Genomic DNA, 72089 nt, shown 5'->3' with positions numbered 1-72089 from the left:
CAAATTTTCAATATCTGTAAAAATATAAAATAGACATATCCTTTGACTGGCAATTTCACTTCTAAGAAATCATCCATATATAAATATATATGTATATATATCATATGTATATATATTTCCAGTCAAAGGATATGTCTATTTTATATTTTTACAGATATTGAAAATTTGCCTTCCAAAATGGCTCTACCAGTCTACACTGCAAAACACAGCATATGGGAAACCTATTTCCCTGCATTTTGGTTAACACTATTATCTATGTGTTTTAGAATTTAGACACCTTGAAAGTATTTTGTTGGTTTCATTTGCATTTTCTTGATGGTTTCAACTACATAGGAGAGAGAGAGGGAGACACAGAATCTGAAACAGACTCCAGGCTCTGAGCGGTCAGCACAGAGCCTGACTCGGGGCTCAAACTCACGAGCTGTGAGATCATGACCCGAGCCGAAGTCGGACACTCAACCAACTGAGCCACCCAGGCGCCCCTCAAGAATACATTTTTACATTAAAAAAAACCCAAGCTGCAGGAAAATACACATGGTATAATCCAATTTATATAAGGGAATTGGGTATTTATATGAACGCTCTTATAAATGAAAGGGGATGAGATTATCAAGACATACTCCACGATGTCAAAATGGGTTATCGTAGGAGCTGAGAAGGAAATGAAGTGGAGATTGGGAGAGTCAGTGTTGGACTTTCAGGCTTTACTCTACGTCCTTATGTAATAATATCTTGAGTCTTTTGCAATGAGAGAAAATGTGTGTGTTTGTGTGTGTGTGTTGTGTAATAATAATATCTTAGCATAAAACCTAAAAATGAAATATCCACATATTTGTCCTATAGTTACCCCTTTCCCCAAATTGCCTCTATCCCGGTGATGTGTGTTGTACAGATAAGCAACAAAGAAAATTCCAAATTTTTCTCAAGGGCAAATGAATCAGTTTCTGAAATTCATTCCCATTTTTGACAAGTTGGAAGGACTAATTGGTGCGATATCCAGAGGTTGGGTGCCTCCTCCGATCTGAGTGAAGAAAGTCTGTGAGACAACCCAATGGTTGTTCCCACCTATTTTGGGGAGACCTATATAGAAAGCAACATTTGATGAAGACAAAGAACTATGGCAGTACTGGGTGTTATATGTAAGTGATGAAATCACTAAATTCTACTCCTGAAACCATTATTACACTATATGTTAACTAACTTGGATTTAAAATTAATTAATTAAAAATATATTAAATTAAAAAAAACCAAAGAGCTATGGCAGATTCTCATTTCCCTTTCCCTTTATGGCAGGTTTACAGTTGTGTCTCTTCGTTTCCTTGCAAGCATTTTAGTCCTTCCCTTTAATAACTAAGCCCTTCTTCTGCATCCTCTTTGATCCTTTTATTCTTTCTTCCTTGACTTCCTTACAATCTTCTCTTCACCTCTTCCCCCTTTTCTTCTTTACGTCTCTTCTACTGGGCTCCGGCTCATTCTTGTGCAGTGACCTCTTGAGATGGCAGCTGCTGCTTCCCTTCCCCCCCTTTCCCTCCCCTCCCCTCCCCGCCAGGCAGATAGTGTACAGGTGCAGCCCCATCTGTCCCAGTGTGTGTCTCTGGTGATGCAGTAGTACACGGCGGCATCTCTCAGGGTAACCCGGGGCAGGATCAAGGTACTGGACTTTCTGTCTTTTGCGATGGTTAGAGAGGCCATTCCATTAGTCACATTGTCTTTTAGACCATGAATCAAATACTCTGGCCCGTGGTGGGGAATCTGTCGATACCAATGTATGTACTCATTCCCACTGATTGTGGAGTGGTTGCAGGGCAGGCGTACAGGTTCCTCTTCTGTACTCTCCATTGCATTTGGCTGTGTGGTCTTAGCATCGCTCATAATACCTGAGGGGTTGAGAAACAATAGATTAGCTCTGGGTGGTCAGTTGTGGGTGCCTCTAAGGTCAGGTTCACAAGCACTCCCAGAACTCTCCTCTTGGCCTTGTCCCAAAACCTAAGCATTTTTGTGTGTGCTACACAAGACAAGAGAAATATTACTGGCATGTATTATTGATCCCTCCAGATCCACAAGGCCAAAGATAAATTTCTGTGTTCCATGACACTTGGTCTCAAGGACCTCAAAACTCCTTACAGCCTGAGAGCTGTGAGACTCAGGAGGTCTTCTGTAAATAGTGGGTATGATTTGCTCCTCACAATGATACTCAGAGACACTCTCTAGAGAAATATAGATGAACAGAAGTGTATAAATGCAAATTTTGCCAGCCATTTGGTAAGTATAGTGAGAGAAATAGAAGAAACAGATGCCTGCCTTTTGCTTTAGCTGAGAGAGTTCTCTTTATTAGACCTAGATCACTTACCTAAAGTTAGGAGAATAGCTAATCCCGTCAGTGATCTCATAGTTCAAGTGCAAACTGGAGTCCCAGGTCGCAGAGCTCAGGATCTGTATCTTAGCCTACAGTGGGGGAGGTCCCAGCAAGACCTAGGCAGCCAGTAGCACAGCCCTCTGCCAGGCAGCTTTCCAGTTGGGTGTTTCCAAGCCAAGCATCAGATGAACACAGAGCAGTCTCTTGATTGGGTCTAGTCCCACCCCTAGGATTAAACAAAAAAATTTAAAAGAGAACAAGGATATTTTCCCAATGTCCAGGCCTAATTTAAAGGGCTTACACTAAGATCCTTTTCAAGGCTCAAACTCAAATTGGCTATGTCTGAGTGCAGCTGAATGAGCAAAATCATCCCCAAAGAGATTATCCAACTCTCATTTGTGGCACAAGGCAAAACCCACCACTAATTGGTGACTTGATGTTCCGCTGAGCTGGTATGAATGTCTTTTAATCCAAGAAACCTATATTGAGCCCTGGACTGTATAAGGAAGACGAGAATTCCTATCTGTATGCTCAGCCAGAGAAAGTACATCTCAGGAGCAGTAACAGACAATTTAACTTCAAAAGTTAGAAACTTCTTTCTGGTTAAAAAAAATGACCATAAGCTGAGCTAAAAATCCAATAACATTGGAAGAAAATATTTGCAAGTTTATGACAAAAATAACTTCACAGTTGTATGATACTACTGTGCGTACTCTAACAGGAAAAGAAAAAATTGGAATCCAGTGTAAAAGCCAAAGTGAAAAAAAAAAAAAAAGCCAAGGTGCCTGGTATTCAGGTCTTCCATGTTGGCTCCTGAAATGATATTTTAAGCTTCTTCCAGAGAGACGTTGTTGGATGCCTCTGGTCTTGATACAGAAACCAATGACTTGAATGGTACTTATTCCTATCCCACCTGAGCCCATCTTCAACACATATTTTCTCATCTCCAAGCCTAGTGGTGGTGTGCATTGAGGCCGCTAAAAAGAAGGAAGGAATGAGAAGAGATTATTTGAAATGAAGCCATTTTACAAGAGGTGGAAATAAACATAAAAGAGTTTCCCTATTTATTCTAAAGAAATGGTTGTTATTAAAGAAATGGGATAGAATAAAATTAAAATTTTTCATCCTTCTCTGCTCTAATAACTAAGCTTATCACTTTACTATAGGAACCAATATTTGGCCATTAAAAATTAAACTATTAATCACCTCTCTCTTTTCTTCCCATGAGAGGTCCGCTCTTTGCTCTGCATTGGGTAAGAGGTTTACCTATGTCCTTGAAGCTGTGTTCTCATTCCACGTGAGATTATGAAGTGCAAGGTGACAGGGGAGGAAAGTAAAATTTTTGCGCAACTCAGTGATAATCTCCCCCTCAGTCTGGAAGGAGCTTTGATTTGCAGGTGTAACAGCCCCCTCTTGTGACCGTGTGTATGAACTTCTTTACTTAGAACTAGGAACCAAGTCTGTCCACAGTCTTTCAAGGTTTGTGTTTTAGGTCTAAAGTTAAATACCTTGTCTATGATACCTCCCTCTAGTGGAAGGCTCAGTGAAGACCTTCCTACCACAATACTCTGAGATGAAAGACTGAATTATTTTCAGTCACGCAGGGATTTTAGAACTATTTCTGTTAGGTTTTTTCTCCCAGAATTAGTTGTAAAACTCACTCTCAACCAAATTCTTTTCACTTCCCTTAGTACTTTCTTCTTCCTGTGTTTGAAGGCAGTTCCCAAAGCCTACATTGTTTGTTGTTTAGCATAGGATTTGGTGAAAAGGGGCAGAAAAAGGAAACTATTAGCAAATAATGCATTGTTTTAGGCAAGTCGCTTTTCTAAGGGGAACAGAGGGGATCTATCTGGCAGGTTATCTCACTAATGCTGACTAGGTAATTCCATGTTAACTGGTTAAAGTTTACATTCCTGGAAGGTTGGAACTACAGTTAGGTTAGGGATTAAGTCTTGGTTTACTGATGTGGGGTTTAGCACAAGTGACTCCATTTTGAGCCTTCTGTTTCCTTTTTAACAAGCCTAACTGTTTAGGGACAATTAGAGAAGCACTGGGTGGTTTACTTTAACCCAAGATACAAATGTAATACTTGGCAATCTCAGGGAACAATATTGTTTTATACACTGAGCTCAATTAGGAGAACATTTTTTTAATAGAAAGGAAGTTTACATTAGAAAGTCTCAACTGGGCTACCACAGTGCCTTCCTTCTTCCTGTCAGTGGTTCATGGGTTTTTCCTAAGCCTCTAAGCAGGTGGCTGCCTTTGTGGAGCTCCAAGGTTTTTGTTCATCTTCCACTATTATTTTTATTACCGTGGAACTACTGAGAGCACAGAAATACACCGCCGAGTCTGCCAGTTGTACGAGAGAGATGGTGAGAGCGATGGATTTTTCTGTCTTTTGAAAGTTCATGGAGAGGCGACCCTGCTTTGCATTTGGCTTGCTTTCATCCTGGTAAATGAGGAAATGCATCCTTCCACTGGGAAGCTGTTTGTACCAATACAAAGTATAGTAATTACTCCAACTGGTTTCATACTTGTACTCCATGGTGGCAGCTTTTCCTTCCTGAATTATTACCGTATTCTGCATTTGGATCACTCTCTCAGCCATGCCGGATCCTATGGAAAAAGAAAGGAAGTTTGGTTCTCTGAAATGTCTCAGATGGGTCATGAGGACTGGATTAATTTATGACACAAGGAGAAAGAAAAGAACCACATAGCATTTCATTTGCCCATCATCTCTCTTCCCTCTTAATATCCCTGTCCGTTACAGCTTGCAGAGTCCCATTCTCGAACTAGAAGAGGCAGCTGAGGCCTCATGTTTACCGCCACTCTTACTGAAGCCAAAGGAGGCCAGGAATGCCCACAGCAGGCCAGGGCAGAGCATGATAGAAATTCTTCTGGTTGAAATTTCTCTTGGTCTCACTCCAGTCCAGAGACCAGCTCTTATCTGAGTCTCTGAGTGTAGGGTTCCTGGGGCTATAAGATGTTTCTGTCCCCAAATAGGAAGTAAGGTTCACAAGTGGGATGTCCCACTGCTATATGCAGAGACTGAAAATCTATCCCACCGCAAACCTCTGCTTTGCCTTGATGTTCTTCTGTAGCAATACACTTGAAAAATGGCTATTCTATCCAGCAAGGTACAAAAATGAAGTTTAATTATCTTTTTGTTATTGAATTCTCACTTAATATTATTGTGATCAGAGACTATATTCTGAATGATTTAAATCCTTTGCAACTGATTAAGTCTTGGTTTAAGATCCTGAATATAGTCAACTTTGATCAGTATTCTGTGGGCATTTGAAAAGAATATATATTCTGTTGTTTGAGGTTAAAGTGTTCTGAGATATGTAAAGTAGGTAAAGAATATTAATTGTGTTGGTCATATTTTCTCTACATTTCTACTGAGACATGTGTGTTAATGCCTGCCACTGTGGTTGTATATTTGTTTGTTGATTTTTACATCAACAAATTCTACTGGTTTAATTCTACTGATTTATGTTTGATATATTTTGAAGCCATGCTATTAGGTGCATATAAAAATAGAATTGTTCTTCTATCTTCTTGGTAGATTGTGCACTTAATCATTTTGAAGAGTTGTTCTATATCTCTAATAATTCCTGGTTTAATGTCTACTTTATCTGATATTGGTATAGCTCCTCAGCTTTCTTTTGGCTAGGGACTCCCACAGTCTTGTTATCCATATGCAACAGAATGAAACTGTTATCTCTGCCTCCCACCGTACTAAAAAATTAACTTGAAATGGATCAATGACCTCAATGTGCAAACTAAAACCATAAAACTCTTAGAAAAAAAACATAGATGTAGATCTTTGTGACCTTGAATCGGGCAATGGTTTTAAAATACGACATCAAAACACAAGTAACTAAAGAAAATATAGATAGATTAGACTTCATCAAAATTAAAATCTCTTCTACTTCAAAAGATACTATCAAGAAGGTAAAAAGAGAACCCCCAGAATGGGAGAAACTATCTGGAAATCATATATCTGTTAAGGGTTGAGTATCTGGAATATATAAAGAACAACTTAAGGATAAAAAGACAAATAACCCAAGGAAAAATTTAATTTTAATAGGGTTTTCCTAGACTGCTAGGGTTGGTGGAGATAAAGGTGACAGGGAATGTTACTTTCCCGAATATACTATACATATTTTCACTATATTTTCTTTTATATAATTTTTATTTTCTATCTTGTGTTTTTATTTCCTATTCACAAATCCAAAAGTAATTTGTATTACAAATATTTTCACTACTCTTAGCTTTCCTTTATAAATATTATTTTCTTTTGCCTTATAAAGGAGTTGGTGACGTTTCTTCCCTTCTAATTTGAATCATTTGTTTAAAATAGTTATTACTTTCCTTTCATAAAGGAGCATTGGGAAAAATGGAAAAATTTCATACCATTGCTGATGTATATATAGACCTATGAGGAATGAAAGAAATCGGTGGTATGTTTGGGCAAAATCTCAAAACTCATGAGTAGTATCAGTTGAACCCTGAGTATAGACATTCCTCAAAAACTTTCCCAGTTATTTCTGGTGAGCAGAGGAGAGAGGCAGAGTTACATGTTGCTATCTCTTCCTGTTTATCCTACTCAAAAACAGTGTCTGACACATAGCAGACAGTAAATATTTGTTGAATGTAGAATAGTTGCAATGTGAAAAAGTTTTGCTGGAATTTTTCTGATTGCTCCTTGAATTGCATCTTTTATAATGAACACCCAATACTTTGAAGATGGATTGTACAAAGGAGAATGGCCATAAACGTTACATGAAAAGTATATTTTATATGTTAGACTGATATGGAGGCATTTGCAGATGGATCATCTAGAGTAAGAATATTTATAGTAAATGGTTATCTTTGAGCAGCAGAATTTTAAATGACTTTAATTTTTCTATCACATTTTCTATACTCTCAAAAGTGTCCATAATGAGCATGTGTTAGTTTTCATAATTATTTAAGGCAATATTTTTTTTCTGAAGGCCTTCCACATTGTCACCCAGAAGAGTTTTAGATCTCTTTGGCACATTATGAACCATGTAAGATTTCAATGAAAGTAACTTAAATACCCCAATGAGGTTATTCTTACAATTTATTTATTGACTTAAAAACACCACTATTTCTCTAGAATATAATATATTGGAGCTAGTACAAATTGCAGTAGCTCATCTTGAGTTATTGAAAATGGAATTTTTAATAATCACAATGATGAGATCTCTGCATTCATTTCAAATTGGAAATAAACACATTACAGCAAGCCATTCAATCCCAAACCTGCTCGAGGACAAAGAATGTGGCTGGGTCCCCAGCTACAGGCTGCAGGTGCCTGAAGAGTTCTATATAACTACTAAACAGAAATCCAAGGCTGAGTTTCCTGACTGGGTGGCTGTGATATGCAAGAAGGCACATTCAACTTTTTTTTTCAACAGTACTGTGAATCTCCTGTCCTGTTTTCTATCAACATTTGAATGAGTCTGTTAGAAATGTAGAGTCTTTCTCTGCTTCCTTCCTGTACCAAGGAAATAATTCAAAGCCCTGTCAGTATAACTGTACTTGATAACAGCTATTTTTCTCTCCCAGACATTCAGAATTGAAGGACTCTGCCCCACATCCTTTTTTTTTGGCCACTCACCCCTGTTGAAGCAATGAAGCTGAGTTACTGGATAATTTTCAGAATTTGCAATTTATTTTTAGAGTCTATAGGAAACTTGAGAACCAGAATGACCCTCTTTTCCTTCCCCAGACTTGTGATGGATCCTTCCAGAAACCCTTGGACTCACAGTGTCAGCATCTGTGACAAATCTTAGATAAATATATTAATAAGAAACATCCTTTTTTTTTTGCCAACTTCCTCAGAATTATACCTAGCGAATAAAAGTGTATGAATTAACATCTCTGTCAGGAGCGTCCAATCACGTCATCGCTAGGAACAGAAAATAGAAGCCATGAAAATATAGAGTTCTACAATAAGGCTGCCCTGACTTAAGTACCAAAGTTTTCCTGAAACAATCTTATTGTTTCATGAGCCATTGAAACTCCAGCTTCTTGAATTATTGTTAATGTATATAAACTTAAGAACACTATTGTGGGATCTCAAGAAACTTAACAGAAGACCATGGGAGAAGGGAAGGGGAAAAAATAGTTACAGAGAGGGAGGAAGGCAAACCATAAGAGACTCTTAAATACAGAGAACAAACTGAGGGTTGATGGGGGGGTTTGGTGGGGGAGAGGGGGAGGTGGGTGATGGGCATTGAGGAGGGTACCTGTTGGGAAGAACACTCTTGTGGTTATGTTAAAAAGGAATCTCTTTCTGGGGCGCCTGGGTGGCTCAGTCGGTTAAGCGTCCAACTTCAGCTCAGGTCATGATCTCACGGTCCGGTCCGTGAGTTCAAGCCCCGCATCGGGCTCTGTGCTTACCGCTCAGAGCCTGGAGCCTGTTTCGGATTCTGTGTCTACCTCTCTCTCTGACCCTCCCCCGTTCATGCTCTGTCTTTCTCTGTCTCAAAAATAAATAAATGTTAAAAAAAAAAAAATTAAAAAAAAAAAAAAGGAATCTCTTTCTTTTTGAGTACTCCACTTCAAATTTTTAACTCCACACTCAACTTGAAGTTGTCCCTGCTCAGTGAGATGTCTCCCTTTCTGTATTTGCTCTTGCTCCCCGCAACAACAGATGGCTGTTTGTTATTCAGTGCTTGCTAGGCTTACTGTGTGGATAGGTAGCCTCAGTTATCTTGGTGCAGTGTCAATCTTAGACTGATCCATGTACCTGGTCCTTGGATCTTGGATTTTCTCAGCATTAGGACCTCTGCTCCTGTGTCAGCCAAACACCACATGTTTCTCTATGCGTCTTGTGTAAGAAAATGTTCTGCCTCTTCCTCATTGTGTAAGCAGAGTTAGGGGGTCCTCAGAAAAAGAAAGATGAAGCATAGCTTTCAAGACACAAGAGAAATCATTTCAGGCCCGCATCTATTTTTGTGATTTATGCCCAACAGGACTACTTGCCCAAGCATCCTGCTTGCAGAATTTCCGAAAAGGTGTTGGAAATTAAAAAGAAATGCAAAAACCTCAGTAGTTAAAGATTTTAAGGAAACAAAGGGAATGCAAAAACTAGCAGTCTCTCCAAAGCCCAACATATCAGATATGATAAATCAGTAGTAAAACTCCCAGTGCTTTTTCAAAAGTGAGGATTGACCTAACACACATTCTTGAATCATTTTTGCAGGATTTAAGCCCCTTTGAGCCTCAAACACCAGGCTAACTGGAGCAGAGAATTGAAGATACTGACCCTTGCTGGCCTTCATGACTTCAATCAACTAGGACCTGGACTCTGCCGTCTTAGGTTGGCTTCTGTCACAATTCTATACTGAACTCTCCTTTGTCAAGCCCCTTCGTGAATATGCAGAGAGTCATGCTTTGGAAATTATTCCCTGTGACCTCCTTATTTGCTGCAAAGAAAGATTACTTTGTATGACGGCTCCCCCCTCCGTGTAGTCTCTGTTAACTCACCAGCGAGAGAACTCGTGCTTGTTCAGTTACAATTGGTAGCAGAATGATTAATGGAACTGTTATAGGATTTTCAGCTCAGGATGTTTTCCTGCCCCTTCGACAAAGGTAGATGGCTTTTTCCTTGACTATTCTCTCTGTTGCAGTGGATCTTAACTGTGCCCTAGGGGTGTGTGTGTGTGTGCGCGTGCGTGTGCGTGTGTGCATAGGCGTGTATGCACACATGTGACAGAATTTGCTCTTTATCCCCATGCCCAACAGCCTCAGGCTTTTCCTTTCTGTGAGAGACTGACCTGGGCAAGGTTCTTAGGCAAGGGACTTTTGCCTCCTGCTGTCACAGCCAATCACATGGTGCAGACCAACATCTCTGATGGGGCTCCCTCTGTCACCCTCTCTGCTCCCATTTTTGCGAGCACAAGGTGGAGATCTGTGAAAATGGTCCCACCAGTGCATACAGACTCCTCTTGAGTCTGTGACTCCCTGCAGTTCTACATTGTCATGAGAGCCCTCACTCAGTCTTGTGGCTGATTTCTTCTTGCTTATAAGGCAGCCAGCTCCTGTTTTACCTATGGTCTGCTACTGTGGTGCCAGTCCAGATGCCTACTTGTCCTTGGAGTACCCTGTTCCTGTTTGGAATCCAGCCTACTTGGTTTCCTTGTGAATTCAGGTCTCTAATAGGTAAAAGCAAAGTTATGATTTTGCTGTTTATCTAGTTTTACATGGTAGGGTGGATATGACACTCTTTCATGCTTTATATATCTTATGACAAATTGGAACTCTGTCCATCTTCCAGTGCACCTAAAATTGAAATATTGGCATCAGGAATGCAGTACTGCAAAATATATAATCATTGTAAGTCACAATTCATAATTGAAATATCTCCTTCCTATTCAATCAGAATAGGACAGCGCTGTTTTACCTTCTGCTGGTTGTATTTTAACTTCTACTGATCGCTAAACCCCCTTTAAGAAAATGAGCCTATTTATATTTTATTTTTAGGAATTTTGTAGAAACTAGAATCTTCATTGGATCTTTGCTGAAGAAGGAACAGGCAAGTTCCAGAAGGGATCTTTGCTGATTCTGTGATTTCAGCTAGATTCCCATGATTGGGAATCATGGGAGTAAATCTGGATCCAAGAAGAATAAATCCCAAAGAAACACTGCAAGGCCGAGGAATCAGGTAATGATAGTTTATTCTGGCCCAGATGGGCTCTTTCTGGGACCTTTAAAAATAGGTCCTGAAGATGAGCTTATGGATAGTATAGATATCCAGGGAACATCTTCTCTATTATTATTCACCTTGGTCTTGATTCCACAGATCATGAGGAGGAATATTTTGTAATATATATAAGGGAACTTGGATACAGACACTTCCCTTAAAGCAATTAGAAACAACTGAATGGTTTTACCTAGAATCTAATTTTTATTCTCGGAATGAACAAGTAATTGATGACACCAATGGGAGTAAGTATTCAACAAGCATAGCAATCCTAATTTCAGTACACAAAGATACAATTTCAGGGGAGGAAGGTCCAAATTGTCCAGCAACAGGTAATAACCACAAAAAAGTTGACACTTGATGTATTTCATTTTTGATTCTCATAAGTTGTCAAAGCCTTAGGTCAGGGCACACCGTGAAGAAGAAAGGAGGTGAATGATTTGGCACTGTGTCAGACCTGCAGACATGTGAGATAGGGTCTCTTCATTATCCTTAGCAGAGGATTCCTAGGAGGAATTTTGGGGAAAATGACTCATCAGAATCGAAAGACCAGTCCTGTGGACTTGACAAAAAAACAAAACAAAACAAAAAACAAAAACAAAAAAAACCATTGGGAAGTAGGTGACTGAATAAAAAAAAAACCTTCTGTGATTTAGAATCTGCAATCTAACTTTTCGTTTTCCATGAACAAGTCAGGTAGATACAAACTCAACTGCAGACCCTAGAGTATATAGTAGTGCCTCATCACATGCATCCTTTAACTCAGTGATGATTAATTAAAGCTTGTGATGGCCACGTGACTGTAGGGGGACTCCATTCAACAGACCAGCTACTTGGAGTATGGGAGTCAAAGGGCATGGTAAGCCAAACTGAAGTTGGCAAGGGTTAGAATGAAATGCAGTCAAACAGGTAAGAAAACGTGTCTGGTCCAGAATAGGTTACTATCCTACTTAGTGTGATATGCTTCTGTCCTGTCCATAGTCTTAGCTGAGGTTCCGTTTCTCTGGTTGGTCTTCAAGGCATCCCAGCATATAAATTTCTATTTTGTGTGCTTGTTTTTCCCCAGTGTCTTCTCTGATTTATAATAAGAAATATGTATTTGGTCTTTAACCCCATTCATGGCACAGAGCTCTTAAGATCCTTGGAATTTCCTGTGATAAGAGCTTTGAAGGTGTCTTTTATGTTAATGAGGTGACTTTTGGAAAGCGCTTAGGCAACCTAAGGATGGGGACTGCTGCTGGGGACCAGCCTTGTGATTCATTTGGAGCTTTCAGTACCCACCCCCTACACTCCAGGGAGAGAAGGAGGGCTGGAGGCTGCCAATGGCCAGTGACTTAATCAGTCATAGCTGAGTGATGAAACCTTTGTAAAAACCCAAAAGGACAGGGTACAGAAATCTTCTGGGTTGGTGAACACGGGGAGGTGCTGGGAGAGTGGCTGAGAGAGCATGGACGTTCCGCACTCCTTCCCTATAACTTGCCCTCTGCACCTCTTCCATCTGGCTGTTCCTGAGTTCCTGACATCCTTTTCTAATAAACCAGAATCTAGTAAGTATAACATTTCTCTGAGTTCTGTGAACCACTCTAGCAAATTAATGAGACCTGAGGAGGAGGTCATGGGAACCTCTGCTTTAGCCAGTTTGTCAGAAGTACGATAGCAACCTGGACTTGCAACTGGCATCAGGGGTCTAAGGAAGGTGTTGTTGGAATCTCTCATCTCTAGTAAGTTGGTCAGAAGTACAGGTAACAACGTGGGCTTTCAACTGCATCTGAAGTGGTGGGGAGCAGTCTTGTGGGACTGAGCCCTCAACCAGTGGGATCTGTCTCCAGACAGATAGTGTCAGAGTTGAGTTGAATTGTAGGATCCCCAGCTAGTGTCTGGACAATTGCTTGGTGTCGTGGGAAGTCCCTCCCACCCCCACAATGGAGTTGAGTCCAGGAACTCAAAAAGAACTATCTGCCTCAAAAGATTGAGTTGAGCAGGTATAAAATCTAGAATAATCAAATATAATTTTAAAATACTGTCCTTCATGTGCTGCTTTAGTTTAAAAATGCCATACTCCCTGGGAAGAAATAGATATATGATGACATCTGAGGACTGTGACTTTTGCAAATGGTCCTGAGTGGTCCCAGAGCCAGCTGTGAAAGAGTACTTCTTGGAATGTATTTAACAACTTCCTTTCTGGATCTTATCTTACACACTGTAACTGCCAGCTGCTAACACATGTCTGGGTAAAGTTTGAGACTTCCCTGGGAGTACAAGAACAGGAAATTGCCGCAGGTTGAGTTCTGGCTTTTTGTAAGGCCATCTCTGAGACAAGAGAAATATGTTGCAGTCTTCCAAGTATGATAATAATGTGATGAGCCTGATAGTTTTACCTGCTTTCTGGAAATTCACAGAATATTGACCCTGTGTTGCACTGGTTTCTGTATCTGTGTGCTGGGGAATGAGGAAAATTCTCTCCCTTCCGGGAGGCCTTTTGCACCAATGCAATACATAACATATAACCCTGGCATCATATGAACAGTCTAGTTTCACAATCTTGCCCTCCTGCCTAGATGGTGTTGGTTGGGATTGAATGACATTTTTGGACACGCTAGATCCTGTAGACAGAAAAAATAACAAGACTGATCCCCTGAACTGATCTGTAAGGGAGCTGGCTACCAGGGTATGAGTTAAATCTTCGGTCAAGGCAGAAGGAGTAAAAACTCTGGTTCCTTTCTCCTTCCTTCTATTTTCTCAGGAATGTCTGTCGTAGTTAGCCATTGTTCATCCCCTCTGCTCCCTACCTCCAATCCCCCCTCAATCCTAAACTGTCCTCAGCTTCACTAGCAGCAACTATCCCTACCAAGGAAGACAGAGGCCACCAGTGCCCATGATATGCTGAGAAGAGTCATGTTGGCACCTCTATCTCTAGGAAAGGAATCTTCTGCTCGGAGCCTGGGATTCATTCTTATTCAGTTTTTTGTAAAGCTCAACCTAGAATTGGTGGAGAGGGACACTGCAGCTGTTTCAAAACAGGTTTGATAGGGAAAGGTTGTCAGATCATATCCTGCTCACACTTGCATGGACTAAGTTTAGCTGTTCGTTGTGTTTAAGATAGCTGCTATCCTCCTGAAAAAGCTGTTCAGTTATTCTCCAGAAATTTGGGGGCCATGTACATTTATTATCAGATTTGGTTTGACATTAAAAATATATAATACCTGGCTCAGTCGGTTGAGCACCCGACTTCAGCTCAGGTCACGATCTCACTGTTCAGAGTTCGAACCCTACATCAGGTTCAGTGCTGACAGCTCAGAGCCTGGAGCCTGTTTCAGATTCTGTGTCTTCCTCTCTCTCTCTGCCCCTCTCCTGCTCGTGGTCTCTCTCTCTCTCTCTCTCTCTGTCAAAAATAAACATTAAAAATTTTTTTTAAAAAATATAATACCTGTGATTTCTTTCCCAAATAAAAAAAATATATTTTATTTTTTAAAGTTTATTTATTTATTTTTAGAGAGAGAGCATGCGCACATGCATGAAAGAGAGGGGGGAGGGCAGAGAGAGAGAGAGAGAGAGAGAGAGAATCCCAAACTGCCCCAGTGCAGAGCCCGACTTGGAGCTTGAACTCACAAACCATGAGATCATGACCTGAGCCAAAATCAAGAGTCAGATGCTTAACCAACTGAACCAACCGGGCACCCCAAAGAAAAAATATTTTAAATTAAAATACCAAGGAGGATCTCCATCCTTGTATAGGGGTAGATAGATATTTTTACAACATGGAATTTCATGATAATACTGGTAGCCATGCATTCTTTTCTGTTTCCTTTCCTGCTCAGTTCATGGTTTCAAACACTTTTCTTTGAAGTCCACTCTCTTATCTGATTATCTGTATTTCGGATTAGGCTTCTGGTTGTGATCTAAGTAAGTACATTTCATTAGACAAAAGAAAATTTCCATTTTATTCAATGTTATCTGCCCTGGGCCCAGCTATAACAACAGATCATGTCTATGATAAGATGTTATTTCCGTGATTCCAGGTCACTAACCAGTCTGTGAGATTTGGCAAAAATAACCTTTTTTGCTCTATTCTCACCTCCAGCCCCTCACACTGCCCAACTAAAAAAAGAAATCTTGGAACCACCATGCCGTGTTGGTCATCTCCCACAATTTTATTTAAAGAAACTAGACTCACTTGCAATGACCACTTTTGTTTAACAATAAAGATAGTAAATAAATAGCCCAATAAAAACAGTAGATAAAATTTACGGAACACTTAACATGTTCTAGGAACTTCATGCATGTGATCTTACTTAATCCTTGCCTTGTGGCAAGGCACAAGGAAACTTGTGAGAAATTATTACTCCTCCCACCCCAGAAACTTGCTTAATATGACAGAGCTAGTGAATGATGGACTTGGGACCCAATAGCTTTTTGAGACTGAACTTGATTACATACTACTTGTCACCTACCCCCCCCCTTCTGCTTCTCTTTCTTTCATGTTTTATTCCAAGTTAAAATAGAAAAATTACTTAACTCTTGAGGTGAAAGAACTGTTACTGTTGTCAAGAGATGTAGAAACTAAACAGCTTTTATCCACCTTATTTTTTAACTCAATTTTATGGGATCTAAGTTATGTAATGTAAAGTCACATTTCAAATGTAACACTTAGAGAGTTTAACAAATGTATACTCCTGTGTAACCACTACACCAATTAATGCATAGATTATTTTTTATCACCCTATCAGTTTCCTTATGATCCACTGTGCTCAGTGCCTTCCTTGGGGACAGAGATGGAAAAAAATCATATCACTTGTATGATTTTTGTATTAAATTTGCCATTTTCTGGAATTTCTTATATGTGAAGTAACCGAGGAGGTACTCTTTTGTGCCTAGCTTCTTTCAGAGTAATGTTTTTTTTTTAATGTTTATTCATTGTTGATAGAGAGAAAAAGAGAGAGTGAGTGGGGGAGAGGCAGAAAGAGGGGGACAGAGGATCTGAAGCAAGCTCTGTGCTGACAGCAGAGAGCCCAAAGTGGGGCTTGAACTCACGAACTGTGAGATCATGACCTCACCTGAAGTCAGACACTCAACCAAATGAGCCACCCAGGTGCCCCCTTTAGAATAATGTTTTAAACATTCATACACATTAATGAATGAATTGGTCATTTATTTTTGTTGCTGAGTAGTATTCAATTTTGTGAATATATCAGTTTCTTTATTCTTGTCCATGTTCTTTCTTCTGCCATCTCCAATCTGCTGTTGAGACCATCTCACGAAACATTCAGTTTTTATACTCTTAAGTTCTAAGATTTTCATTTGTTTCCTTTTTTATGGTTTGCATTTCTTTGCTGAGATTTTATTTCTGTTCACTTACTAAGAACATTTTGATTCGATTTTTGGGATATATATTCTTTTAGTTCTTTGTACATAATTGCTTAGCACTTTATAATATTTGTCTGCTAAATTCAATAACTTGAGCCATCTAGAGTTATTTTCTTCAAATTTTATTATTTGTTTATTTATTTATTCATTTATTTATTTATTTTTGAGAGAAAAAGAGAACACAAGTGAGCAAGGGGCAGAGAGAGAGAGGAGCAGGGCGCATCTGAAATAGGGCACAAGCTCACCAGAAGTGGGGCTCGAGCTCACCCCATTGGGACTCGAACTCATGAACTGTGAGATCATAACCTGAACAGAAGCCACATGCTTAATGACTGAGCCACCCAGGTGCCCTCCCAAAGTTAGTTTCTATTTGCTTTCTTCTTGACTGTGAGTCATATCATATGCATGACCAAGCTAGGACACCATGATGATGTATGGCGAACTTTGCCGCTTTTTTTTCTCATTCAGTGGGACACCTGTTTTGTCATGACTCTTTGATTCACCATCTCTCAGTAACATCATCAAGAAGATGGGACCTTCACCACTCTTCTGCCTGTACCAGTTTAAAGAATATAAAGTCATTTTTTTTTTTTTACTTACTTATTTTTGAGAGAGACAGAGAGTACAAGCGGGGGGCGGGGGCAGAGAAAGAGGGAGAATCTCAAGCAGCCTCAGCCCTGTCAATGCAGAGCCCAAAGGTGGGGCTCATGAGATCCTGAGATCTCATGACCTGAGCTAAAATCAAAAGAGTTGACTAACTCAGCCTGAGCCACCCTGGAGCCCTAGGAATATAAAGTCTTTGAGGAATTGCAAGTTTTTGAGTCTTGCATTTCTTGGATGATCAAGGATTGAGGTCTCATGGCTTCTCATGCCTGATCAGAACATAGAAAACAGAACATAGAACATGATATCTCAATCTCATAAAAGGAAGGGTGATTTTCTCCCCTCCTTTACTCAAAACATAAACATCACCACATAGTTACAGAACATTTCCCACACTTCCTCTTGCATCTGGTTTTCAAAACGATCCCTCCCAGGACAGAAGGATGACCCAGTTCCTGCCCTCAGGCTGCAGTCACTGGTATAAGCCTCTCCCGGACTGAATCCTGTACTCCCAGGCCCACTGCCACAACAGAGTGCCCAAAACCATTTTCAGGAGGGTCTCCATCCTTTGGCTCCCCAGCAAATCCAGTGGACCAAGTCAGCTTCTGAAGGGGGTTCCTCAGCAACGGTTAAGTTCCAAGTGAGGCCTGTTTGCAATTGTTTCCAGAACACTGTAACTTTGGAGGACAACCAAGCAGAGAGACATCACAGCTCTTTCACTCTTCGTACAGAACTACATACCTCTAGCTAGAATACTTTCAAAGCAATTCTTCCCTGTGGCCAAGCTGAGAAATGTAGATTAAAATGGATTTCGGCTTTTCTTTAATAAGTTTACATCTAAGATATGTCTTTTTCTTGCTGTAAGGAAGAGCCTATCAATCTACTGGGTTAGAGAGAGAATTACTCCAGGATGAAGAGAAAAAGGAAAATCAAGGGAAAAATATGTATGCAATTATATATATAAACATATGTATGCATATATGAAAACAGAATAATATTTCAAATAGTGTAACATTTCACTGTACCATTTGCTTGTTCAGATCTCTTTTAGTGCTCATTAATGCCTTCAGGATAATGTAAAGGCCTCTTAAAATGGCTTATAATTATTTTCACAAAGTGGATTCTGCTTATTGCTTTAGTTTTATATTTACCGTTGCCTATTTTGAGTTGCATGCTCCAGCCACTCTGAATTCCTTTAATGTAATTCTCTAATTTTGTCTTTATACTTTTGCACATTCTATTTCTCTTTCTGTAATAGTCTGCCTGACTCCCTCTTTGACGAATGCTTTTATAAGTCCTAATTTAGATGTCACCTCTCCCAGGTAGCCTTCCCTTTAGACGCCTCTGTTAGGTAGTTTAATTTTATTTGCCTCCTGTGATAGCTTTGATTACCCTATTTTGTAACACACCGCACAATATTACATGATTCCTGAAGGCATACACAATGTCTATTTCTTTTCTGATTGCATCTCCTATGTTGAAGTCTAAGGCATATGTTGGGTGTCAAATGAATGAACTATTATAAGAATCTCAAGTCAATAGAGAACACATTTGGCAAACCCACAAAGATTATGATTGCTCATTTGTAAAACTGAGATTATGGCTGCTTTGCAGTGTTAGTTTGAGAAATATAAATAAAACAATATATAATGTTATTCATGACATAATCTTGGCCTTCAGTCCTGACATTCACTATGATCTTTATTGCCTTGTATGTGTTGTTCCTACTTTTAAGATCACTTCCATCACTTCTTCTGTCCTGCAACCTGATTAACTCCTACTAAACTTCCTGTCTTAGCTTGGGCATCACATCATAGACTCTACACTGTCTTTGACTCACTACTAAGGCTGGGTGGGGATGGAATGCTATATGCCTTCAGATCACCCTTTGCTTTCTTAAGATTAGTCCTTGATTCACTTTAGAGTACAAATCGAGTGACAGAAGATACTATACTCTGCATTTTCTCACAGCTCTTTTTAAGTTCTATGTGTGTAGAACTGAGCGGGTACTCAATGAATAATTGTTGATTGATCAAATGAATAAAATCTGAGAGCAGCGTTAGCTGGAAATTTTTGTCCTTGCATTACTCATGAATACTTGAGTATGAATGAATTACTCCTGATATAAGATGCTAAAAAGCTGATCATTTGCTCACGATGACCTAGCACACTCATGACAAGGTCAATGGTAGAAAGCAACTCTTTATTAATGTCACTTCTCAAGTGTATCAAATAAGAAAAGGCTATAGACTGATGAGTGTGGGAATTAATAAAATGTGAACGTTGTAGTATAAAGAGCTTGAACAAGAATAATAGGGATGAGATTGTATAAAGCATTCTCTTTTCTAGTATGACTTCTTATATCATCTTAGGAATGTAGAAAATACATCAATCTACTGCCTTATTATAGCCTCTCTCATACATAGACATGAACTAGGGTAAATATAAATGGCACTCAGAGTGAAAACTGTCCATCGTAATGGAACTTTATAACTAAATTTGAATAATTTATAAATCATGTTAAATATATCTGAAGATAAGAAAAGGTATTTGATTTATTGACTTAGGATGTTAGAAATAGTTTTGTTAAGAAGAGGAATGTATAATAACTAGACTTTTATCCATATTTCCATATATTTTGAAATTTAGATGGACTGCATTGTATCACTTATATGTGAAATCTTTTTTTAAAAAGTTGAACTCATAGAAAGGAGTGAAAAAGTGGTTGTGAGGGGCTGAGCAGTAAGAGAAGTAGGGAGAAGTTGGGGAAAATCTATTAAAAATAAATGATAAAAAATTGAATTCATAATAATAGATAGCATATAATAATTATTAGAATACACATATAGATAAATAGTATGTGTTATGTAAAATAATACATAATATTATGTCATGTTGGGGCGCCTGGGTGGCTCAGTCGGTTGAGCGCCGACTTCGGCTCAGGTCACGATCTCGCGGTCCGTGAGTTCGAGCCCTGCATTGGGCCCCTGTGCTGACAGCTCAGAGCCCGGAGCCTGTTTCAATTCTGTGTCTCCCTCTCTCTGACCCTCCCCCATTCATGCTTTGTCTCTCTCTGTCTCAAAAATAAATAAACGTTAAAAAAAAAAATTAAAAAAAAAATATTATGTCATGTTATGTATTTTTCCCCAGCCATGCCCTGCCGTTGTGAAATATACATATGTGGAATATACATATATACATACAGGTATATATACACACAATATATGTACAATATATAGTGATATAATATGATGAGCATCTGAGACTTGCTTTGGCCAATTTGGCATTGCAAGTTGTGATGGAAGTAGAGGTTTAAATGATGCTTTCATGTCTCAAGTCTTGCTCCCCTGTGATTGATGTATGCTTGACCTAGGCTGCCAGAGGATAAGGCACATGGAGAAGAGTTGAATAGTGATAGTTATCCTAGAGAAGGCCATTCTAGACCAGCCAACAGCGAGCTGTCTTCAGACATTAACAGTGAGCTCAGCCAAACCCAGAAGAAATGCTCATCTGAGTCCAATCTAAATTGTCACTTCACAAATTTATGAGTGAAATAATTTATTGTTTTAAGCCCCTGAGTTTTATTTTATTGTTTAAAAAATATTTTTTATTTTTGAGACCGGCTCATGAGCAGGAGAGGGGCAGAGAGGGGGCAGAGGATCTGAAGCAGGGCTCAAACTCCCAAACTGTGTGATCATGACCTGAGCAGAAGTTGAACGTTCAACTGACTGAGTCACCCAGGCGCCCCTCAGCCCCTGAGTTTTAGAGTTATGCACCATTATTGTAACAATAGCTTACAGATATAGCAAAGGAGATGTGGGTGCTTAATTGAAGCCTATGGTGTGGCTTCTAGAAGATAAGACTATATTGCATTACAGTAGAGTAGGTAGGCTCTCCAGTGAACTTTGTGTTGACTCCATGATTAGATGTCTCATGGGTCCAGAGATCTGGGATCTCTGAACCTATCCCAAATGGAATGACTATTGCAACTGTCTCTTGTGTAATATAAATAAATAGCTTCTTAACTCAGGGACCACGTTAGATGGCCACAGATTTTATTCTTAGAAAGGTATTTCAGGAACGCCTTTAGCTTTATGGTGATGAAGAATCAGGAGAAAGCTCCTTTGCAAATATTACACACATATACACAGACACATAGTCTCTACATATATATTATTTACACAAGTAGTATCTTGTTTCCTCAAGAAAACCATGGATGTCTCATCCTAATTCTCTTTTTCATTCTGATAGCTGGCATCTTTTTTTTCTCTTTCAGCATGAAATTCTACATTTAAGAGACTGAGAATTCATGACACGAAGAAGAAAACTTTTTCAGGGCGACTGGGTAGCTCAGTCAGTGAAGCGTCTGACTTCAGCTCAGGTCATGATCTCACAGGTTGTGAGTTCGAGCCCCACATCAAGCTCTGTGTTGACAGCTGAGAGCCTGGAGTCTGCTTCAAATTCTGTGTCTCCCTCTCTCTCTGCCCCTCTCCTGCTCATGCTCTGTCTGTCTGTCTCTCTCTCTCTCCCAAAAATATATGAACACTAAACATTTTTTTAAAAAGAAGAAAATTTTTCATAGAAATTCAGGTTAACTAATTTCCTTCTATTCATCACGTAAGTGAAAAGCATAAAACCAGTGGTCAGTAAATGTTTGAGGTGAATGGAATCATACACTTATTGGGCTGTAGGGAAATGATTTCATCTAGTTCTAACCCATGTTTCACAGGAACCTGAGTGACTAATGAAATTGCCAAGGTCATACAAATTGACAGTGGAACTTAGAATATAAAACATCAGGATATTTTTTATTAGTCATCATGCTCATTTCATTACCACTTATTTGTTAGGAAAGGGGAATCCCAGGTAGGTAACTTGGGCCATTTAGATCACTTAAGTTTGAAGCTGAAAACTGCTTGTATCTTTGATTAACTGACAACCTACTGGAGACTTATAATTAATAAACGTTTGGGATATTTCTTACATCTTCTAACTTCTTATGGTCCTAGGGTGATGTTGGCCTGGTTCATCACCCTTTGAACTGCATCCTGAAGGCTCCAGTGCGATACATCCATCTCAACAGAGAATCAGGATGGCTACCCAAAACAAGATGCTTGCAGCTGGTAAGTTCGTGACATGCCTGTATTTATTATGATGATCCACAGGGCAGCACCTTTTACTGATGGACAGTGTGTCAAATAGTTCCATGTCTGCCTGGGGATAAGAATACACAGTAAGTGATTCACTGAAGCAATGCCTAGAAGTATCTTGTGAGCGATGAAACAAATAAATGCATGTAACTTAAAACATATACATCCTGAAATGCATTTAATGTGAAGGCACAGTGATTCAGAAGAAATAACTAGGGATTATTTTGTTCATTTAACACAAAAATGAAGCACATGATTGCTGGTACGTATAGGCACATAAACATTCACTGGGAGAACTTGCAGTAGAATCCTGGTTTCCCCATCTCCAGGGTATCTTTTCCCCTAAGCTACAGGGGAAATGGTATCCTCATTCCAAGGTCTAGCGGGATCAAAGCATCACCAGAGATTGATGCTTTAGTTAAACCAGCAACCTCTCTCTGAAAGTGAAAAAGGAGAATGATTAAACTCTTTGACACCCTAAAACCCAAGGAACATACTTAACTCATTTGAGGGACTTACTATGTATCTGATCTTCCTTAAAGCTCATCCCACTCACCTACTTTAAAGCATACCCTCTCTTACTGCTCTGTTTAAGTGGAAGCAAGTACGTGCCTCCAAGTATGAGCCCCCAAAGAGGCATGGACCCAGCTGCAGTTTTGTGTATAGGTTGCAGGTGCCTGTAGAGCACTGTGCATTCGCTGCGCAGAAGTACAAGGCTGAATCTCCAGGCTGTGAGGCTGCGATGTGCAGAGACAGGTGTTTGGCACTTTCGTTGAGGTAGACTGTGAATCTTTCATCTTCCTTTTTATCCACAATGGAACGTATTGATATCACAAACTCAAGACTTTTGGCAGGGTATTTTTTGTACCATATGAAGTAATCAAACATATTATTATTGTAGTCACAGTTCAGAATAGAAATCTCTCGTTCTTGCACACTCAGGGATGGAGTTTGCTTAACTTGCTGCTGGTCAGCATTCTGTTGACTATTCACCCCTGTTTGGGAAGAGAGTAAATTTTAAATTATATTCTTAAAGTCCCCACAGAAAACCAGCATGAGCTAGAAAACAAAACACAATAAAGCAAAACTTCCCAATGATCTCGTCTCCCAGCATTGTGGTGTTTCTTGAAGGTTTTCTACTGCATTCAGACCTCCCACCCAGAACTTACAGTCTGGCTGAAGCCACAGAATCAACAGTGATACCCCCAGGAGCTTGCCCATTTATCCTGTGGACCCAGGTTGTCTTCTCTCCTGCCCAAACAACCATAAATCTGACTTCAACTTCCTGCACTTCTTTCATTTCCTTCCACAGAGGCTTCTATTTCACATAAGAATAGTACTGTTTTTAGCTCTTTATCTTTATGAGAGGAAGCACTGCCCCCTTTAGCCCACATGTAGAAAAATTCTGAAAATGCATTTCTGTGTTTCCTTAAAATCAATTTGCACTCCCTCCCCCATAAAGAAGTTAAAATAAGATATTGGTGGTGTTTGGGGGAGAACACAAAGGTATGGTGCTATCTTTACCATGGTTACAAATTTAGAATACAAGGAGTTTGATAGCTTAGCCTTTAATGTAATTGCATTCCAAGATGGTTTTCAGAGGTGTTCATATTTGGTCTGAATGAATAAATGCCACAAGGCAATTAAATCTGATAGAAATTCTGGACACTTACCTTAAAACCACAAATTAACACAACAAAACTTATTCCCTATATTAAATCACCCTCTGCACTGGATTTCCTCTCTGAGAACTTGGATGTGATCATTTGGTGTGTTCTGTGTTCACAAATGAGAAAGCATTACACAATCCTGTAAAGTTTATAGACAGAATGAAGCCATAAACTTGAAAGGCACCAGGAGATGTCAAAAGGCAATATGTTTGTTTGTCTTCACTCTTGGTCTATATCTAGTATATGTCTTCCCAGTTTAATCCAATGGAAGAGGCAAGAAGAATCTATTGTGCTTTCAATGCTAAATCAGTAGGGCAACTAGTCATTACTGCCAATGGTAAATCTCAAAATAATTTTTTGGAATTAGTTTGAGCAAAGACACAGAACACAAAATAAAACAATTTCCAATGCATATTTTATATGGGAAGAAACATTTAAAATTTTTATTTGAATTATAATGAAACTAACATGCTGGGAAGTTACACTAATTATCCAATTCAGGACAATCTGGTAAGTTGTCCGTGTTTCATATTATGTGGTCGAAACTTTCATAATTCAAACTTTCTAGTGAAGAAATGTTTTCAGATTCACTATTGTATTTATATATTTTGTCAACATTTATTTCATTTCTCTGAAGTACCTGACACTGTGCTTGGTTAAGGTTTTAAACATGACTATGGAACTATCTTCAACTTTAAATATCTGGTGGTCTAAACTGAAAGACTACATCCTTACAACACGACATGACACATAAGGGTGCTTAATGAGGAAAACATAATGGTTATCAGTTAGTTCTACCGCGAAAGCTAGAAATGTGGAGTCAGGGAAGACCTCATAAAGGCAGAGCTCTTTAGTTTGATTTTAGGGAAGATTGACAAATTGACTTTGTAGGGGAAGGTCAGATTTCAAAAGAAAACAGGCAAATTATAGCTCAGAGTGCTGGGGGAAACTTGGTTCATTATAGTTGGAGTTAAGTGTTTGCAATAGGAAGTTTCTAAACTGATGTCAGAAAGGACAATGACATACAGTTCACGAGGAACCACATCTGACACACTAAGAAGGCTGCTTTTCTAGGCCCAGGGGAACTGCTGGACTGAAATGCACACACCTCCCCCTTTTACACACACACACACACACACACACACACACCACACACACACGCTACTTTGGTAAACAAAAACATATGACACACAATGCACATATTTATTTTATTTTATTTTTTTTTAAATTTTTTTTTTTTCAACGTTTTTTATTTTATTTTTGGGACAGAGAGAGACAGAGCATGAACGGGGGAGGGGCAGAGAGAGAGGGAGACACAGAATCAGAAACAGGCTCCAGGCTCCGAGCCATCAGCCCAGAGCCTGACGCGGGGCTCGAACTCACGGACCGCGAGATCGTGACCTGGCTGAAGTCGGACGCTTAACCGACTGCGCCACCCAGGCGCCCCACAATGCACATATTTAAGCACAAGCCACAAGCCCCATGCAGAATCACTGGAATTGGATCACAGTCTGTCTCTTACACAGGAAATTGGTTTGATTGGGAGAAACGGTGGAACATGTTTATCATTTTCTAAATTTTTTGGAGCTATTTTTTTTTTTTTTTTTTTTTTACCAAACTGTGGATGATCGTGGCTTATTGACAGCTGACAGTCTTACATCTGTTGTAAATTACTTTGTAACTCATGTGAGTACACAGTAGGAAGGCAAGGCCTCAGGAGAAACCAAACCAATTAACACCTTGATCTTGGATTTCTAGGCTCCAGAACTATGAGAGAGTAAATCTTTCTTGTTTAAGCCACCTAGTCTGTGGTATTTTGTTATCATGGCTCTAACGAACACACACACTAGGTTTCTGATTATTATTTCTTCCATTCGGTATCTGGACACTCATTTCTTAAAAACAAAGAATATTCTTTTTATTTTTTTTATTTTTTTTATTTATTTATTTATTTTTTTTATTTTTTAATATATGAAATTTACTGTCAAATTGGTTTCCATACAACACCCAGTGCTCATCCCAAAAGGTGCCCTCCTCAATACCCATCACCCACCCTGCCCTCCCTCCCACCCTGCCCTCCCTCCCACCCCCCATCAACCCTCAGTTTGTTCTCAGTTTTTAACAGTCTCTAATGCTTTGGCTCTCTCCCACTCTAACCTCTTTTTTTTTTTTTTTTTTTTTTTCTTTCCTTCCCCTCCCCCATGGGTTTCTGTTATGTTTCTCAGGATCCACATAAGAGTGAAACCATATGGTATCTGTCTTTCTCTGTATGGCTTATTTCACTTAGCATCACACTCTCCAGTTCCATCCACGTTGCTACAAAAGGCCATATTTCATTTTTTCTCATTGCCACGTAGTATTCCATTGTGTATATAAACCACAATTTCTTTATCCATTCATCAGTTGATGGACATTTAGGCTCTTTCCATAATTTGGCTATTGTTGAGAGTGCCGCTATAAACATTGGGGTACAGGTGCCCCTATGCATCAGTACTCCTGTATCCCTTGGATAAATTCCTAGCAGTGCTATTGCTGGGTCATAGGGTAGGTCTATTTTTAATTTTCTGAGGAACCTCCACACTGCTTTCCAGAGCGGCTGCACCAATTTGCATTCCCACCAACAGTGCAAGAGGGTTCCTGTTTCTCCACATCCTCTCCAGCATCTATAGTCTCCTGATTTCTTCATTTTGGCCACTCTGACTGGCGTGAGGTGGTATCTGAGTGTGGTTTTGATTTGTATTTCCCCGATAAGGAGCGACGTTGAACATCTTTTCATGTGCCTGTTGGCCATCCGGATGTCTTCTTTAGAGAAGTGTCTATTCATGTTTTCTGCCCATTTCTTCACTGGGTTATTTGTTTTTCGGGTGTGGAGTTTGATGAGCTCTTTATAGATTTTGGATACTAGCCCTTTGTCCGATGTGTCATTTGCAAATATCTTTTCCCATTCCGTTGGTTGCCAACAAAGAATATTCTAATGCTATTCATTTATATCTTCCTAGAATATCGGTACAGTCAGTGCAGCAGAGTTATCATGAGTGCTATGGGATAGGGGCTTAAATTACAGGAACTTGATCTTACACGGTTGTGAAGAGAGCTGAGGAAATGAAGGTCTAAGGGTAGTTGGGTAGTCAGAGAGAAAGAATCCCTAACCAGTCAATCAATCTGAGGACCAAGCCTGTCTATCTATGAAAGTGTGATTTGAAGGGGAAACTGATGGAGAAATCTAGAGAAGCTAGAGCCACGTGTGGCTACCATCTCCGTGGGTCCATTGCCAGATACACGGTGGTGGTTGGTCAACAGAGTCAGGCCAACAGAGTCAGCAACAGGAAACAGTGTTGGACAATTTAGTCATATTTATTTTGAAACCCTTTGGCGTTAACTCCAAATGTGAATCATCTTTGGGGCTGCTTCTATACCTTATGTAACCCTTGCTCCTGCTTCATTACATTTTTAGTGACTTTGTTTATTGTATGCTACACAATGTGGGTCATAATGAGCAGAAACTCTGGATTATTTTGCCTCCCTTGGAAAAATGTTAACTCTGTTAAATTACTAGCAGATCACTTAGATTTTGTTGAGGCTTACTTTAATCTTTGTAAGGCAGAGATTTTCTTTTCCAGTTTTTTTTTTTTTTCTAGGCCATAGCCCTTACTTCTGTCCTTCTTCTGGTGACTCAGTTCAAAGTCCAAGGTATTTACCAAGATGTCTTCACTCTGGAAAGGCCAGAGCTCCAATGTCTTCCCAGCACAGTACAAGCTCTGGAAATCTCGGAGATTTTACACCCTCAGATGCTATTTTCTGCTAGGCTTGCCAATGTCTCTCTCTGCACATGTGCAGCTGAAGTGTAGGCTCAGATAACCCCCTATGCAGATTTCACAGTCCTATCATAGGAAGCTCATGTCTCTCCAATACCTGTTTTCCTCAAAGGCCAGTTATTTAACAGCCCTGATTCTGATCTCTGTTTTTGCCATTGAGCAAGGCTCCTGCTCTCCGCTGGGGCTTCAAGTCCTTATGCTGAGGTTTAGAAAATACCCCCAGGAGAGAAATGTTGCCTGCATGTGGGAATCACTTGGCAGGCTTGCTTTCTCCCAAGGACTGAAAGCATTCCCTGTCTGCACTCCTCAAAAACAATTCTTTCCTATGTTTCCCAATTTTATAGTAGTTTACAGTTGGAAGATAATTCCACTATCAGGTATACCGCAAGAGCCAGAAAATTCTTTTCTCTTAAGATAACACACTCACATATTTCCTCTTTTAAAGGCAATTGTCGGTTTTATTCAACAGTCAAAATGTATCACGTTTATGTATCATGTTTATCATACCTTGTGCAGCTTATTTAGAAATGCTTTCTGCATTTAAAAAGGAATGAAGGTCTCTAGAAAAGTAATATTTCTTATCACTAATTAGTTTCACCATTCTTTTTATTGGTCCTCAATGCAGTTATCTATCCCTGCCCATGCTCTGTGAGTATGTAGGCATGCTAAGTGGTCCCCATATCCTTCATCTTACTGTATTGTAATATACAGACAATGAATTTCAAGGATCTTATTCATTTTAAGACTCTCATAGCATGAGAGTCACCCATGCACTGTGTTTTATCACTTGTTTTGATCACTAATTATATTTTAGGACTTAAATTTGCCATGATATGCCTTGCTTCACACACTCACACACACACACACACACACACACACACACACACACACACACACACAAGCATGTGCCCTTGTGCTCACTTTTCCTTGACCCAGAACACTTTTCCTCCACCCTCTTCTGTCCTTCAGCCTGATGAACTCCTATTAAACTATAAGGTTTCAGGCTGGGAGGTCAAATGCTCCAGAAAGCTGTCTCTAACTGACTGTTTTCATAATCTCTTTTTCTCTCCGAATTTAGTTCTTCTCTTTAGTTTGCAGGGACTTTATGATAACAAAAATGAGCTCCCCATTAAACTGTACATTCAACAAGGGAAGGAGCTCTTCATTTATTCAAAGCCCCCTATCCAGGATCTCACAGGTATTCAATATATATTTGTTGAATGATTGAATGTATGAAAATATAAGTAACAGCAATGGAAAATACTCTCCTCACCTACAGGAGGATTCCGAGGTAGAAAAAGTGTGACTCCCTTGCTCAAGATGATGCAGCATACTCGTGATTAGAAGTCACGAGTGGATTGCTAATTTACTGATTCCCTGGTTTAGGGGTTAGCGTGTTAGGAATGGTTTATTTTAGGACAGAGATGGTTACTAGATTGAATATTCATCAGCATTTCCAAGTTTTTTTGAAAGTGGAATCAAATGTTTGATCCACTTCGACTGATCAAGTGTGCACTTCTCAACACCATGTTAGAAGTGAGGGAAAGCACACAAACATCTCTCCCGTGTTGCTGGGTTTGGTGGCTGCGGCCACATGTCTCGATTCAGGCCTTAGGTGCCTAGAAAGCTCTGTGCCTCCACAGCATGGAAGCAGGTGCCTGAGTCTCTGGGCCGAGATGCAGAAAGCTCTGCCCATCCTTCATACTACTAGTGGCCCTTTGGTTTTTTTCTCCTCTTTTTATTCCCCATTTGAGTATATTAGAAAAACGATCATGGAGCTTTTTTCAGGGTTCTGTATGTACCAATGTAAGTTAGAAAGACGCCCAGGAGATATAGGTGAGATTGGTATTTTCTTGCTTGTAGAGATGAAGGAGGGAGGCTCTGCTCCACGTTGAGTTGACTGCTCATTCTGCCCAGAAAGACAGAAGCAGATATGAGAGAGTTGATCAATCTACAGTATTTACCTAGTAACACTAGCCCCATGGAGATCTCAGGATGAGCCACGTACATGCCTGCACTGTAGTGTCAAGTTGTAGCTCATTTAGAAATGCTTTCTGCATGAACCAGGAGAGGCAAGGCAATGGACACACAATTCTGATCATATTGGGCCCCTGCCCCCCGCTCTGTGGGTTGGGTTAGTCTCCAGCTATGGCTTCATGTACAGGCCACAGGTGTCTGCAGAGCACTGTGCCTCCACAGTGCAGAAATAAGTGCCTGAGTCCCCAGGCTGCAAGTCTGTGATATACAGGTGGCTATTACGTTCTTGGAAGTTGAGCATGAATATTAGTCTTCCTTTTCGCTGCATTCCAGAAGTGATGTACGACAAGGATACGAGGCGTCCTTCAGGATTTTGTTGGAACCACTGCACAGTGGTTATGACGCTAGAATAATTGCACATCATAGAGGTATTTCTCCCCTCTTGGAGGTTCAGGACCCCAGGACTCTGCTCCACATTCATCTGGACTCTTACCCCTGTTGAGAAAGAGAAAAATAGACACAGTGGAGGGTCACTGCAAAATGACCGTAGCTGTTTCTGAGTACAGGAAATTTTTCTCTAGTTTCCATCCTCATAGTAGAGGACACAGCCCAAGAGACTTGTGTTCTCTCTCTTCCTCCACCTCTCCTTTCCTCCCTTGCATCTCCCCACTCAGTTGTGAAATTTCTTCAGGTTCCCTTTGGGATGTTCTCAACTCACAGCAAGTCTGTAGCCACAGGAGGCCCAGCAAGACTCTCATTTGTGTCTGCATGGTTCTTGACTCCTTAGCAGTATGGACACACCTTAATGGCAAGTCCCTTTAAATACTGATATGCATCATACTTTGAATTTGGGGCTAACTTTGTTGCTGTAACCCATCAGCTTCATGATATAGATCTGGCAGTGGCGGCCCCTAAGCACCTTCACTCGGCTTTGTAGTGGGAAGCTCCGCCTACTTGTGGCTTAGTCCACCTCTACACTGTTGGGTGCTTGCATGAGCCGGTGCATGTGTGTGCGCGCGCGCGCGCGCGCGTGTGTGTGTGTGTGTGTGTGTGTGTGCGTGCCCGCGCGCTCATGTGTGTGTTGGGGATAATGGAGGAGTTGTCTTTTAGCATTTAAGAATATTTTTTTCTTTAAACTCTGAGTATTTAAACTCTGAGTAGAATAATTTATGTGAAAAATGGGGAGATGTTAGCTTAGAGGGGGAACAGAGAAATAGTTTATATGTTATAAGTAAGAGATACTGGCGAAGCTAAAACCTGAGACAAGATCAGACTGAGAAACTTCTCAGTTGTGAATTACTTGTTATATGTAAATTGTATACACATTACATATGCTATTAGTATATTTGTAAATAATACAAATATATAACCTATTTCCATTCTTTACATTCCTTGTATCTTATTTGTTGAATTTATCAAAGACAAATGATATGATAACAGTTCAAGATATATGAATCATAATAGTAGACAGAAAAATATTTGCTTCCTCAGTTTTTTTTGTATATAAAAAATACAGGATGTATCTATATCTATATATATCTATATATGTGTGTATCTATATCTATAGATATCTATATCTACTATCTATCTATCTACTATCTATACATGAAAAAGACTGAGGAAGTGAATATTAAATAGTCTATATGTTAAATTGATAGAGTAAAAACTTTTAGGCAAGTATAAATAATACCTGAAATATCTATCCTTCCTTCCTTCCTTCCTTCCTTCCTTCCTTCCTTCCTTCCTTCCTATCTATCTATCTATCTATCTATCTTCTGAAAGTTTCTACTTTATCAAGTTAACATATAGATCATTAGTTTTTAATCAGGACTTTTGCTCCCCAGGGGATATTTGGCAATGCCTGGAGACATTTTTGATTGTCACACTAGGGAAGGGAGGGGCTGCTACTAGCATCTATTGAGTAGAAGCCAAACATGCTATTAAATACCTACGATGCACAGGAAAGCCCCTCTCCCCAGATTCTGGCCCCAAAGCTGCTGTTGAGAAACTCATGTAATGATTTTCAGTTCAAACAACCCTCTGCCATTTTCTTTTACCCTTTTTTTTTCTCCACCTGCTTCTGCCCATATGTACTCCCCCTCTTCTTTCTTCGCCTCTTTCTTTGCTTTTATTTTTCTTATCTTTGAGTTTCTGATCTTATAGGAGGTAAGAGCATGGTTTAGAGAAGAACAACAATTTCTAGACAAATAAGTGAAAGCTCATATTGGTCCCTGATACTAAAAACTATGGATTCATGAAACTCTAAAGTTACAGAAATATGAAACAAATTGTTCTATTTTATTTTTAATTAAAAATTTGTTAATGTTTATTTATTTTTGAGAGAGAGAGAGAGAGCATAAGTGGGGGAGGGGTAGAGAGAGAGGAAGGCACAGAATCTGAAGCAGGCTCCAGGCTCCAGGCTCTGAGCTGTCAGCACAGAGCACAACATGGGGCTCAAACTCACAAACCATGAGATCATGACCTGAGCCGAAGTTGGACACCCAACCGATTGAGCCACCCAGCTACCCCACAAATTGTTTTATTTTAATCTCCAACTTTATTTTGGCTTTTGGAGATAGGACCAAAGCAAAGCAAAGCAAAGCAAAGCAAAGAAAAGAAAAGAAAAGAAAAGAAAAGAAAAGAAAAGAAAATGGGTGATGAGAAAGCAGGATTGTGCACATTATTAACAATTCTCTGGCCACATATTTATTCTCTTGCTCCTCCTCCTCTACCCTGGCCTAAATTCATAACCCTCTGTTTCAGAGATTTTCATTCTTCATTTAGCAATGAATCCTAAAGTGAATCATAACACTTTTCTCAGGTTAGAGCGTTCCCTTGTGGACTAACCTAGGGCTGACACCATATTATGTGCAGTAATGTGGCCCCCATCCCAGGGTCTCTGAGTGTGACCTTTGACATCGACGGTATGTTTTCAGAAGCTCCTGGAGCATGGAGTGTGTCCAAAGTGCTCTTAGAAATGATTGATCTGAATGGAGGTGGTACATCAGAGGATTCTTCAGCTCATAGGTCTTGCAGCCTGATGGCTGAGGGAAGTGGTGAATGGACCTCCAGTCACCATGAGAGGGAGTTCCTTGAAAGCAGGAAAAGTCCTTTCCATATTCCCTGTCAGAACATATACCGGGACACAAGTGAAGTTTCGAGTGTATCTGATCCAAGCTGTGGTGCCTACTTTCAAGTTTTTTCATTTTTAATCCACTATGCTAGGCAATTCACAAAACATGGTTAATCCTCATGATGACACAGTAAAGTAAGTACCATACTTACTTCCAAGGTACTTAGGAGGAAATTGATGCTCACAAAGCTAGTATAAAATGCCCAGAGTTACCCAGCCACTAAGTGGCAGAGCCATGAGAGGCTATGGCTCTTTTCACAGTGTCGCGTCACCTTTCAGGGAGAGAGACGACTAAGAACAACGATTATGGAAAGACACTGGGCCCTCTTCTGGGGAAATGAAAACAAAATCTCCTGCCAGTCCAGAACACCTCTCCACAAAGGAAGAAAAGAAAGAGTTTTATTATTGAGGAATCATTAAGCCAGAATGTAATGTGCACCACAGGCAATTTGTTAAGAGATTGCAAAACATAGACAAGAGGCGCCTCCGTGGCTCAATGGGTTAAGTGACTTCTGCTCAGGTCATGGTCCCCACATCAGTCTCTGGGCTGACAGCTCAGAGCCTGGATGGAGCCCGCTTTGAATTCTGTGTCTCCCTCTCTCTCTCTCCCTCTCTCTGCCCCTCCCCTGCTCATGTTCGGTCTCTGTCTCAAAAATAAATAAACATTAAAAAAATTAAAAAATACTTAAAACACAGGCAAAAATTTTACCCCTTTATATAGCCAGCCGGGCAGATACAACCCATTACAAGTGTTTTCTCAACATGAACAGAAATTAGTCCTCAGGTAAGAGAACTTGACAGCGTCCTTTGTCATAATTTGCCCTCAATTTACCTGGGAATTGGGGTAGCCACCCTGTGTTTGCTAATTGCCTTTATCTGAAAGAGAAACTTCTCATATCTTTAGGACAGAAGGTGAGTTTGCAACTTAGAGCAAGGCGTCTGTGGAGTTTGGGCTCATCTCCTCCCACAGAAACTGGGAGGCAGGAATGCCATCCTTCCTCATGATTACATCTCAATGAGCTGGCTTCCACCTGCTTGAGAGAAACATCCCTGGGTTGTAAAACTGGCAAGAGGCTTGGTCAGCTTTTTAAAAGATTTACACACCTCAAAGGGACAGAGAAAAGATTCATAATTACAAGTTTTCAAAAGTACTCTAATAAAAGGGACTGGGAGAGTGCCCTTCCCTCTTTATACCACAGAGAATTAGAATTTTTTTTTAATTTTTTTTAACGTTTATTTATTTTTGAGACAGAGAGAGACAGAGCATGAACCGACTGAAACACCCAGGTACGCCTCAAAATGATAAATGTTTTTAAAAATTTTTAATGCTTATTTATTTTGAGAGAGAAACAGGGGAGGGGCAGAGAGAGAGGGAGACACAGAATCTGAAACAGGCTCCAGGCTCTGAGCTGTCAGCACAGAGCCCGACGCGGGGCTCGAACTCATGGACCGCGAGATCATGACCTGAGCCGAAGTCGGACGCTTAACCGACCGAGCCACCCAGGCGCCCCTAGAATTTATTTTTTTGGCTTTAATTTCTATGTACGATCTTCAAAATGAAGGAGTTCCCTATGATAAAACTTTCAGGGAAAGCCTTTGGAATAGGTTACTGGAACAGTATGGAATTAAAAGCAACAGCAAAATGGCCTTTGGAATCTAAGAGTGAGAAAATATAAAACTGCAGTTATTAGTTATTCGCATGGAAATGGATATTGTCTATAGTGAAAAGACTTTGGATGAGAAAGTGAATTCCAGTCTCCCACGAGTGTAAGAAATTGATGGAAATTTTTAAATGAGGCCTCTTGGCATGGAAGATGAAGGTTTCATTCTTAATAAAAATTATGTGAACATTAATACTTTAAGAAGTACGTATAATCAGTATGAATGCAGGTGCCTTCCTTGTATAAACACAGCACTTGCTTCAAATCTTTTTTCCTCACTTACCCAAGAACTCTGAAAATCACGTCATTTTATGTCAATCCTACTACGGTTAGGGTTGTGTTTAGCCGCAGGTAACAAAAAATTCAATCAAATCGTGGTTTATGAAGAGTTTTCATGCACAGGGGTGCCTGAGTGGCTCAGTGGGTTGGGCATCTGACTTTGGCTCAGGCCATGATCTTGTGGTTCACGAGTTTAAGCCCCACGTCCAGCTCTGTGCTGACAGCTCAGAGCCTGGAGCCTGCTTCAGGATTCTGTGTCTCCCTCTCTCTGCCCTTGCCCTGCTCATGCTCTGTCTCTGTCTCTTTCAAAAGTAAATAAACATTAAAAAAAATTTTTTAAAGAGTTTTCATACACAAATAAATCTGAAGAAGGGACTTGACTTGGCCTCTAAAAGATGAATGTGGGATTGGGGAGGAGACCCAGGCCTGGGCTTTCCTTGATTATAAGTTACAACTTCTGTGTTGCCTGAAGAAGAGTTGGGGAAGGGGACTGGAAAATGTAGTCCTGTACCAGGAGAGCAAAAACATTATAGAAACTCCTAGCAGTTTTCTGATTATGTCTCATTGGTCAGAACTGTGCTATATGCAACCCTTCGTTGTAAAAAAGGATGTGAAATGTAGCACGGGTTTTTTTGTTTTTGTTTTTTTGTTTTTTAAGGTGGGGAGATAGTTGCCCAAATGGGTTATCAACAGTTCTGTAAGTAAGGAGGCAGAAGAGAATGTGGATTAGGTTGGCAACTTGCCATGTCTGCTTTCCTGACCACTAAGGTGGGGATCCAGAATATTAGGCAGAGATGATATCTTTCCTTCTTGAGAAGTCAGTACAAACTTCGCAGTAGTGATAACATTTCCTTAGAGGCATTAATAATCATATCATTACAGGGTATTTGTTGAGTACATATGTTGCACATGGGACTTCATATAATTTTGTATATTTTATCTCATTTAATTCATAATAACTCAGCACAATAGGAGTTCTTTTTTTTCTCTTTTTTTCAAGTGTATTTATTTATTCTGAGAGAGAGTGCGGGGTGGGGGGAGGGGCAAGCTCTACCTGACATGGGGCTCGATCCCACAGACCATGAGATCATGATCTGAGCCAGAATCAAGAGTCAGACTCTCAACTGACTGAGCCACCCAGGCCCCCCTGGGTGTTCTTATTAACATGTGTTAACAAGGAAGCTTAGATGAAGATAAATAATTGCCTAAGGATACAGAGCTAGAAAATTGCACACAAGATTTGCAATTTGATGTTTGTGACTCCAAAACCCATGTGCTTTGCATATCATCTTGCTTTTTTTTTTTTTAAGTTTGTTTATTTTTGGGAGAGAGAGAGAGAGAGAAAGAACAAGGGTGGGGGAGGGACAGAGAGAGAGAGAGAGAGAGAGAGAGAGAGAATCCCAAGCAGTCTCCACTCTGTCAGTGCAGAACCTGTTGTGGGGCTGAAACCCACAAACTGTGAGATCATGACCCAAACTGAAATCAAGAGTCGGGCACTTAACTGCCTGAGCCACCTAGGTGCCCCTCATCTTGCTTTAAAGACCAGTAGGAATTTGTCAAGTATAAAAGTAGGCCAGTGGAAGACTTACCAGGTGGAGGGAACTGTCAACTAGCTTCTTCGGAATAAACTGGTGGTTTCCAGAGGGGAGGAGATGGGGGAGGCAAACTGGGGGAAAAGAGATGGGAGGTACAAGCCTCTACTTATGGGATGAGTATGGCACAGCATATTTTATGGGAATAAAAGGCATAGCATAGAGAATATGGTCAATGATATTTTAATGGCATTGCATAGTAATAGATGGTGGTTATACTTGCCATGAGCACAGCATAATGTATAAACTTGTAGAAACACTATGTTGTGCACCTGAAAGTAATGTAACATTGTGTGAACTACACTCAAATAAAATTTCTTTTGGAAACCAAAAAAATCCTATCTTCTTCAGCCTTGAAAACTTGAAGTTATTGATATCTACCACTCAAAGTCTAATAATCACCAAGCAAATCCTGTGTAAATACAGGCAATTGTAGCTAATGTGTAAGTAGTTCAGAACCACCAAATGGAGAGATTGCTTTGGAATCACAGTTGGGATATTACTGGAGTACACAGTAGGCATTTTTTTTTCTGCCAAAAAAAGTACCAACTTTCTTCTAATTATTTTTTTTTTTTACTATACTTCTGACTTTCACTCCAGTTTCATCAACTCTACTAGAATAAAGCTGCAAAATCATTCATTTCTGTCCCCTTGGACTAACCATTCCTGGCTGTGGTCTTTAGGAAAACAGAATGACTCATTGGAACTACGATGCACTCTGACCATTATATTCATTTTTCTTCTCTATTGACTCCCTTCTTTTCTCCCCACTGCCCACCCCAGGGAGCTGTAGACCCATATTTTTACTGGTTCAGATAGTGAGATGCATTTCTAGAAGGTGATCCCACGACAGAGGAATCTTGTTCTTTAGTGTATGTGGGAAATATCTGGAAAGGTAGTGGAGATGGTTCCATGAGAGCCTGAGATTGTTACCACTGTTCATGTCAGGAAATGTGGGAGGAAGGGCCGGGTAGGGGGGTGGGGGACTCAGCAGCAGCATGACAGAGCTTGCAGTAGGGCTTGGGTACATGCATCAGGTGCCGTGGGAGCACTGTGGCCCTGCAAAGATGTAGATGGCAGCATCTTCAGCCTGGGCGGCAATGATGAACAGGGAGCTGTCTTTTCTTGCCTCACCAAACTGAGCTACTAGACTCTTCTGCTTCTTTATTTCTCCTCTCCTAGATAATGTCATCAAATGGACTGGACCTTCCCCAGGCTTCTGTCTGTACCACTGAAAGCTGGTAAACGTGCTTGTGGAGTTGCAATACGCAGTAAAGTTTTCTCCCTCCTGGATGCTTAGAAAACGAGGACTCTGCTCCAGTTGCTGGGTGCTCTGCCCTGTTGAAAACCAAAGCAGTGGGCACTGGGGAACGGAACTGGGGACTCTTTCCCAGCCTGACATGACTTTTCTTCCCTCTTCCCCACCTGCTCCTTCCCTCACCCTCTCCCTTTTTTCTTTTAATTTTCCCTTGGATTTCCACTTAAGGTAACTGGAAACTTCTCAAACTCACATGCCAGTTGAATCCAAAGGATCAGCACTGAGAATTTCAGGAACATCTTTTCTTCCTGTCACAGGATGGCCCTGGTCACTGACTTTAGCTGCCCTTGAAAGATACCCTCCTGAAAGAGGCTTTTTTGAACTAGAGTAACACTTCCCACCCACTTGGATCTGGGTAAAAAGGCAGAGGTCTCTGTGTGGCAGCCAATTGAATTATTCACTCTCTAACCTCCCCTTCCTCCAGCCTCACACTCTGCTTTGAAGGATTTTGCCTTTTGAGACAGTACCCTCCTGTGGAGAGATAGGAAAGTGATTTACTTTCAGTAATGCTTTTATTTCTCCTAGTTTCATTTGGTATGCACAAATACCAAGATATAAGTAGAGACTAATGACCTTTCTCAGAAATAGAAAATACATCCTTTTAAAAATTGATCATTTTGGGGTGCCTGGATGGCTCAGTCGGTTAAACATCCAACTTTAGCTCAGGTCATGATCTCACTGTTCATGAGTTCCAGCTCTGTGTCAGGCTCTCTGCTGACAGCTCAGAGCCTGGAACCTGTTTAGGATTCTGTGTCTCCCTCTCTCTCTGCCCCGCCGCTGTTTCTCTCTCAAAATAAATAAGCATTAAAAAATTTTAAAAACATTTATCATTTTGAGGCGTACCTGGGTGTTTCAGTTGGTTAAGCGTCTGACTTTAGTTTCACCTCAGGTCATGGTCTCTCGGTTCATGAGTTTGAGCCCTATGTCTGGCTCTGTGTGCAAGGAGGGGCAGGAAGCCTGCTCAGGATTCTCTCTCCCTCTCTCTCCCTCTCTCTCTGCCTCTCCCCTGCTTGTGCTCTCTCTCTCTCTCTAAAAATAAGTAAATAACATTTAAAAAATCATTAAAAAATAATAAAAAAATAAAAATTTATCATTTTGAGACAGAATAACAGAAGATAATGGAAATACTATCTTATAACTTCCGGTATCCTCAGCAAGCATGTTGAGCAGAACTGTGTCTGTAAACTGCATTTGTAGGTGTAATATGAGTGTTGTGTTTGTGTGTGAAACTGTGGTATATTTTCTGGGTCATATGGCATGGGTAAGCACCCAGACATGAACCTATTTTTACCAAATTAAGATGAATAACCCTGTTGATATTCTTTAATTAAGAATACTTTCCTGATATCTATCGCATTACTCTGCCATTAGGTCTCTGATTCATGACTCTCAAAGTCTTCAACATGTTGTGTTGTGATTGCACTTGTTGGATTCACCTACAAGTTCCTTGACAGAAAGATTGCACCATTTTCACTCTTGTGGCCCTAACAATTACTAGGCAGAAAAATGTCAATACATGGCTAACAAATTATTGAATCAATGTGTGAGAGTGTGTGTGTGTGTGTGTGTGTGTGCATTAATATAGTGCTTCAAGTATACAGATATTGTGATGTGGGTGTATTGTGTATTCAAATATCATAAAATCTTGGGTAAATGGCCTCATGATTGCTTTAGCTACTGTTCATAGCCATTAGTAAAGATAATCAGTGTTGGCCATGTGACTACATCCAAGTGTAATGAGATTTGGTTCAGCATGATGGCTCTCCAGGTGAATGTTTTTGGGCCTTCTCTGCCATCTTATGCTCCATAACGTACTACTGAGTTTTAGGTACTATATCACCCTTTTGTCATGAGCTACACTATTCACAATAGCCGACAGAATTAAGTTACTATTTAGCTCTTCAGATTCTGAAGTCAAATGGGATCACCATCAACTTTCGTCAGTTGTTGGAGAAATCTTTCCTCAGTGTGCCCATTCTATAAAGGGATCTGTTTATAATCATACATTAAAAAGAAAATAAAAACCAGTTATGCTCAAACAACACAATGATTTCTCTCAGTGTATGATTGTTACTGAGCCTCAACATCAGCTGCGCATTGCTCGAAATGCCAATACTCAAGAGACGACGGGGTTTTTTTTTAAGTTTATTTATTTATCTTGAGAGCCAAAATCAATTTCAAGCTGGGCATAAAGCCGACTTTAAAAATATGTATTTTGGTGGAGGAGGGATAACTTCTGACTAAATGATTTGGTGCTGGAGTCAGACATATTTAGATTAGTAAGGCATCACTGCCAATTACCAGTGAGGTCACATCAATTTACTTCACTCACTCATGTAATAGCTTCCTATTCAGTAGAGCAGGGCTTACACTACTTATTTTATGGGTATGTCTTGCGGGTACACTGAGATTATGTACATAAATCAGACGATGTTTCAATCAACCTATTTTTATGATTCCCTGAAGCTCATCTCTACTCCTCCAATTCCTCCTCAACAGGACTGAGCAAAAAGGTCTAGCGGGGTCCTTATCCAGAAACATCCAAGAGCACGTCACCATCGTTAGCCACAATCATCCTAAGGGAAATCACCCATCCCGTGTGAATGTCCTGGCCTGTGACAAGGGTTGTGTGAAGAGGTAGGACAAGCACACAAGATCCAATTAGTCACCTTTTCCCTTTTTAATAAACCGGTATACAAAGTATCTAGTTGGGCCAAAACGTAGGTATTTTTGATTTGGTAAACTTGATAAACTATGCATACAACTAGCAGTTATCGACTTCTCTAAACACTTTACATAAATCAACTCATTTCATCCTATCAACTCTGGGAGGTAGCTAACATTATTCTTATTTTTCCTGAGGAGCAAATGGAGGTACAGAAGTTAATTAAGCTCCCAGGATCATAGAGCAGAGTCCGGCTTCGAATCTAGGCAGTGCACCTGATGAATGCACAAACCTGACCAGCTTAGAATACTGCCTCTCGGGCGGTGTAAACCTTGCCAAGGGTGGGGGGGGGGGTGGTCAGCAGACCAACAGCAGCACGTGGGAGTTTGTTAGAAATGCAGAGTTACAGGTCTTACCGAATCATAATCTGTAGTTTAACAAGATCCCCACCTCATCAAAGTTTGAACAAGTCTGATGCAAAAGTGGTATGGTAACCATCCTAGATCATTGAGAATAAATATGCATCCAAGCGAGGTGGTGGATTCAAGAGGAAATACATATACTTATCTATTGAAACTACCTTGAGCGTTATGAATATTCAAATACATATTTCCTCTTACCGCAGCTGTGGATATTCATGTCCTTGCCTTCCTTCCTCAACTCAACCCCTGAGATATCTTTATTCCCTTAACTTAAGTCTGTAACATGGATGCCGGAGGTATTTTGTGTTTTTATCTCCTAAATCTCTGCCGAGGGAAACCTGTTCTATCCACAGCTGAGATTGCATCTTCTCTTTCCAAGAAAAATGTCTCATATTGTACTCAATTTATTCAAGTCAACTAGTAGCTTTATACAATTCTTTGGAAGATGGCTACTGTGCAAAGTGCTAGAGCTTAATTTTGTAATCTAGGGTTTAGTGACTTTGGATGCTCACAGGTGCTATAAATTAATTAACTGGCCTGTGTTCCTGGTTAAGTCATCAAAACAGCTCCCCCTAGGGGCGTCCGGGTGGCCTAGTCAGTTGAGCGTCTGACTTCGGCTTAGGTCATGATCTCACAGCTCATGAGTTCAAGCCCCACATCGGGTTCTGTGCTGACAGCTCAGAGCCTGGAGCCTGCTTCTGATTCTGTGTCTCCCTCTCTCTGCCCCTCCCCCATTCATGCTCTGTCTGTCTGTCTCTCTCTCAAAGATACAATAATAGGGGCGCCTGGGTGGCGCAGTCGGTTAAGCGTCCGACTTCAGCCAGGTCACGATCTCGCGGTCCGTGAGTTTGAGCCCCGCGTCAGGCTCTGGGCTGATGGCTCGGAGCCTGGAGCCTGTTTCCGATTCTGTGTCTCCCTCTCTCTCTGACCCTCCCCCGTTCATGCTCTGTCTCTCTGTCCCAAAAATAAATAAAAAACGTTGAAAAAATTAAAAAAAAAAAAAAAAAAAGATACAATAATAAAACATTAAAAAATTTTTTTAAAAACCCAACTCTCTCTCTGTTTCATACAAGTAACTATATGTTGTGAGCAATTCAAACCCCTGGCCGGTTTGCAACTTAGTATTCGATCCACTTACAAAACAGCCAGTGTATATTTTACTTCAGTGGCACAATGAGGCTCAGCCCATCATTTATGTTAGTCTTTATTAGTTTCTTATTTGATAAATGGACATCTTTATTCTAGAAGGTGTTTTAGAATGGCCCTGTGAGAGGCTGAGTAGGTGAAATTGTCCTTTCAGAATAGAGGAAGGCTGTCTAAGATCACAGAATAGGGATGGATAGACAAGAGCCAAAAGTCAGTTTTCTCTTGCCAGCTCCTTTTAGGGCACCAAGAGAGGCAGAAAAGGGAACGGTGAGATAGCACAAAGAAGGAAATGTCCGTGGAAGATATGGAAGAAACTAGAACAAAAATAAAGTACTCACATTGCAGGCCCCAGTTATGCAAGTGTGGGAAATAAGTTAATGTAACTAACATTGGGGAGATAGAACTCTATGAAAAGCCATTGTTATACTTCAGTGTGTAGGCCTGAGTGGCCTAGAGTGTCACATTATATAACGTCAAAAAATAAGAGGATGGACCGAGTTACTGACTTCCTTAGCTGATGCAGAGGAAGAGAAGTTGGCAAAGCCCATATTAAGGCATAGCTATATTATCAAATGTATATATTTGCATTTTGAGATAATTTTTTCAGACTACTAAAAATACTTGATTCACTGGGGTTGCTTTTCCAAAACGCCTGTCGAGAACAACTTTGCTGCCTTGACGCTAGGTGTCACAACCCCAGCAGCAGGACTGGGGACCAGCTGCAGGTGCCCAAAGAATACAAAACAGAGAGGTTAATTGGTGAAACTGAAATGTTCCTGAAGCCCTGAATCTCCTTAGTGGTAAGGGTAACTCTTGGTTTCTCTCTTCTTTTTCACTCCAATTTAAATTTGTTACAAACAGGATCTTGGCAATCCTTCCTGAGGTTCTGTTTATCCCCGTTAAAGCGTACACAGGAACAGGAATAGCAACTTTAGTGTTTCTCCTCACTTTGACATGCAGGGATCAAGAACTCTTCTTGTTGATTGGCAAGGCAGCATAAGACATATAAATTTAATCTTGCTATAGAATTTACACATTTTTTCTACTGTTCTTGCAGAGAACCCTGGATAACCCCAAACAAGGGTGACTCTGCTACATCCCTTAGCCTGTTGGGAAAGTCTTTGACAGCTTTAGTGCCCAAATCCAAGGGGAAGCCATAAGATCTAAGCTTCTCCACCCAGCCTGGCCAAGCATCTGAACCTAAGGTGCTTGAAGTTCAGAACTGTTGAGATCTTAGACTTCAAGAAATAGAATTATGTGTGTGGTTATGAAGACAGAGACCAGCTCCACTCTTTGCCAAGAATTATTTACACAAACTGTAACGATGTCCCTCCGATCTGTGAGTGGAAACATGACCCTTTCAGGGAGGATTCATAAATATTAAAAATATTATCCAGGGGTGCCTGGGTGGCTCAGTCAGATAAGCATCCAACTCTTGATCTGAGCTCAGGTCTTACTTGCAGGGTCGTGAGTTCAAGCCCCATGTTGGGGCTCTGAGCTGAGCGTGGGGCTTACTTAAAAAAAATTTTTTTTTAAATACTATCCAATACTGTGCTCGCTTCAGCAGCACATATACTAAATACTATCCAATATACAATAGACTGTTTCTGTTAGGTGGGTATTCCAAGTAGAAGTCTTCTCCTTTCAGGTTTACAGGAACCCAAGAATCTGTCTCAAGGCTGAGAACTCTTCCTAAAGTCACCAAATAGCCTTCCCACTCTGGGTCTCACTAATTCTAAGAGAATTGTCAAGAAACAATGACCTGACCACCCCACCCCCCCACCCCCCTATTGCTCTGGGCCCTGCAGACCCTGCTCTTCTCTCCTGGCCACTTTTTCCTTCTTATTTCCCACCACAAACCCTCTCATCAACCTCTACCACTTTCCATAAACCCTATACATTTTTGAATAAATTTAGGATTTTACAAACAAGCCAGAAGATTCTGTCAGCAAATATAGCTTGCTTGCCAGACATCATCACTTACATGTCGAAGCACAGATATACCACTTGCTCAAACACAAGTGAGCAGGAAGGAGAAACATGCAAGGAGAAATAAAATATAAATGAATACAGCAAAATAATGGCAAATTATATTTATGTATGTGTGTATATATATACATGTTGTGTGTGTGTGTGTGTGTGTATATATATATATATATATATATATATATATACACAATCCCCCCCCACATATGTGGGTTGTGGGTTACCTTATAGTGTTCTAGTGTAGTCCATCATGTGTATACAGCATTTGTTTTGTGGCAGATCGTCATAACTGGTAATTCTTTAAAAGATGAAAGAATAAAGTTCTTTATTCTAAGCATGCTTCATGTGTTTTCTGTCATCGCTTAGCGAAGTGTTCTGTGAATATGTATCAATAAGGTCAAATTGGTAGATAGTGTTGTGAAAGTCTACTATAATCTTGCTGATTTCTGACTATGGATTCTGTTACTTATTGAGCACAAAGGGTAAAGGTCTCCAAGTGTAATTGTAGATTTGTCTATTTTTTTTTCTTTCAGTTCTAATAGTTTTAGGTTCCAGCATTCTGAAGTTAGATGCATATATGTTAACACTGTTATGTCTTCTTAGTAAGCTGAACTTTTATACGTATGGAATATACCTCTTTATTTCTGTAATATTTCTTTTTCTGAAGTTTAAATTGTCTGACATTAATATAGCCTTTCCATATTAGTGTTTGCCTGGATGTCTTTTCCCATACTTTTATTTTTAATCTATCTATGTCATTATATTTAACATGGGTTTCATGAGACAGTACATAGGTGAGTCAAAAAAAATCCACACTGACAATGTCTGTCTTTAAATTTCTTTAAATTTGTGTATTTAAATATTTGTATTTAACATAATTATTGATGTGATTAGATTTAGGTCCATCATTTTATTGTTCGTGTTCTGTTTGCATACTCTGATTTTGTTTCGCAGTATTCTATCATCTACTTGCCCTTTCTTTTTGTAGTATGTTATGTAGTATGCTTTCTAAGGACTGTAGCGTGCCTACTGCCTCACCTTTCCCAGTCTATTTAGAGTTTTTTCAGTGCTTTAAGCAAAATATAGAAATGTTATGATTGTATAGGTTATTTTACCCCCCCTTCATTTTATAGCTGTTGGATGTCTTCCATTTCAGACTTTAAAAAAATTTTTTTTAATGTTTATTTATTTCTGAGACAGAGACAGAGCATGAGTGGGGGAGGGGCAGAGAGAGAGGGAGACACGGAATCCGAAGCAGGCTCCAGGCTCTGAGCCTTCAGCACAGAGCCCGACGCGGGGCTCAAACTCACAAACCGTGAGATCATGACATGAGCCAAAGTCGGACGCTCAACCGACTGGGCCACCCAGGCGCTCCGAGACTTTGAAAACCCCACCATCAATGTTGCAATGATTTGATTTCAGTAGCTATACATGTTTTAAATAAGAAAAGAAAATTCATTTCTTACGTACGACCAGACTTTTACTATTTCCATTGTTCTTACTTCATTCTTAAAGTTCCAGATTTTCCTATGGTATCATTTCTTTTCAGTCTGAAGAACTTCCTTCAGGATTTCTTTTAAGGTAGGTCCACTTAACAGTGAATTCTGTTTTCCTTCACTGGAGAAAGTCTTTATTTTACCATAATCTCAGTAGGGAATTTTCATTGGCTGTGGTTTTCAGGATTGAAAACTAATTTTTCCCCCTTAGCATTTTAAAAAGGTAACAGGAGAAGATCATGTAGAGTCTATAGGCCATTGTAAGGACTTTGAGAAAAATGGGAAACTACTGAAAGCATTTATGTGACATGATCTGACCTGTGTTGCTCTTGTTTTTTTTTTTTTAAGATGTTTTTTTATGTTCTTTATTTTTGAGAGAGAAAAACAGAGTGTGAGTCAGGGAGAGGCAGAGAGAGAGGGAGACACAGAATCTGAAGCAGACTCCAGGCTCCGAGCTGTCAGTGCAAAGCCAGACACGGGGCTCGAACTCACGGAGTGCAAGATCATGACCTGAGCTGTAGTCTGATGCTGAACCGAGCCACCCAGGCACCCCTGACCTATGTTTTAAAGAATCACATGGGCTGCTTGTCATGGACTGAATGTGTGCCCTCCAAAATTCATTTGTTGAAACTCCACCCCCTAATGTGATGATTGTAGGAGGTGGAGCTCTGGAGAGGTAATTAGGATTAGGTGAGGTCATGAGAGTGGAGCCCTGAATGGGATTAGTGACCTTACAGGAGTCCTGACAGAGCTTGCTCTTCTCTGCTCTCTGCCACATGAAGATGCACCGAGAAGTTGGCAGTCTGCAGTCTGGGAAGGAATACTCCCCAGAACCCAACCATGCCGGCACTCTGATCTCAGACTTCCAGCCTTGAAGACTGTGAGAAATAAATTTCTGTTGTTTATAAGCCACCTGGTCAACGGTACTTGATACAGCAGCCCAAAGTGAGGAAGACACTGCTGTATTAACAAGGAACTGTAGGGGTGCCTGGGTGGTTCAGTTAAGCACCTGATTCTTGATTTTGGCTCAGTCACGATCTCGAGGTTCGTGAGTTTGAGCCCCGCAACACACTCTGCACTGAGAGTGCAGAACCTGCTTGGGATTCTGTCTTCCTCTCTCTCTGCCCCTCCCCTGCCCCCTCTCTACCGCTCTCTATCCCAAAAATAAATAAATAAACATTTTTTTAAAAAGCTGATTGGCTGACCCAGCTCTTAAAAAAAAAATGGAAGAAGAAGAAGAAGAAGAAGGAGGAGGAGGAGGAGGAGGAGGAGGAGGAGGAAGTGTAGGAGGACAAGCCAAGGGACCCTTAGAAGACTCTCAGAGTAATTCATCTGAGAGATGAGGGGGGCTTGACCAGGGAGGTATAGTGAAGATGGTAACAGTGGTCAGATTATGGATCAATTTTAAAGATAGGGCCACCTGGAATTTTTGGTGGATTAGATGTCAACAGTGAGAGAAAAAATAAGAATCAAAAATAACTCTTGAGTTATGACCAGAGACTGAAAGAATGGAGCTGTTAGAAAGTAAAAAAAAGCAAAAGATGGTGTGGGGAGCATGTTGGAGGTGAGTTCAGAAAGCGAAAGATTAGAAGGTCAGTATTGGTCACATTAAAGTGGAATCCGGACCCTCTAGAATGCAATATCCCCAAATGGCAGGAGAATATCCATACAAGTGTCTCTGTTCTAGGACTTGTCTACATGACCCAGTAGTAAAAGAAGATACACGGTGAAGTTCCTATTTATCCTCAGGAGCCAGGAGCCAAGCACCCCCCCCAGAGGTCTCTTCCTCCATTTGCTCACTTCCATCAAATGACAGACTTTGCTAAAAACAAGTCAGATTGTGTCCTTGAGTCTCTGAAAACTGCGGTGTCTCAGGAAGTTTGTGTTCAGGTACCCCTGCAGTCCCAGGCACCGTGTCACTCACAGCACAGAAGTACTCGGCCGCGTCACTACCAAGGGCTGGGGATTTCCTCAGGTGGAAAGAGGTTTCACTCTTCTTAAATTCAGCCTCAAAACCGTTGAGGCCTTTAACCAGGGTGTCCCCTGATATGTACTTGAGGAGAAGCTGGAGTCCTCGGTTGGGGTACTGCACGTACCAGAAGACATAAGTCGTTCCACGAGAGGAATAGTTGCACTTCAGCTCCAGACGGGCTCCTTCAGAGACCAACACCTGGGCATCAGGCTGAGTCACTGACTGGGCTCCCATTCCTCCTGAAACATCAATGCTGAGTCAGTGAGACCAGGACAGACGTACTTAAAATGAGACAGTGTCTCCCTGCAGATTCCAGTCAGAACAGTGTTTCTGACATGGAGGCAGGAGCGTAAAATACAGTGTTACTTACTCACTGTGAAGAGCATTCCAAACAGCAGGATGGTCACTGAGCACATAGCTAGGCGGTGAGGAAGCTGATGGCTGTGTTCTGGAAGATTTCCCCTGAGGAGCAGGAAGAAGCCTGCCGGATTGCGCTGAGTCTTTGTAACAAGGAAACTTTGAGTTTCCAGAAATCCCCGTTCAAAGGCTAAGTTCTAGAGATAGTAAGAGACGCTTCCTTGACAATGACTGCTCCTGGTGTCTAGCCTACTCAGAATGTGTGCCTCTGTTGAGCTGTAAGGTAAAGAAGCTCACAGAAGTGAGGTAGAATTTTTTTTTTTTTTTTTAGAAGAGTCTCTTCCAGTTTACACAATATCACCCTCTGGGGGTCAAATATGGTAACAAATCGTGTCAAGGTTTTTGTGCCTGTCTTTTTCCTGCTCCTATTTAGGCTTGAATGAATTTCTTAGCATTATAATCTGATGAGAGTGTGTTTAAGGGGCTGCTTACTAAGAGTCTGTTTTCATCTTAAGAAGTAAGTACTAGGGGGGCCTGGGTGGCTCAGTCGGTTAAGCATCTGACTTCAGCTCAGGTCATGATCTTGCGGTCCGTGAGCTCGAGCCCCGCGTTGGGCTCTGTGCTGACAGCTCAGAGCCTGGAGCCTGTTTTGGATTCTGTGTCTCCCTCTCTCTGACCCTCCCCCGTTCATGCTCTGTCTCTCTCTGTCTCAAAAATAAATAAACGTTAAAAAAAAAAAAGAAGTAAGTACTATTATTTGGCCAAATGAAGGAAATAGTATTACCATCCTCATTTTATAAATGAGAAAACTGAAATGTGGAAGGAAGTTAGTAATTTCTCCAAGGTCACAGTAAGTGACAACTGGAATTTGTCCCATTAGAATGATTCAAAAATCCGTGTTATTAACCACTGATAATTTACTACTAATGTCCCTTAGAGTAGATATTATCCTAACTTACTGACGGGAAATCAAATCTTTACGAAGTTAAATACTTTGTCCAAGGACAACATAAGAATTGGAATCTAATTCTGTTATACACCAAGCCCAGCTCCTCACCCACTATATTATTTATGATATAGTACTCCCTTTAAATAGTAGATATAATTTCACCAAGACACTCAGAGCAATACTCTGAGAAAAGCAATACTCAGAGAAAAGAATAGAAACTAAGGGAAATGCCCAAGGAACCCAACACCAAAGAGAGGGCAGTGGAAATCGTACCAAAGAAACCTCAAAGAGTAGCCTGGAGAAGTAAGTGACAAGTCAGAAATGACTGGTGTCCAGAAAGAGAAGGGAAAAGGACTTTTAAGAACAAAGGGACATTCAACAGAGCAATGCTGAAGACTTTGAAAGCCCCACCATCAATAATGATTTGATTTCACTACTCCTATGTTTGTCACAATTTTTAGCAAGCGAGAATGTTGAATTTTGGCAAACTTATTTTCTGCATAGATTAACACGATCATGTGATTTTCTTCTTTAGCCTGTTAGGAAGGTAGATTGCATCAGTTAAGTTCCAAACATTGAAGCAGAGCAGTCTTGCATCCCTGGGAAAAATCCATTCGCGTTTGGTATTATTCTTTTTATATATTGATGAATCTACTCGCCAATATTCTGTTAAATTTTGTGCCTATAGTCATTCATGAGGGAACTCTGCAGTTTTCTGTATGTCCTTTGTCTGATTTTGGTACTGGAGTAATACTAGGTTCATAAAAGGAGTTAGCAATTACTCTCTATTTTCTGGAAGAACTTGTTTAAAATTCATGCCAATTCTTCAAATGTTTAATAGAATTCTCACAATTAAGCCATCTGAGTCTGGAGATTCTTTTAAAATTATTTAACATTTAACTTTACACAGACATTGTGCCTTCAGCTTTCTCTGACTCCTGCCCTAAAGAGAGATAAGGAAGGGTTGCTCCTGGAGCTCCACAGCAAGGTTTGGGGACAGGTCGCAGGTGCTTTGAGAACACTGTGCCCCTGTGCAGAAATAGACTCCTGAATCTGCAGTCTCGGTGGCCACCATGTGCAGCAAACTGTTCTTTCTAGTGTCTCCAAACCAAGCTGTCAGTCTTTTCTGCTTCACATCTCCACTCTTAACTAAGGTGATCAAGAGGACGGGACTGCCCCCAGGCCTCTGCTTATACCACTGTAAGCTGTTTAAAGTCCTTGAGGAATTGCAGTAAATGGTGAAGTTCTCTCCTTCTTGTAGAAGCAGGAATTGAGGAATTTGCTTTATCTCTTGTCCGTTCACTTCTGTTAAAAAAAAAAAACCACAAACAAAAAACCAATGGGAGGCATCAGAGAAAATCTGATTAGATCTCTATTCTCTGAGCTACACTCTTCTTGTCTAATTTTCTCCTTCTTTCCCTGTCTCCCTCCCCAAGTGCCTCTAACTTTCTTATTTTTTAGCTCCCCCTCTCCAATATTTTTGCTCTTAATCAGAAAAATCTCATTCCTGCAGATGGTATTCCACTATGCTGGGCTCTCTGGAAGCAATCAGGGAAATCTCAAACTCACGTGATATTTGCATCCACAAGATCAACACTGGTACTGTAAATAACATCTTCCTCTTCTTCCTCTTCAGAAAGAATGACTGAATCTGGTTGCTCCTAAATGTGTTTCCCTTGTTACAAGAGTCTCCCAGACCCAAAGAAATGTAGTGTACCACTACACTGCCTTTTGGAAAGAAAGGGGAAAGAAGTGACTGCAATTTCAGGTAGCCAATCAGACTATTTTTCTCAATCACCTTCAGAAGAGGGTCTATGATTGCAGATGCTGCCTCCTGGGGGCCAGACTCAAAACGTGCCGATTTTATAACCGATTCCTTATACACTTGTTTGTTTTTAGAGAGAGAGAGGGTACACATGAGCAAGGGGGAGGAGAGAGAGAGAGAGAGAGAGAGAGAGAGACACGCAGGGCTCGGGTTTTTACCGGAAGCCAGGCTCCAGTTCACCCGATGCGGGACTTGAACTCAGGAACCCCTGAGATGAGTGGCAGTCAGATGCTTAACCCACTGAGCCACTGTTTTCTACTTCAAATGGTGCCTATATTTGTCAAGACTTGGGGAAAAAAAGTTTACTGTTGCTGATACCGTTCAGGGAGGAATACTTTGTCTTTAAAAAAAAAAAAATGGGTTCTGTGATTTAAAACTAGGATGTCAACAGGTAATAAAACTTCCATTTGGCATTCCCAGTTTCATCCAGAAAAAAGTAGCGTTTGTCTGTGCATGAGCTAATGGAACATACTAGGTCACAGGTATTTAAATAAATGTGGGAAAAGACTCATAATTTATTGTTAGGTCACCCATGATCTCAAAGTAGAAGATAAAAAGTACCTATTTCTCTGTCATCCTACAGATTACCCTGGTTATTAATTACCAGTTTAGAGGTCATCTCTACTGTCCCAATGTGTTACTTGTTCACATATCAGTGATTTTTAAAAAAATCAACATAATTTGAAAGAAGAGGTCTTATCTATCACATATGAATTTCTCTAAGAAGGCTTCCTTAAAACACGTGGGTAGAATAGCTCCCCACAGCTCCAAAGATTTTCAATCTCACTTACCACAGTACTTACTGCCCTGTGTGATAATGATCTGTTAATTGTCTGAGCTGCCTCATATTCATCTACCTTGAGGGCGTGTACTAGATATCATCCTTAACAATTGCACTGACCTATATGGTAGCTACTAGCTGCATGAGGCTTCTTAAAGTAATTAAAATTAAATAAAATTTAAAATTTAGTGTGTCAGGGTGGCTCAGTCAGATAAGTGTCTGACTCTCGATTTCGGCTCAGGTCACGATCTCACACTTTGTGACTTTGAGCCCCGCGTCGGGCTCAGAGCCTGCTTGGGATTCTCTCTCTCTCTCTCTCTCTCTCTCTCTCTTTCTCTACCCCTCCATCCCTCAAAATAAATCCATAAAAACTTTAAAGAAGTAAAAATAAAATAAAATTTAGTTTGTCAGTTATATTAGCTACGCTTCAAGTTCTTGATAGCCACGTAGGGCTAGTGGCTAGTAGACAGTGTGAATATAGATATTTCTGCTACCTCAGAAAGTTCTGTTGGACAGTGCCTCTTTTGAATGTGGGGTCTATGAAAACAAGGAATTTTGTCTGTTTTGGTCACTACTGTATCACAAGTAAAGTCCCTGACGTGTGGTAGTCACTTAATCAGTTTGTCTTTGTTCATCACCATGTTCCCACAAACTATTCTAATACCTGGCAAACAGTGGGTACTCAAATATTTGTTAAATGATAAATAAATGTGTGTGCTTGCATATACCCTTTGGGAATGTAGACAGTCAAGTTACTTTAGGGAGAAACCACATTCGTTTTCTAGGTCTACTGTAACAAACGTGGTGGCTCAGAATAACAAAAACTTATTTTCTAACAGTACTGGAGGCCAGGAGTATGTAATCAAGGTGTCAGCAGGGCAATGCTCCCTTTGAGTGCTCAGGGGTTGGATCCTGCCCTGCCTCTTCCACCTCCTGATGCCTCCAGGCATCCCTTGGCTTGTGGCTGCATCTCTCCAAACTCCACCTCTAGCCAGAGTGCCTCACCCGGCCTTCTCCTCTGTGTGTCTCTCAAAAAGACATTTGCCATTGGATTTATGACCCACCTGGATAATCCAGGATGATTTTATATTGCTATTCTTAATTTAATTACTTTTGCAAAGGCTCTTTGTCGGGTAAGGTCACATTCACAGTTCCCGAGGATTAAGAAGCGGACTTCTCTTTGGGAGGTTCATGGTTTAATCCACTATAGGCGCTCTAATGTCTTTGAAGTATTGCCATGTAGATGTTTTAATAGCAGAAATCTCAACACTTCAAGTTAGAGTTAAAAGTGGATCTGAATTTGAATTAAAGAATAATATGGAAACAGAACATGTTCTGTTTTAGCAGTTTCAGGATGAGCTAGAAAATGAAAATCCCGTGAGTTAAGATAAACGTTTTGGACATACACGCCATTGGGATCCTCTTTCCTTCCCAGGAATGTTGGTTCGGGGCCCCCAAATGAAGGCAAAACCAGTGCTGTGATAATGAAGTCTCCTTCCCATGCCAAAAGAGCAAGGAGTCTGGAAGGGGCACTGTGGAAACTTGAATCATTGTGTCACTTCTGGGCAGAACAAGGGCAGGGCTGCAGTGCACATGGAAGCCTAACCTGGAGCGAGAACGTCTGGCGTGGGAGAAATCTGCTCTTCTCCAACACACACCGTACTCTCTGTTGTAAACTGTCTCTGGGCCCCACGGCGTGATGTAGAAATTTGCTAAATGAAGAGAAGAAGGAATTGGTTTGAGGAGTAGAAGGAATCTCTCCCCTCCCAGTAGGAAATGCTTGCACTGAATATAAAAAAATTTTTTTTTTAATGTTTATTTTTGAGACAGAGAGAGACAGAGCATGAACAGGGGAGGGTCAGAGAGAGGGAGACACAGAATCTGAAACAGGCCCCAGGCTCTGAGCTGTCAGCCCAGTGCCCGACGCGGGGCTTGAACTCACGGACCGCGAGATCATGACCCGAGCTGAAGTCGGCCGCTTAACCAACTGAGCCACCCAGGCGCCCCTTGCACTGAATATAAATATAAGACAGCTCAAAGTAGCAAATATTTTTGTTAAAATAATCACGAGGGAGTACAGATTCAAGAATATTTATACTAAAATGCTATGTGTTATCCTATGAGATTTCAGATAAGAGGTACACAATGCTGTCTGAACTGGACAAGTTGGATGAGTAGACATTTTACAATGGGGAAGGTATATTCCGGGCAAAGGGGGTGCATCTGCAAGGGCACAGATTTAAGAAAGAGTTCAGTGTGTGAATAAGTGGTTAGAATTTTTAAATAGCAGATACACATCTGTGGCATGTAGTGAAAAGGGGTGGGAGGTGAACATAGAAGATAACTTAAGAGGGGCACCTGGGTGGCTCAGTCAGTTAAGCGTCCAACTCTTGATTTTGACTCAGGTGACAGCATGGAGCCTGCTTGGGATTCTCTCTCTCCTTCTCCCCGCCCTGCCCCCACTCATTTGTGTGCTCACAGGTGCGTGCTCTCTCTCTCTCTCTCTCTCAAAATAAATAACCTTAAAAAAAAAGAAGATAACTTAGGGGGGAAACGTAAACGGACTCATATCTTTTAATATAGAATTTATCTTTACAACTTCTAATGGTTCCTCATTACCCAAAGATTAGCAAGAAGTGATCTGATCAAATATATATATTTTATAATAATTCTAGTGGCTATGTAGAAGTTAGATCCAAAGGAGTAGAGACTAGAGGCAACAGACAATTAAGAGGCCATAAAATCATCCAAGGAATGTGTTTATTCCATTCGCTTTTTGGTTAGATGCCCCCCCCCCCCCCCCCACTGTCTGTTCTTCCTGAATTCCATGCTCCCCTTACATAATGAATCTGAGCTGGCTTTGTGACTCACTTTAACAAACAGAATGCCACAGAAGGAACATCGTGGCAGTTCTAGGACTAAATGTTAAGTTCGCTTGGCAGTTTCTACCTTTGTGATTTTTTTAAAAAAAGTTTATTTATTTTTGAGAGAGAGACAGAGCACAAGCAGGGAAGGGGCAGAGATAGAGGGAGACACAGAATCCGAAGCAGGCTCCAGGCTCTGAGTTGTCAGCACAGAGCCCAATGCCTGGGCTCGAACCCAAGAATCACGAGATCATGACCTGAGCCGAAGTCAGATGCTTAACCGACTAAGCCACCCAGGCACCCCGCCACTTTTGTGATTTTGAAAACCCTGAGCCACCACATAAGATATAATATACAGCTTCCCTTCTGGAAAGACCACTCCAGAGGTCATGTGGGGAGGAACAGTCTCTGAGAATACAGCAAATGAGAGACGAGCCTTGCCATCCTGGTGTTCCAGCTGAGGCCAGCCTTCCAGGCATTCTCGCTAAGGCTCCAGACATTTAAGCAAGCAGTTTGGGGGTGTGCCAGTCCAGTGAAGCCCCTGGACGCCACATGGAGCAGAAGTATCATGAGATAGTAAAACGGTAGCTGTTTAAAAGCTGTTTAAAAGTTTTGGGGTGGTTTATTCTGCAGCAAACTGTTATGGCACTGAAGTCCTTTGAAGAGTCTTGTTGAGGACTTGGGAGAAATTGGTAAGAATTAAAATGTGTTTTTCCTTTATCTGACTTCTGATGGTTTCTAACAGTTCCACCTGGAACATCTGCCTATTTCACCGAACTTCTTTTCAAATATGACCCCAGCGCTCCCGCTCTGGCACAGAAGGCATGGTGACAATGCTTGGGTGTGATGTGAGCCCTGGGCTTCCACAGCACAGGAGCAGGTGGCTGATTGCTCACGCTGGGGCCCTACAATAAACAGGAAGATGTAAGACTATCTTGTTCAATGTGATTTTTATACTTCACTTGTTCTTCTCATTCCATTTACTAAACTCTAAAACACAAACAAAAGACGCCCCCACACTGTGGAGCTATTTACAAGAGCATGCCTGTATCTCTGTGAATAATCAAAATTTGACAGACCATTTTCAATGTCAGATCAATTTTAGCACTCAGAGACTGAGAATTGTGGTTCATATTTCCTTGGTTACACTTTTGTAAGGGTATAGATATTTTTTTGGTAAGGAGTCTGCATTCCAGATTTACATTTCCCCCATGCTTTTAATAGTAGATTTTCCAAAGTATGTGCCACTGTATCCAGGAATTGGCCACATGTGTGGAAAGAGCTTTATCCCCTCGCATCCAAAGGCAAGCAAGGGGCCCAGAGAAGCTGGAGTCATGGACCAGTGTCAAGTGGCATTCTGTCCGGAAGCACTGTGCAAATGCAACCGATTTCTCTCTGTCCTGTTACATGAAAAAGTCTGTGAAGCATTGTGTTGCGGTAATGTGCAAACGAACCAAACATTGTCCTTGACTGTCTTCTGTGCCTTTTGTTTCTACCAATTCAGAGTTAGCTAAAACCACAGGATTATTACTGAAAATATTAGAAATTTCTACCATTGATCTTTATGACAGTAATAATGGAGATCCAATTTGGGAAGCTGACCAGTGGCTAGAACAGTGAATGGCCTTCTCTTGTGTTGTTTTCCTCCAACAACGCTACTGGGCAATGGACTGTACGTTCTCCTCACTCAGTCTTGTGCTACACACCTCCCATTCTACACACATTCCAATAACATGACAGGCTCAACTGTTCCCAGTCTGACCATCAGATGGAGTTATTACTACCTTGTGAATGATTTTTGGAAAAACAATCTTTCCATATGTGTGCCTCTTAAATAAGGGTCCACTCTGAGGGATCGGTATACAATCCAATACTGTTTTCAAAATATGCAGTTGTTTTTTTTTTTTTTACATGTGATGATGACAGGAGTGAGATTTCAAAACCCAAAAATCTACAAAAAGAAAGAGACAAAGAGAGCACTGGCAGCGTAATTTAAGAAGCCGGACAGAAGCTGGATGAGCAGTCATTAATGTAGATGTCGGGAGAAAGCTGACAAGCTATGAGATGAAAAGGCCCAGAAAGGAGTTAATTCATGTTAACCAAACCCCAAAAGGCTCCAGAATTAGAGGCCTCTAGAGCACCAATGGGGTATTAAACTACTGGATTGTTTGGAAGTCTGCAAAATGAGCACAGCCCCAGATGCTCTACCCACCTCATATGCCTGGAAATGACAAAGAAAGAAACTTAGATCCTCATCGAGTTCAGTTACTTACTCAATATCGCAATCCCAGTACAAACTAGGGGATAGATCAAGCATAATAGTGAGCTTCCCTTATCCGTGCTCCTTTCAGGCCTCCCAAGTGATTTTTAAAAATGCAAATATCCATATATGAGAAGAGATGAAATCCAGATCACGTAGGGGGCAAGTTGAACTGAACCAAAACCAAAATTGGCATTGCCTGTTCCGGGTATGACACAGGCAGATCTCCTTGCCAGGAGTGAGAAGAGGGCACATTCACATGTTCCACTCATGCATGTGAACAGACATGACCGAATGATTAGCGCTTAGGATGTAGCAACAGTGAGGAGTAAATATTATCCTAGTTTAACCAGATTACTTTACCTAGGTTGGAGTAACCATCTAGTGCACCTGGAATCGGTTATGCCAAAAGAGGAAGCAAGGGACCCGACTCAGTGACACAGCTAATATATCGGTGGGAGTTGAGGTCAGTGGGGCTTAGTAATAGTCCAGTTAATTGAGGGAGCTACAGTGACTGGAAGGTTTGTGTATCTGGGTCTGCACTTTCCTCTGATTATTGAAAACACTGTAACTCAATGAATTTGCCTTTTCCACCCTGCACATGGCACTTGTCAACGCTGAGACCAGAGTGGCACCAGCCACGGGTTTGGGTATGGGCTGCAGGTGCCTGGAGAGCACTGTGTCTGTCAAGGCACAGATGTATGTGGCAGCATCTTCCGGCTGGGATCCTTTGATGTACAAGGAGCTAGAACCCTTCTTAGTATCAAGAGTGACTTTTACTCGTCCTTCCTCCTTTTCATCCCCATTTAAAGCAATTGTAAACAGGAACTTGGGGCTTTTTGCAGGTTCCCATCTGTACCACTGTAAACTATAAAAACTGCTGGTAGGAAAATGGCAGGTGAAATTGGTGTTTTCTCCTTCGTGAACATGAAGCGACAAAGGATACTGGTTCACATCCAATACGCTGCACACTCCTGTTGAGAAAGACAGGGTCAGACAGAGAAATTGGTCTCTACAGTTTCCATTTTCTTTGCACGTTCCCAAGTAACACCTAGAGGTGTCTGACCACACTCTCCCCCTTCTCCATCACCACCCACGACTGTCCAGAATCTCTCTGGCAACCCAAAGACTTACGGCCAAGATGAAGCCACAAGATTAGCAACGAGGCTGCCAAAGGACTCTTCTCCATTGATCCTACCCAAGGATCTCCGCAGAGGAACGCTCTGCAGCCTAGATCTGTTTCAGAAAACAGAATGTCGCATCTGGTTGCACAGCCAATCACAGACAAGCTCATCTAAATGTCCTGGAAACACACCAACCAACTCTGCCCTAGATTCAGTTTCCTGTGGTTCAAAAGGAGAGATCAAACACTGTTTTTGTTTGTTTGGGGTTTTTTTTTGATGCCAGCTCCACAAGCATTGGGGAAATGCCACACAAAGAGAATGGGTAACCTATGAGACATTGGCTGTTTAATCATGGACTGCCATTTTTCTGCTTCAGAGAGAGTTACAGGTGCCATAGCAATCTGGGATAGGGAAAGCACTTTGGCTAGAAATCTTTCCATGAATCTTCAAAAAATGTATTTATTTTATTTTGTTTTGTTTTATTTTAGAGAGAGAGCACAAGTGGGGTAGGGGGCAGAGGGAGGGAGAAAGAGAGAGAGAGAGAGAGAGAGAGAGAGAGAGAGAGAGAGAGAGAGAGAGAGAATCCCAAGCAAGCTGCTTGCTCAGCGGAGCTCGATCCCACCACGCTGGGATCATGACCTGAGCTGAAGTCAAGAGTCTGAGGTATAATGTTAGTTTGACTTAACATACATGCATTTGCTTAAGCAGTGATTTTTGTGCCTAGGATTTCCCTCTGAGCTCTGAAAATTACAAAAGCAACCTTCTCTGTTTTCTGTGAGCTCAAAATGTAGTTGGAGAAATAAGAGGTGCCCAGAAAAAAAGTAATAGTGCACGATTGCAGGAATTAAGATTATTCAGAATATATATCTACTTCTGGGAAATTGGTGGTATAAGTTGGTTTCAAACCCCTTCCTGTGAACAACTAAAATAAGTAAGGAAACAGCATGGTTTAGTGACTAATATTAAAGAGTGTTTTCCACAGACTCAAATCATATTCTGAAAAGTGGAGTAGGTTGCAAACGCATCTCAATGGCTAATTTATAGTTCTCCTTTCTAAGAAAAGAGATGTGGCTGTGGTTCATGACAGAAATCCTAGAAATATCTCCTGGTTCAGAAGTGTAAGGGCTAGGGCTAGGGATGGGCTGTGAGAAAAACAACAGCCACTCCGAGTCAAGCTCCTTTTTTCTTCAGATCACGGCATTCAGACGCCTCAGTGATACTGAGAGTCTGTCCTCACCGCTCAGAAAGCCCACTTGATGTAAAATGTGTATCTGCTGAAAATACTGATCCACTGATGAGTTCATTCACACATTGGAGGGGCAGGGTCCTCAAGAAGAAAGGCATGCCTCTGACAGAGGGAGCATTCCTGTAACTAATAGGGCAGAATCTGCAATTTTTAGCCACCTACTTTGCCTGAAACAGAGGCCAAGCCAACTGACCGCTAGATACCTTACATAAGTTAAATCATACCTTGGGGCACCTGGGTGGCTCAGTTAGTTGGTTAAGAGTCTGACTTTGGCTCAGGTCATGATCTCGTGGTTTGGGGGTTCAAGCCCCACATGGAGCTCTCTGCTGTCAGCGTGGAGCCCACTTCAGATCCTCTGCCCCCCCCCCCCCTTTTCTGCCCACTTGAGTGCTTTCTCTCTCTCTCTCTCTCTCTCAAATAAATAAACATTAAAAAAATCATACCTTAAGTGACTTGCAGGGTAGAAATCTTGACAATTCTGGATAAATAACACACAGATTAGTCCATCTTAATCCTTTACATTAGTATTGGAATTGCGAGGACTCTAGACATATAGTGGACCTTTGGACAACACAGGTTTGAGCCATGCAGATCCACTTTTATACGTTTATTTTTCAATAAATGTGCCGGAAATTGCAAGGGAGATTTGCGACAATTCGGAAAACTTGCAGATAAGCTAGATAGCCTAGTAATATGGGAAAAAATTAAGAAAAAGTTAGGTATGTCACTAACGCACTATATATATATATATATATATATAGATAGATACCATTTTATCATTTATGACTATAAAATATACACCAATGTATTCTAAAAGTTAAAATGTATCAAAACTTACACACACAAACACTCACCGTACACGACCCCATTCACAGCCTACCCTTACATAGGCATAAGGGGAATGATATTTAATTTAAAACTAACGTTCAGTTAAAATTCAGTTTTCCTTTTTTAAAACTATGTTCGTTTTCTTACCGTTTTATCACTTTGCTTTCAAAGAATCACGTTACCGTAAAGTATGCCTCTCTTTCTCTTTATTGAAGAAATTGTATCAAATAAACAGTTTTTTAAAAATGTAACTATGTTTCCAAAGCTGTATTATAAATATGACTGTAATACTCTATGCCCTAAAATCTTTATAACAATTCATTCGCTGGTGTGGAGGCTAGGCTATATACTAATGGTTATGAATCATAATCATTACACTATGGTATACACATAGGCTTATCTGCTGTGCTCGTGAAGCGATCATGCCAGTTCACTAAATTACCATAAAGCAATCATATCGCTGCTTCTTCATCATCAATGCATGAATTGTTATACCTGTAAATAAACAGGAATTTGTTTCGCACATTATCTTTTCATTTTTGATGTCTAATGTTAGCAATGCATACAGCCCCTACAGTGTTTTGTATCATGTAAGACAATATTGATACAGGTACTGGCAGACAACTTATCCTGTAAACAGGTAACATAAACTTAGGTAGGGTATTGATAAATACAGTTCAGTACTGTAAATGTATTGTTTCTTCCTTATGATTTCCTTCATAACATTGTCTTTCCTCTACCATACTTTTGTAAGAATACAATATATAATACATATAACAAATGTATAATTATATGTTAATATAAGAATATGTTAATCAACTGTTACCAGTAAGGTTTCTGGTCAACAGAAGGCTGTTAGCAGTTTTTTGGCGAGCCAGAATTTAAAAACACAGATTTTCAGTGGTGCAGGGGTTGGTGCCCTTAAACTTCACCTTGGTTCAAGGGGTAATTTTATCTGTTGTACATTCATTCAACAAGTATGTATTGATGATACCTCCTCTGTACTAGGCATTGTTCAGGCAAGGAAGATGCAGTAGTGAAGAAGATAGAGGAGAAGAAAAAAATTAAAGAGATTTTTTAAAAATAAGATAATTTTAAACAGTGATATGCTCTATAAAGACAATACAGGGGCGCCTGGGTGGCTCAGTTGGTTATGCGTCCAACTTCGGCTCAGGTCACGATCTCGCAGTCTTGCGAGTTCGAGCCCGCGTTGAGCCCGGTGCTGAGAGCCCGGAGACTGGAGCCTGCTTCGGATCCTGTGTCTCCCGCTCCCTGCCCCTCCCCCACTCGCACTCTGTTTCTTTCTCTCTCCAAAAAATAAAATGAACATTAAAAAAAATTTTTAAAGACAATACAATACTATAATGAAATAGAGTGTTATTTTTGGCATGAGGAAAAGCATCTGCTGTAAACAGGATATGGAGGGAAGGCTCCATTCTGTCACTTGCTCTGTGACAGTAGGCAAGGTATTTTACCTCTCTTATGCTCAATTTTTTTCTGTAAATGGTCAGTATCCTTCTATTGGGCAATGGACTAAGCATTGGCAGGCATCATCTCATTTACTTCTCATCAGTACTCACACTATAGGGATGAGGAACTGACACATAAAAATTATTAACTCATTTACCTAAGATCTTAACTGATGAATGGTAGATCTGGAAATCCAAGCACGTTGGTCCCAAAGCAAAGTGGTCTCAAGCATTTTGCTACACTGTCTCCCGAAAGGAACCTTGAAGTGTTCCAATAAGAATTAAATGAGAACACACATGCCAGTCACCTAGTGCAATAACTTCCTTACCTCAGGCACTCAACGAGATGCATGTAATGTATAAAACACCGAGGGCTTGGGAGACACAGTCTGAAATTGCAGTGGAGTTTATTCACAAGAGAAAGCTCAATATTTTCCGAGGTAAATTTTGCAATTTACATAGCATATTTCACGTATTATCGTAAGTATCCAGGGTCTATCATGTTTGATTCTGTCAGTGGGAAGTCAGTGCATTATGTTGTCATATTGGGGGATTGGGTGGCATAGGATAACATGAAAAGAGTAAACCAAGCAGTGTTCTCTATGACACAATTATTATTATTATTATTTTACATCATTGATCCTTGCTCCCACTTCTCAGGATATTTCTATACTACAATAAAGGACAGAGGAGTAAACACAATGTCACTTAACAGAGAAAAACTTCCCGTCTTGGGCAACAGTGCCAAGCTTTATTTCCCCGATATCTTATTATTCTCCAGCTCGAATCATCCCACATATTATAGGTATAATTTGGAAGTCAATCACTTTCACATCTGGCTGGCCAAAAGGTTAAAAACCAGCCAGCCCTCCCGAATCTTCTCTCGCATGATAACAGCAATGGCAAGTTCACTGCCTTTGGTTCAGCAATGGTAGCTCCTGCCGGGACAAGTCTTTGCCACAATTTAACCTTGCTGTCCTCACTGGAGGGCAGAGCAAGGCCAGTGTCACAAAATATTTTAGCAGAACACCAGGTGGCAGTGCTTCAATAAAGAACTGCTCTCGTTTTTGATAACTTGGAGTACGCTGGAGCCTGATTCTCAGGGTAGAAAAATAGAGAGAAAAGATTCACAAAGTGGTGACATTTGAATAAAGATGTAAAGGAAGTGCAGAGGTACACCGTGCAGATATTTTGGGGAGAGTGCAGTTTTATAGGCAGAGAGGACAAAGGCAAGCAGCAAGTATCTTGATATCGAAACATGTTGTTGAGTGTTTAAGGAACAATCCCTCTTCTTTCCCTGTAACCCCTTATTGCTCCCAGAACACTGCTGTGTAAGAGATTTGTGAAAGCATTCAGCGCTGTTAACTGGTTAGTGGACGATTTCTTCATGTATGGACCCTGGGACAATTTGTACTTGGGTTCACCATCTTCTTTTCTAGTTCTTTTTGAGTTCCAGTTGAAACCAGAAACGTTACCATTGCTGAGGTATCCAGCCACCCTCTTCTGGGGCCAATTGCTTCTCTATATTCCAAACCTTACTCTCTCAGAGCCCTGTAAGGTGTTACACCCTGGCTGATGATATAAGTTAGAGATGCTTTTAAAGTTAGGAAAGTTATGTCTCATTTCCCAAATACAAAAAATGGGAACGTGTATGTCAACTCTACTTAAAAAATAAACATTTTTAAAACAAAAGTTATAAAATGGGGATAATGAAACCTGTCTCATAGGGTTTGCAGTGTTTAATTAGATAATGAATCCAAATGCATACTGCAGTGCCTAACATATAATAAGCTCAATAAACACCAAGTTTCTTTTTTCCTAGTAAAGCCCGCCTTTCCTTCAATGTCCAGGTTTGTGACCTGTTACTGCTTTTGTTTCTCTCCACATGGATTCAGTGATGGAAGTTTCTCTGAAATTCACTCAGTCCTGTATTTCCCCAGAGATAATCATTATTTTCTCCTATTCTATTAGGGTCATTTCCTCCTAGCTACATTCATATACTCAGGGCAGATGAAATACTCAGATGGGGTTATATTTTCATTTCCCTAATGAATAATAATATTAAGAGCTTTTTTTGTATGTTTGTCAGCTATTTGATATATTTCTGTAGTGACTCTTCAAGTTTTTGTCATTTTTATTTGTTGCGTTCTTATTGAATTACATGTGCTTTTTATATATTTTGCATCTGAATCCTTTTTCAGAAATATGCATCACAAATATCGTTTACCAGTCCGTGCATTGATTTTCCACCTTCTTACCAGTGATTTTTAACAAAGACAGGATTCAAAGGTACAAACTTACAGTTATAAAATAAATAGGTCACAGGGAAGAAAAGTACAGCATAAGGAATATAGTAAATAATATCATAATAATTTCATATGATGAAATATAGTGACTACACTTAGCCATGGTGAGTGTCTCATAATGTATGTAATTGTCAAATAACTAGAGAGTACACCTGACACTAATATAATATTATATGACCACTATGCTTCAATTTAAAAATAAAGAAACCCCAAAATATGTTTTCATGTTCATAGGAATCAAGCTTAAAAGGTTTGTTTTCTTTAAGGACTTAAAAAATGTTTTCTCTTGATAACTTTCTATTGCTTCTAATGAAAAATCAGGTATCATTCTTTTTTTCTTTTGGAAGTTTATTTTTATTTATTTTGAGACAGAGAGACAAGCAGGGGAGGGGCAGAGAGAGAGAGGGAGAGAGAGAATCCCAAGCAGGCTCTGAACTGTCAGCCCAGAGCCCGATGCAGGGGCTGGAACTCACAGACCGTGAGATCATGACCTGAGCCGAGGTCAAGAGTCTGATGCTTAACCAACTGAGCCATCCAGGCACCAGCCACAGGTATCATTCTTAACCATGTTTCACAGAACGCAAGACAGTGTTATCAACTGTCCCTGAGTACGGGCAAGATTTTTTTTCCACTTAAATAAACATTCCGAATATGTATTTGTGTTCAGTGCCCGCAGTGTGCTTCTGCCAAAGCCACGGTGGTGGACTTGTAGAATTCTTTATGGAACTTTATGGAATTCTACATAACATTGCTGCTGAATAAGGAGCTTGTTTCATAGAAAGTTAAACAGAACAGTGAGAGGAGATGCTTGCTATGAGCAAAAAGGTTATGGAATGAGTGACGGAAAAAGTAGTGACAAATAACCAGCTGTAATCACGTGACAGTGTACAGAAACAAAGGCTACCGTAGTTACAAAAATTTGTTTTTTATAACTTTGATATGCATATATTCGTATGTTAACCATGTTTTACTCCTCTTTCCCATTTGCCTACATGTAGTAGTATGCACTACTATAAAGTTATCTTATACCTCATTGTATCAGTAGTGAAGCTATGGGATATCAATGGGAGAGTGACTTGGCTAGAAGAGGAAACATCACCCCAAAATGGACAAATATACTTTATATCTTTTTTGTGGGAGAAGGTTATCTTGGTTCTGGTTGAGTGAGGAACAATGGCATCATATTAGCAGGGAGCATCATTTTGCTACTGTCTTTACTTAAAAGTGAAGTGTTATTGACAGAGGTACATACAGATGCCAAGGTGAAAAGGAGGGTCCTGTGGTAGCTTTGTACTGTCTCAACTTAACTATCTGGAAATATGTTTCCCAGAGTTTGCTTCCTGGTATTGTTCTGGGTTAAGGTTTTCCACAAAAGACATTTGTGCAAGATTTGGAAGGTAGTTGTGACGCGGCAGCCATATTTTTTGATGTTCTGAAGGTTTTGCTGTGGTAACTCACACAGGCTGCGGCCGATCTACTGGCTCATCTTACTGTTGGCTCTCGACTCCTTCACCTCCTACCACAGCTCCTCCCTCAGCTTCCCTTTGTCTTGGGCCAAGTCTCCATGTAGCGTGATGGCAAATAATACCTACTCCTCCTGAAGGTCACCCAACACTATGAGATTGAAGGAGGTGAGAGAGAGGGACGTTTTAGTTTGTCTTTGTGGGTTCCAGTTGTCCTCATGAGTTCTGGTATGTTCTTACAAGTCACACTTTGTCCATGCCTTTGTTTACATCCACATTTCCTTCACAAATATCACAACTGATTTACAGCAAACCCAGGCTCAGTACTAGGTGCAAAGACAACAGCTTTATATAGACTTCTCCACCAGCTAAGGCAATTGCATGAGGTCAGATCCTTATCATTAATCTCTGATTCTACGCCACTCATGGTAGGTCTAAGTCTCTGATTATACCCTTACTGACACAGAGCCTAAAAAGAAAGGACTAAGGAGATGATTTTCATGGTGATTCCAGATAACTAGACCCAGATTTGCGGTGTGAGCATCTTTAACTGACACTGACACTTTAAAATCATCATGGGGTACGTTTTTTCAACTTCAGGTGACTTTGTGCATGTTCTGTATGATGGATTTTAGGTCAAAAATTCAAACTGAGAATGTATTAGAAGAGAGTTACTCTCGACACCTGCTTCCAAATGACATAGAAAAAGGCTTAACTTAGAATTAAACCTTCTGATCCACACCGCGGATTAAGCAACCACAGCCACTACCATTTCTTGTCTGGGACGTTGCAGGTGTGCATTTCAACTTGGCTCCTGCAGCAGGGAGGCTGTCTCTTATTGAGCTGTGGGATTTTTTTTTTATTTTTATTTTTTTAACGTTTTATTTATTTTTGAGACAGAGAGAGACAGAGCATGAACGGGGGAGGGGCAGAGAGAGAGGGAGACACAGAATCGGAAGCAGGCTCCAGGCTCTGAGCCATCAGCCCAGAGCCTGACGCGGGGCTTGAACTCACGATCACGTTCACGTTCATGACCACGAGATCATGACCTGAGCCGAAGTCGGCCGCCTAACCGACTGAGCCACCCAGGCGCCCCTGAGCTGTGGGATTTTTATTCAGCTTTATGATCACTTCGAACAGTGTTCCTGGAGAGCACAGAAATACTTTGCTGAATCCTCCAGCTATAAGGTTGAAATGGTGAAGTTGATGGATTTAGCTGATTTCTGGAAGTTTGTAGAATAGCAACCATTCTTTGTGTTCTTGCCAAAAGAACTCTGATGAACAAGGAGAGTGATCTCTCCACTGGGATGCTGCATATACCAAAAAATGTATCATGTGCTCTGCATTGTTTCATACAGACAGATCAAGGGTAACTGCGCTGCTGAACCTGTTACATGGATGTGGCCAGCTGGACATGAGTAACTTCCTGGGCCACACTGGATCATGAGGGAAACATCTGAAAACAGAGCTGATGTGGTGAGTAAAATATTGTGAAGAATTAGACTAATGTAGGACCCAAAGAGAAACCAAACTGAAATCATAATATGCTTGCTTGTCTTGAATCTTTCTTTTTTCCTCAAATGCCCATTAAGGACCACCTGCCTGCGTGCAGCCCTTTCATTCTTAACATTCTTACCTTTTTCTGGAACCTTCCCCGTGAGAGTAGATAGAGGCCATGAATACCCTCAGCAGGCTGGAGAGCAGCATGCGGCCTACATTCCCAGGACAGAGGTGTTTAGCTCTGCCTTAAGCAGAGAGCAGTGCCTGAGTGGTTCGCAGCACAGACACATAGTTCCTGGGGTCTGAGGCTACTCCCCCAAACAGGAAATAGGGTTTCTGATGTTCATTGACCACATGGTCCATGCACGGATAAGAGTCTGGCTCACCCCAAGCCTTTACTTTGTCTACTGGTTTTTCCCTGATAGCTAAGTTAGGTAGTACCTGAAAGGGGACATAGAAGAAGCTTATTAGCATGAAAGTTTTGAGCTGAAGGGAAATGAAGATTGAACCAGTTGACATACACTGATAATTTTCAGAGGAGGAATTTGGGGGGCCCATTGGAAATGGAATTTATTATGGGCTGTGGACCTTCCAACTACTTACTAGTTGTTAATTTAATCTATACTTTCTTTTCTCCTTCCAGAATCTAATGATTTAAAAAACAACAACAATAACAAAAACCCTCACAGATCTTTGGCTTTCTCAGTGAAATGTTATCCTACTCAAAGCAATGAGTACATCTCTTTTTCTTCTTCCCTATTGAGTTCTAGGATTCTGCTTAACTTTTAGAATAAAGGTCCTTCAAAATCAAATGATGAAAAAATCAGGCTGATGAAAATTCTGACTTTCTGAATTCATTCAGTTATATTTTTATGAAATTATAACAGAAATAAACTATTTTTCTTTTGAAATCTGACATTGAGCTTTATGTATTAGACTCTAAAAAGGATCAGGATATTCAATCCTATTGCCTCCATAAGTAGAATTGTACTTATTAGATCATGTGTCCTAGTATTGTCCTGAGGTCATATTTTCTCTCATTGGTCCAGAGGTTTTGGTCTCGCTTATAAAATCTGTGGCTGGGTGGTTTGTGTGGGTCTGTGTGTGTGTTTTGTAAAATAAAGTTAAGGTAAGCATGCTACATCGCTCTGTGATGCAGTGCTATAATCCACTCCTACAAGTTGTGATATCTATAGGTTTCACGCACTTAGGACATGTCAAGACCACATGGTGGCTAAGTTTTGTATACTGTAACTGATCGTGTGGAATGTAGCTGTCAGTCTTCTCTTCAGTTTCATTGTTTTAGTGGATGAATTTATCTAAAAGGACCAAAAGGCAAATAACTAGAAAAGAAGGTACAGACAAGGTCTCTAAAGCATTGCCAGTTCCTTGATTCTAAGGTCAAAGTAACTTATCAGAGAGTGGGGCAACGAAGAGAGTTTATAGTTAGTTGAGACATCTACCTCTCTGTCCCATTTTGCTTCTGAGTGCTGACAGTTAACTGATGCCTTGGTTTGTTATTATTTGTAACTAAGCAAAGGAGACCATGTGCTGTGGGCACAGCAGCCTGGAGAGCAGCATGAAGGCCAGATGACCCTCTTGTTGAAATGGCCCTGCGGGTTTCTGACAGTAGAGGTGTAAGGTCCCTCAGCTGCATAGAGCAGCAGCCTCTGAAATGTGGTTTCTGGATGGATCAAGGTTTTTGTTTATTTGTTTTTTAGTTTTTTAAGTTTATTTATTTTGAGAGAGAGGGTGAGTGAGAAGAGAGGGGCAGAAAGAGGGAGACAGAGAATCCCAAGTAGGATCTGCACTGTCTGCGCAGAGCCCGATGCAGAGCTCAAATCCATGAACACACAAGATCATGACCTGAGCTGAAATCAAGAGTCAGATGCTTAACCCACTGAGCCACCCAGGTGCCCCATGGCTAAATCAAGTTTGAACGTGCTATGACACCCAGTTCGGAGTTTTGTCCTGTCCTAAACATTATTTTGTCTTTCCTTATGACCTAATGATTATATCTGGTTAAGGACAAGCCTAAAACTTAATACCAAAGCAATAATTAGAAGGAGATTTATTACTGAGGCACCTGGGTGACTCAGTCTGTTAAGCGTCAGACTTCAACTCAGGTCATGATCTCAAGGTCCGTGAGTTCAAGCCCCGTGTCAAGCTCTGTGCTGACAGCTCAGAGCCTAGATCCTGCTTCAGATTCTGTGTCTCCTCCTTTCTTTGCCCCTCCCCCCACTCACATTCTGTCTCTCTCTCTCTCTCTCTCAAAAATAAAATTAAAATATTTAAAGAACAAAAATAAGAAAAAAAGATTTATTGCTCAAAATTTCTAAGTTTAGTAAATTAATCTGTGATAAGATCTGACAGGCTTATCTGAAACAAATTTATTATGAATCATGGCTGTGACTGCAAATATTTATTCATATTTTGATTCTTCTCTTGCCTCCAACCTGATTCTGAAGTGAAACATGCTCACTGATCTTTGGCTTCCCTACATGAGACAAAGGGGAACTCATTATCTCCTTTCCTTTCCTACTTACCACCAAACCATGAGAACTGGTAACTTTACAACAGCAAATATTGTTCAGACAGATGATATCAAAATATGTTTCTGGCTTCTGTAACCTCTCCAGTCGTGTATTGGAATACCAAATGTAACAGCAGTAAAATCATATTCATTTATGACATAACTCTATGCTTAATTTATTAGAAGTTATATATGGAATCATAATAATCTAGTAAGTGAAATCATACATTATGTAGCCTTTTGAGATGGACTTTTTTCACTTGGCATAATGACCTTGAGATCCTTCGAGGTCGTTGCATGTATCAATAGTCTGTTCCAGGGTGCCTGGGTGGCTCAGTCGGTTTAAGCGTCCGACTTTGACTCAGGTCATGATCTCACGGTTTGGGGGTTCAAGCCCCACATTGGGCTCTGTGCTGACAGCTCAGAGCCTGGAGCCTGCTTCGGATTCTGTGTCTCCCTCTCTTTCTGCCCTTCCCCTGCTCATGCTCTGTCTCTCTCTCTCAAAAATAAATACACATTAAAAAAAATTTTTTAAATAATCTTTTCTTTTTTATTACTAAATGGCATTCCATTGTATGAATGTACCACAGTATATTTATCCATTCACCCAATGAAAAAGATTTGGGTGGTTTCCAGTTTTTGGCCATCACAAATATAGTTGCCGTAAACATTCATGTACAGATTTTTGTGTGAACATAAGCTTATCATTTCTCTAAAGTATGTACCCAGGGGTGTGATTGCTGCATTGTAAGGTAAGTGAATGTTTAACTTTATGTGAAACTACCAAACTGTTTTCCAGAGGGACTGTACCACTTCCCCACCAGCCACGTATGAGTGATCCAATTTCTCTGCATCCTTGCCAGAACTTGGTATTGTCAGTACTTTTTATTTTAGCAATTCTGATAGATGTGGTGTGGTATCTCTGTGTGGCTTTAATCTGCATGTCCCTAGTCACTAATGATGCTGAAAATCTGTTCATATGCTTATTTATATGCTTATTTCCCTACCACAAATTCTCTTTGGTGAAGTGTCTGCATGAATCTTTTGCCCATTTTTAATTGGATTAAAATGTTTGTTTCCTTCCTTTCCTTCCTTTGTTTGTTTCCTTCCTATTGAGTTCAGAAGGTTCTTTATATTCTGAATACCAGTCCTTTGATGAAACTGTATTTTGCAAATATTTCCTGCCAATCTGTGGTTTGTCTTTTTTATTCTCTTAACTTTTATAGAACAAATGTTTTTAATTTTGGTGAAATCTAGGTTGTTGATTTTTTCTAATGGATTGTCCTTTCAGTGTCTTGTCAAAAATCCCTTCCCGTAGCCCTAGGTCATGAAGATTTTCTCTTATATTTTCTCTTAAAAGAATTATAGTGTTACATTTTACACTTGGGTGTATGATCCATTTTGAGACTCTTCTCAAGTTTTTGTATAAAGGTGTGAGATTTAGGTCAGGGTCAATTATTTGCTTAGGAACATCCAGTTGTCCCAACACCATGTGTTGCTAAGGCTAACTTTCCTCCATTGAGTTGCCTTGAAACTTTGTCAAAAAATCAGTTGTCCCCACTTGTGTGGGTCTACTTCTATAGTTTTACGCAGCAGCACAAAGCTGTTAATGATATTCTTACATTATCCTTGTAGGGTAGAATCTGGAGGGTGGTTTTCTTTTCCATTCCTTACATGTATAATTTGTATCTTCTCTCTTTTTTTTTTTCCTTGATAATTCTAGCTAGGGACATATCAACTTTATTAATCATCTTAAGAAAATAAACTTTAAATTTTTTTATCTCTATTGTTTGTTTTGTAGTTCATCAGTTTGACTTTCTAATTTTTTTTTTTTTTTTTTTTAGTTTATGGTGGGTTTAATTTGTTCTTTATTTCTATCTTCTTTTGTTGAAAGCTTACAGCAGTGTTTTTCAACTTTTCTTCCTTACGAAAGTAAGTATTTAAAATATTGGGGCGCCTGGGTGGCGCAGTCGGTTGAGCGTCCGACTTCGGCCAGGTCACGATCTCGCGGTCCGTGAGTTCGAGCCCCGCGTCAGGCTCTGGGCTGATGGCTCGGAGCCTGGAGCCTGTTTCCAATTCTGTGTCTCCCTCTCTCTCTGCCCCTCCCCCGTTCATGCTCTGTCTCTCTCTGTCCCAAAAATAAATTAAAAAAAAAAACAAAACAAAACAAAATAAAATAAAATATTAAATCTCCTAGGTGAAGGGGATTAAAAGTACACTTACCATGATGAACACTGAGTAATGTATGGAATTGTTGAATCACTCTATTGTACACCTGAAACTAATAGAACACTGCATGTTAACTACACTGGTATTAAAATAAAATAAAATAAAATATTAAATCTCCTTCTATGTACTATTTTAGCTACACCTCATGTATATTTTTATTTTTATATGCTGTAATAAAATCTATATGAATGTGGTCTCTCAAAATATCTTCTTGTACTCTACTCCTCTTTTCTTATGACGATGTGAGATGATAAAATGTCTACATGATGAGAGGAAGCAAGGGGAACGGAGTAGGCATGGTGACCTCCTGTTAGTTGACAATATGCCTGAAGGAGGCCCATCTGCCTCCAGACTATGGTTGACCACAGGCAACTGAAACCACAGAAAGGGAAACTGTGGTTAAGAGGAGGCTATTGTATTTTAAAGTTCAAGGCTTAAATTCCAAATACTTGAGAGTTTCCAGAGACATTTTTTTTTTTGCAGTTGACCTTCAGAATCCATTTTACTTTGATCAGAAAATAAATTCTGTATCATTCCAGTCCTCTTGAATGTATCGAGAATTTTTTGTGGCCAATCAGACTTTGCGCATGCGTGTGAATGCTTCCTCCGCACAGTAGGGCTTGGCTGGAGCCACAGCTTCAGGTTTGGGTACAGGCAGCAGGTGCCTGGGGAGCACTGTGCACTTGCTGCACAGAAGTAGGTGGCTGAGTCTCCCGGCTGGGAAGCCATGATGTGCAGTGAAAATTGTTTGGCACTTTCACTGACGAAAACTGTGAATCTCCCATCTTCCTTTGTGTGCTTAACCGAGAACACAGCTAGTAGTAATGCAGGGCCTTGACCAGGGTATTGCCGGTACCATACGAAGTAGTCAAACGCTGTGTTCTCATAAGTGCAGTTCAGAGTAGAAAAAGCTCCTTCCTGGACTATCAGAGATGGAGGGCCCTGCTTCACCTGCTCCTGGCCACTCTTCTCTTGGCCGCTCACCCCTGCTTAAAAAAATAACAAAGTCA

At 40.5% G+C, this 72089-nt stretch overlaps 1 protein-coding gene, 2 long non-coding RNA genes and 6 gene segments (V, D, J or C); 1 reads left to right on the top strand and 8 right to left on the bottom strand.

Moving 5' to 3' along the window:
- Window positions 1-1443: 1443 nt before the first annotated feature.
- On the bottom strand, window positions 1444-2604 carry LOC128772823 (T cell receptor alpha variable 26-2-like). The segment is given in 2 exon segments: window positions 1444-1877; window positions 2351-2604. Coding segments are annotated over 2 exon segments (474 nt in total).
- Window positions 2605-4592: 1988 nt separating this feature from the next.
- LOC109255692 (T cell receptor delta variable 1-like) lies at window positions 4593-5280 on the bottom strand. The segment is given in 2 exon segments: window positions 4593-4972; window positions 5192-5280. Coding segments are annotated over 2 exon segments (429 nt in total).
- Window positions 5281-17524: 12244 nt separating this feature from the next.
- LOC109255652 (T cell receptor alpha variable 29/delta variable 5-like) lies at window positions 17525-23522 on the bottom strand. The segment is given in 3 exon segments: window positions 17525-17668; window positions 22796-23208; window positions 23383-23522. Coding segments are annotated over 3 exon segments (609 nt in total).
- A 5983-nt stretch (window positions 23523-29505) lies between these two features.
- LOC128772982 (T cell receptor alpha variable 22-like) lies at window positions 29506-30560 on the bottom strand. The segment is given in 2 exon segments: window positions 29506-30170; window positions 30394-30560. Coding segments are annotated over 2 exon segments (378 nt in total).
- A 5947-nt stretch (window positions 30561-36507) lies between these two features.
- LOC109255699 (uncharacterized) lies at window positions 36508-38336 on the bottom strand. The gene is made up of 2 exons (XR_002075326.2): window positions 37852-38336; window positions 36508-37678 (listed from the first exon to the last, which is right to left on the bottom strand). It is a non-coding gene; the product is annotated as an uncharacterized LOC109255699 (long non-coding RNA).
- A 1582-nt stretch (window positions 38337-39918) lies between these two features.
- LOC128772986 (uncharacterized) lies at window positions 39919-53036 on the top strand. Its single transcript, XR_008417138.1, has 3 exons — window positions 39919-40295; window positions 50165-50255; window positions 52693-53036. It is a non-coding gene; the product is annotated as an uncharacterized LOC128772986 (long non-coding RNA).
- LOC109255689 (T cell receptor alpha variable 3-like) lies at window positions 45703-47989 on the bottom strand. The segment is given in 2 exon segments: window positions 45703-47584; window positions 47716-47989. Coding segments are annotated over 2 exon segments (435 nt in total).
- Window positions 53037-56393: 3357 nt separating the features above from the next.
- LOC109255674 (T cell receptor alpha variable 24-like) lies at window positions 56394-57670 on the bottom strand. The segment is given in 2 exon segments: window positions 56394-57355; window positions 57516-57670. Coding segments are annotated over 2 exon segments (537 nt in total).
- An 8893-nt stretch (window positions 57671-66563) lies between these two features.
- The window catches only part of LOC109255679 (uncharacterized), a 5748-nt gene continuing 222 nt past the window's right edge, over window positions 66564-72089 (bottom strand). The window contains exons 2-4 of the mRNA XM_053888725.1: window positions 71529-72065; window positions 68774-68814; window positions 66564-66758 (exon numbers count right to left, since the gene is read on the bottom strand). Coding sequence (XP_053744700.1) covers window positions 66564-66758; window positions 68774-68814; window positions 71529-72065 — 773 coding nt within the window. The remainder of the gene's footprint in view (window positions 66759-68773; window positions 68815-71528; window positions 72066-72089) is intronic.

Source organism: Panthera pardus, unplaced genomic scaffold, assembly GCF_024362965.1.
Source record: "Panthera pardus isolate Hobbes unplaced genomic scaffold, ASM2436296v1 HiC_scaffold_24, whole genome shotgun sequence".
NCBI lineage: Eukaryota > Metazoa > Chordata > Mammalia > Carnivora > Felidae > Panthera > Panthera pardus.
The sequence above is the reverse complement of the archived record's forward strand: the minus strand, read 5'-3'. Positions and strand labels throughout refer to the sequence as shown.